This window comes from Apium graveolens, chromosome 2 (genome assembly GCF_009905375.1).
Source record: "Apium graveolens cultivar Ventura chromosome 2, ASM990537v1, whole genome shotgun sequence".
NCBI classification, from domain to species: Eukaryota; Viridiplantae; Streptophyta; class Magnoliopsida; order Apiales; family Apiaceae; genus Apium; species Apium graveolens.
In genome coordinates this window covers 320191204-320263292 of record NC_133648.1, presented here as the reverse complement: position 1 = coordinate 320263292, position 72089 = coordinate 320191204, and the positions used below count along the sequence as shown (strand labels likewise).

General features: G+C 40.6%; 2 protein-coding genes across 4 annotated transcripts; both read right to left on the bottom strand.

The window, feature by feature from the left end:
• Window positions 1–42794: 42794 nt before the first annotated feature.
• LOC141709045 (uncharacterized) lies at window positions 42795–50555 on the bottom strand. 3 transcript variants are annotated; one of them, XR_012569688.1, is made up of 15 exons: window positions 50410–50555; window positions 49300–49473; window positions 49122–49174; window positions 48581–48848; window positions 48129–48469; window positions 47722–48001; window positions 46978–47045; window positions 45392–45643; window positions 45162–45237; window positions 44524–44600; window positions 44383–44432; window positions 43800–43884; window positions 43485–43701; window positions 43305–43403; window positions 43024–43063 (listed from the first exon to the last, which is right to left on the bottom strand). XR_012569688.1 is itself a non-coding variant. In XM_074512937.1 (14 exons), exons 2-14 carry the CDS (start codon window positions 49442–49444, stop codon window positions 42854–42856), a joined length of 2004 nt encoding a protein of 667 aa, XP_074369038.1. In that variant the 5' UTR covers window positions 49445–49473; window positions 50410–50555; the 3' UTR covers window positions 42795–42853. The 3 variants fall into 3 exon arrangements, 2 of the variants coding, with proteins under 2 accessions (XP_074369038.1, XP_074369039.1); XM_074512937.1 differs by lacking the exon at window positions 43485–43701 and having other exon boundaries at window positions 42795–43063; XM_074512938.1 differs by lacking the exons at window positions 43485–43701; window positions 49122–49174; window positions 50410–50555 and having other exon boundaries at window positions 42795–43063; window positions 49300–49467.
• Window positions 50556–52687: 2132 nt separating this feature from the next.
• Window positions 52688–54741, bottom strand: LOC141709044 (cytochrome P450 71A9-like). Its single transcript, XM_074512936.1, has 2 exons — window positions 53796–54741; window positions 52688–53454 (listed from the first exon to the last, which is right to left on the bottom strand). Exons 1-2 carry the CDS (start codon window positions 54699–54701, stop codon window positions 52846–52848), a joined length of 1515 nt encoding a protein of 504 aa, XP_074369037.1. The 5' UTR covers window positions 54702–54741; the 3' UTR covers window positions 52688–52845.
• Between the last annotated feature and the right edge of the window lie 17348 nt (window positions 54742–72089).

Genomic DNA, 72089 nt, shown 5'->3' with positions numbered 1-72089 from the left:
CTCAGTTTCCGAATAATCCTCGTAGGGGGTAGTACACGAGGTATGGAGTAAAAATTGTGACACTCCGTATTTGGATATCTTTTCATAATTTGTCCCTATGGATTTATGAAATTGCATTCTCGTCCATTCGGGATCGTCCGAAGTGAATCGGAGCTGAAACGAATGAACTCGGTTTCTGAATAATCCTCGTAGGGGGTAGTACACGAGGTATGGAGCAAAAATTGAGGCGGCCGCTTTTTTGGATTTCTTTTCATAATTTGTCCTTATAGATTTATGAAATTGCATTCGCGTCCATTCGGGGTCGTCCGGAAGTGAATCGGAGCTGAAACGAATGGAACTCGGTTTCCGAATAATCCTCGTAGGGGGTTAGTACACGAGGTATGGAGCAAAAATTTAGGCGGCCGCTTTTTTCGATTTCTTTTCATAATTTGTCCTTATAGATTTATGAAATTACATTCGCGTCTATTCGGGGTCGTCCGGAAGTTAATCGGAGCTGAAACGAATGGAACTCGGTTTCCGAATAATCCTCGTAGGGGGTAGTACACGAGGTATGGAGCAAAAATTGAGTCGGCTCGTTTTTTGGATATCTTTTCATAATTTGTCCCTATGGATTTATGAAATTGCATTCTCGTCCATTCGGGGTCGTCCGGAAGTGAATCGGAGCTGAAACAAATGGAACTCGGTTTTCGAATAATCCTCGTAGGGGGTAGTACACGAGCTATGGAGGAAAAATTGAGGCGGCCCGTTTTTTGGATATCTTTTCATAATTTGTCCCTATGGATTTATGAAATTGCATTCGCGTCCATTTGGGGTCGTCAAGAAGTGAATCGGAGCTAAAACAAATGGAACTCGATTTCCGAATAATCCTCGTAGGGGCCGGCCGTACACGAGGTATGGAGCAAAAATTGAGGCGGCCGCTTATTTGGATTTCTTTTCATAATTTGTCCTTATAGATTTATGAAATTACATTCCCGTCCATTCGGGGTCGTCCGGAAGTGAATCGGAGCTAAAACGAATGGAACTCAGTTTCCGAATAATCCTCGTAGGGGGTAGTACACGAGGTATGGAGTAAAAATTGAGTCGGCCCGTTTGTTGGATATCTTTTCATAATTTCTCCCTGTGGATTTATGAAATTGCATTCTCGTTCATTCGGGATCGTCCGGAAGTGAATCAGAGCTAAAACGAATGAACTCTGTTTCCGAATAATCCTCGTAGGGGGTAGTACACGAGGTATGGAGCAAAAATTGAGGCATCCTCTTTTTTGGATTTCTTTTCATAATTTGTCCTTACGGATTTATAAAATTGCATTCGCGTCCATTCGGGGTTGTCCGGAAGTGAATCAGAGCTGAAACAAATGGAACTCGGTTTCAAAATAATCCTCGTAGGGGGTAGTACACGAGGTATGGAGCAGAAATTGAGGCGGCCCGTTTTTTAGATATCTTTTCATAATTTGTCCTTATAGATTTATGAAATTACATTCCCGTCCATTCGGGGTCGTCCGGAAGTGAATCGGAGCTAAAACGAATGGAACTCAGTTTCCGAATAATCCTCGTAGGGGGTAGTACACGAGGTATGGAGTAAAAATTGAGTCGGCCCGTTTTTTGGATATCTTTTCATAATTTCTCCCTGTGAATTTATGAAACTGCATTCTCGTCCATTCGGGATCGTCCGGAAGTGAATCGGAGCGGAAACGAATGAACTCGGTTTCCAAATAATCCTCATAGGAGGTAGTACACGAGGTATGGAGCAAAAATTGTGACACTCCGTATTTGGATATCTTTTCATAATTTGTCCCTATGGATTTATGAAATTGCATTCTCGTCCATTCGGGATCGTCCGAAGTGAATCGGAGCTGAAACGAATGAACTCGGTTTCTGAATAATCCTCGTAGGGGATAGTACACGAGGTATGGAGCAAAAATTGAGGCGGCCGCTTTTTTGGATTTCTTTTCATAATTTGTCCTTATAGATTTATGAAATTGCATTCGCGTCCATTCGGGGTCGTCCGGAAGTGAATCGGAGCTGAAACGAATGGAACTCGGTTTCCGAATAATCCTCGTAGGGGGTTAGTACACGAGGTATGGAGCAAAAATTTAGGCGGCCGCTTTTTTCGATTTCTTTTCATAATTTGTCCTTATAGATTTATGAAATTACATTCGCGTCTATTCGGGGTCGTCCGGAAGTTAATCGGAGCTGAAACGAATGGAACTCGGTTTCCGAATAATCCTCGTAGGGGGTAGTACACGAGGTATGGAGCAAAAAATGAGTCGGCTCGTTTTTTGGATATCTTTTCATAATTTGTCCCTATGGATTTATTAAATTGCATTCTCGTCCATTCGGGGTCGTCCGGAAGTGAATCGGAGCTGAAACAAATGGAACTCGGTTTTCGAATAATCCTCGTAGGGGGTAGTACACGAGCTATGGAGGAAAAATTGAGGCGGCCCATTTTTTGGATATCTTTTCATAATTTGTCCCTATGGATTTATGAAATTGCATTCGCGTCCATTTGGGGTCGTCAAGAAGTGAATCGGAGCTAAAACAAATGGAACTCGATTTCCGAATAATCCTCGTAGGGGCCGTACACGAGGTATGGAGCAAAAATTGAGGCGGCCGCTTATTTGGATTTCTTTTCATAATTTGTCCTTATAGATTTATGAAATTACATTCCCGTCCATTCGGGGTCGTCCGGAAGTGAATCAGAGCTGAAACGAATGGAACTCGGTTTCAAAATAATCCTCGTAGGGGGTAGTACACGAGGTATGGAGCAGAAATTGAGTCGGCCCGTTTTTTGGATATCTTTTCATAATTTCTCCCTGTGGATTTATGAAATTACATTCCCGTCCATTCGGGGTCGTCCGGAAGTGAATCGGAGCTAAAACGAATGGAACTCAGTTTCCGAATAATCCTCGTAGGGGGTAGTACACGAGGTATGGAGTAAAAATTGAGTCGGCCCGTTTTTTGGATATCTTTTCATAATTTCTCCCTGTGGATTTATGAAACTGCATTCTCGTCCATTCGGGATCGTCCGGAAGTGAATCGGAGCGGAAACGAATGAACTCGGTTTCCAAATAATCCTCATAGGAGGTAGTACACGAGGTATGGAAAAAAAATTGTGACACTCCGTATTTGGATATCTTTTCATAATTTGTCCCTATGGATTTATGAAATTGCATTCTCGTCCATTCGGGATCGTCCGAAGTGAATCGGAGCTGAAACGAATGAACTCGGTTTCTGAATAATCCTCGTAGGGGGTAGTACACGAGGTATGGAGCAAAAATTGAGGCGGCCGCTTTTTTGGATTCCTTTTCATAATTTGTCCTTATAGATGTATGAAATTGCATTCGCGTCCATTCGGGGTCTTCCGGAAGTGAATCGGAGCTGAAACGAATGGAACTCGGTTTCCGAATAATCCTCGTAGGGGGTTAGTACACGAGGTATGGAGCAAAAATTTAGGCGGCCGCTTTTTTCGATTTCTTTTCATAATTTGTCCTTATAGATTTATGAAATTACATTCGCGTCTATTCGGGGTCGTCCGGAAGTTAATCGGAGCTGAAACGAATGGAACTCGGTTTCCGAATAATCCTCGTAGGGGGTAGTACACGAGGTATGGAGCAAAAAATGAGTCGGCTCGTTTTTTGGATATCTTTTCATAATTTGTCCCTATGGATTTATGAAATTGCATTCTCGTCCATTCGGGGTCGTCCGGAAGTGAATCGGAGCTGAAATAAATGGAACTCGGTTTTCGAATAATCCTCGTAGGGGGTAGTACACGAGCTATGGAGGAAAAATTGAGGCGGCCCATTTTTTGGATATCTTTTCATAATTTGTCCCTATGGATTTATGAAATTGCATTCGCGTCCATTTGGGGTCGTCAAGAAGTGAATCGGAGCTAAAACAAATGGAACTCGATTTCCGAATAATCCTCGTAGGGGCCGTACACGAGGTATGGAGCAAAAATTGAGGCGGCCGCTTATTTGGATTTCTTTTCATAATTTGTTCTTATAGATTTATGAAATTACATTCGCGTCCATTCGGGGTCGTCCGGAAGTTAATCGGAGCTGAAACAAATGGAACTCGGTTTCCGAATAATCCTCCTAGGGGGTAATACACGAGGTATGGAGCAAAAAATGAGTCGGCTCATTTTTTGGATATCTTTTCATAATTTGTCCCTATGGATTTATGAAATTACATTCCCGTCCATTCGGGGTCGTCCGGAAGTGAATCGGAGCTAAAACGAAGGGAACTCGGTTTCTGAATAATCCTCGTAGGGCTATGGATTTATGAAATTGCATTCTCGTCCATTCGGGATCGTCCGGAAGTGAATCGGGGCTGAAACGAATGAACTCAGTTTCCGAATAATCCTCGTAGGGGGTAGTACACAAGGTATGGAGCAAAAATTGAGGCAGCCGCTTTTTTGGATTTCTTTTCATAATTTGTCCTTATGGATTTATGAAATTGCATTCGCGTCCATTCGGGGTCGTCCGGAAGTGAATCGGAGCTGAAACGAATTGAACTCGGTTTCAAAATAATACTCGTAGGGGGTAGTACACGAGGTATGGAGCAAAAATTGAGGCGGCCCGTTTTTTAGATATCTTTTCATAATTTGTCCTTATAGATTTATGAAATTACATTCGCGTCCATTCAGGGTCGTCCGGAAGTTAATCGGAGCTGAAACGAATGAAACTCGGTTTCCGAATAATCCTCGTAGGACAAAGTACACGAGGTATGGAGCAAAAATTGTGACGAACCGTTTTTGAGATATCTTTTCATAATTTTTCCCTATGGATTTATGAAATTGCATTCTCGTCCATTCGGGATCGTCCGGAAGTGGATCGGAGCTGAAACGAATGAACTCGATTTCCGAATAATCCTCGTAGGGGGTAGTACACGAGGTATGGAGCAAAAATTGAGGCGGCCGTTTTTTTGAATATGTTTTCATAATTTGGCCCTATGGATTTATGAATTTGCATTTCCGTCCATTCGGGGTCGTCCGGAAGTGAATCGGAGCTGAAACGACTAGAACTCGGTTTCCGAATAATCCTCGTAGGGGATAGTACACGAGGTATGGAGCAAAAATTGTGACGACCCGTTTTTTGGATATCTTTTCATAATCTGTCCCTATGGATTTATGAAATTGCATTCGCGTCCATTCGGGATTGTCCGGACGTGAATCGGAGGTGAAACGAATGAAACTCGATTTCCGAATAATCCTCGTAGGGGGTAGTACACGAGGTAGGGGGTAGTACACGAGGTATGGAGCAAAAATTGAGACGGCCACTTTTTTGGATTTCTTTTCATAATTTGTCCTTATAGATTTATGAAATTGCATTCGCGTCCATTCGGGATCGTCCGGAAGTGAATCGGAGCTGAAAGGAATGAAACTCGGTTTCCGAATAATCCTCATAGGGAGTAGTACACGAGATATGGAGCAAAAATTGAGGCGGCCGCTTTTTTGGATTTCTTTTCATAATTTGTCCTTATAGATTTATGAAATTACATTCGCGTCCATTCGGGGTCGTCCGGAAGTTAATCGGAGCTGAAACGGATGGATCTCGGTTTCCGAATAATCCTCGTAGGGGGTAGTACACGAGGTATGGAGCAAAAATTGAGACGGCCGCTTTTTTGGATATCTTTTAATAATTATTCCCTATGGATTTATGAAATTGAATTTGCGTCCATTCGGGGTCGGCCGGAAGTGAATCGGAGCTGAAACGAATGGAACTCGGTTTCCGAATAATCCTCATAGGGGGTAGTACACGAGGTATGGAGAAAAAATTGAGTCAGCTCATTTTCTGGATATCTTTTCATAATTTGTCCCTATGGATTTATGAAATTGCATTATCGTCCATTCGGGATCGTCCGGAAGTGAATCAGAGCTGAAATGAATGAACTCGGTTTCCGAATAATCCTCGTAGGGGGTAGTACACGAGGTATGAAGCAAAAATTGAGTCGGCCCGTTTTTTGGATATCTTTTCATAATTTGTCCCTATGGATTTATGAAATTGCATTCGCTTCCATTCGGGGTCGTCCGGAAGTGAATCGGAGCTGAAACGAATGGAACTCGGTTTCCGAATAATCCTCGTAGGGGGTAGTACACGAGGTATGGAGCAAAAATTGAGGCGGCCCGTTTTTTGGATATCTTTTCATAATTTGTCCCTATGGATTTATGAAATTGTACTCGCGTCCATTTAGGGTCGTCCGGAAGTGAATTGGAGCTCAAACGAATGGAACTCGATTTCTGAATAATCCTCGTAGGGGGTAGTACACGAGGTATGGAGCAAAAATTGAGGTGGCCGCTTTTTTGGATTTCTTTTCATAATTTGTCCTTATAGATTTATGAAATTACATTCGCGTCCATTCGGGATCGTCCGGAAGTGAATCGTAGCTAAAACGAATGGAACTCGGTTTCCGAATAATCCTCGTAGGGGGTAGTACACGAGGTATGGAGCAAAAATTGAGTCGGCTCGTTTTTTGGATATCTTTTCATAATTTGTCCCTATGGATTTATGAAATTGCATTCTCGTCCATTCGGGGTCGTCCGGAAGTGAATCGGAGCTGAAACGAATGAACTCGATTTCTGAATAATCCTCGTAGGGGGTAGTACACGAGGTATGGAGCAAAAATTGAGGCGGCCGCTTTTTTGGATATCTTTTCATAATTTGTCCCTATGGATTTATGAAATTGCATTCTCGTCCATTCGGGGTCGTCCGGAAGTGAATCGGAGCTGAAACGAATGAACTCGATTTCTGAATAATCCTCGTAGGGGGTAGTACACGAGGTATGGAGCAAAAATTGAGGCGGCCGCTTTTTTGGATTTCTCTTCATAATTTGTCCTTATAGATTTATGAAATTGCATTCGCGTACATTCGGGGTCGTCCGGAAGTGAATCGTAGCTGAAACGAATGGAACTCGGTTTCCGAATAATCCTCGTAGGGGGTAGTACACGAGGTATGGAGCAAAAATTGAGGCAGCCGCTTTTTTGGATTTCTTTTCATAATTTGTCCTTATGGATTTATGAAATTGCATTCGCGTCCATTCGGGGTCGTCCGGAAGTGAATCGGAGCTGAAACGAATGGAACTCGGTTTCCGAATAATCCTCGTAGGGGGTAGTACACGAGGTATGGAGAAAAAATTGAGGTGGCCCATTTTTTGGATATCTTTTCATAATTTGTCCCTATGGATTTATGAAATTGCATTCGCTTCCATTCGGGGTCGTCCGGAAGTGAATCAGAGCTGAAACGAATGGAACTCGGTTTCCGAATAATCCTCGTAGGGGGTAGTACACGAGGTATGGAGCAAAAATTGAGGCGGCCGCTTTTTTGGATTTCTCTTCATAATTTGTCCTTATAGATTTATGAAATTGCATTCGCGTACATTCGGGGTCGTCCGGAAGTGAATCGGAGCTGAAACGAATGGAACTCGGTTTCCGAATAATCCTCGTAGGGGGTAGTACACGAGGTATGGAGCAAAAATCGAGTCGACCCGTTTTTTGGATATCTTTTCATAATTTGTCCCTATGGATTTATGAAATTGCATTCTCGTCTATTCGGAATCGTCCGGAAGTGAATCGGAGCTGAAATGAATAAACTCGATTTCCGAATAATCCTCGTAGGGGGTAGTACACGAGGTATGGAGCAAAAATTGAGGCGGCCCGTTTTTGGATATCTTTTCATAATTTGTCCCTATGGATTTATGAAATTATATTCGCGTCCATTTGGGGTCGTCCGGAAGTGAATCGGAGCTAAAACGAATGGAACTCGATTTCCGAATAATCCTCGTAGGGGGTCTGGGGCTGGGGGGCGGGATAAGAATGGTATTGTCAGACCCAGTTTCATGTGGCAAGGTATGGCTTCTCACTTTATAAAAAAATGAAGTGACAGAGCAATCGCGATCCAGTCTATCTTTGTGAGAGTCCTTGCTCCACATTCCTCTACAAGAAAAAGAGCAGATCGAGCTGACAAAGAGAAGGGTTTGGCTGTTGCTATCGAGCGAGACATGAAACTTTGGTCGAGATAGAGACGCTCCTGTGTCAGTTACTAGTCCACATTTACCAAACGAAGGACCGTTTCCAAATCAGATTGAAAGTGGAGAGGTAGCAGATCAAGGTCGGTCTCTTTTATTTAAAAAAGAGTGAAAATAATGGCTATTGCGGCCTTCACTCCTCGCTTTTGTTCAATTTCGTACACGAGGTATGGAGCAAAAATTGAGGCGGCCGCTTTTTTAGATTTCTTTTCATAATATGTCCTTATAGATTTATGAAATTACATTCGCGTCCATTCGGGGTCGTACGGAAGTGAATCGTAGCTAAAACGAATGGAACTCGGTTTCCGAATAATCCTCGTAGGGGGTAGTACACGAGGTATGGACCAAAAATTGAGTCGGCCCGTTTTTTGGATATCTTTTCATAATTTGTTCCTATGGATTTATGAAATTGCATTCTCGTCCATTCGGGATCGTCCGGAAGTGAATCAGAGCTGAAACGAATGAACTCGATTTCTGAATAATCCTCGTAAGGGGTAGTACACGAGGTATGGAGCAAAAATTGAGGCGGCCGCTTTTTTAGATTTCTATTCATAATTTGTCCTTATAGATTTATGAAATTGCATTCGCGTCCATTCGGGGTCGTCCGGAAGTGAATCGGAGCTGAAACGAATGGAACTCGGTTTCCGAATAATCCTCGTAGGGGGTAGTACACGAGGTATGGAGCAAAAATTGAGGCGGCCGCTTTTTTGGATTTCTTTTCATAATTTGTCCCTATGGATTTATGAAATTGCATTCTCGTACATTCGGGATCGTCCGGAAGTGAATCGGAGCTGAAACGAATGAACTCGGTTTCCGAATAATCCTCGTATGGGGTAGTACACGAGGTATGGAGCAAAAATTGAGGCGGCCCGTTTTTTGGATATCTTTTCATAATTTGTCCCTATGGATTTATGAAATTGCATTCGCGTCCATTCGGGGTCGTCCGGAAGTGAATCGGAGCTGAAATGAATAAACTCGGTTTCCGAATAATCCTCGTAGGGGGTAGTACAAGAGGTATGAAGCAAAAATTGAGTCGGCCCATTTTTTGGATATCTTTTCATAATTTGTCCCTATGGATTTATGAAATTGCATTCGCGTCCGTTCGGGGTCGTCCGGAAGTGAATCAGAGCTGAAACGAATGGAACTCGGTTTCCGAATAATCCTCGTAGGGCGTAGTACACGAGGTATGGAGCAAAAATTGAGGTGGCCCATTTTTTGGATATCTTTTCATAATTTGTCCCTATGGATTTATGAAATTGCATTCACTTCCATTCGGGGTCGTCCGGAAGTGAATCGGAGCTGAAACGAATGGAACTCGGTTTCCGAATAATCCTCGTAGGGGGTAGTACACGAGGTATGGAGCAAAAATTGAGGCGGCCGCTTTTTTGGATTTCTCTTCATAATTTGTCCTTATAGATTTATGAAATTGCATTCGCGTACATTCGGGGTCGTCCGGAAGTGAATCGGAGCTGAAACGAATGGAACTCGGTTTCCGAATAATCCTCATAGGGGGTAGTACACGAGGTATGGAGCAAAAATTGAGTCGACCCGTTTTTTGGATATCTTTTCATAATTTGTCCCTATGGATTTATGAAATTGCATTCTCGTCCATTCGGAATCGTCCGGAAGTGAATCGGAGATGAAATGAATAAACTCGGTTTCCGAATAATCCTCGTAGGGGGTAGTACACGAGGTATGGAGCAAAAATTGAGGCGGCCCGTTTTTGGATATCTTTTCATAATTTGTCCCTATGGATTTATGAAATTGTATTCGCGTCCATTTGGGGTCGTCCGGAAGTGAATCGGAGCTAAAACGAATGGAACTCGATTTCCGAATAATCCTCGTAGGGGGTCTGGGGCTGGGGGGCGGGATAAGAATGGTATTGTCATACCCAGTTTCATGTGGCAAGGTATGGCTTCTCACTTTATAAAAAAATGAAGTGACAGAGCAATCGCGATCCGTTCTATCTTTGTGAGAGTCCTTGCTCCACATTCCTCTACAAGAAAAAGAGCAGATCGAGCTGACAAAGAGAAGGGTTTGGCTGTTGCTATCGAGCGAGACATGAAACTTTGGTCGAGATAGAGACGCTCATGTGTCAGTTACTAGTCCACATGTACCAAATAAAGGACCGTTTCCAAATCAGATTGAAAGTGGAGAGGTAGCAGATCAAGGGCGGTCTCTTTTATTTAAAAAAGAGTGAAAATAATGGCTATTGCGGCCTTCGCTCCTCGCTTTTGTTCAATTTCGTACACGAGGTATGGAGCAAAAATTGAGGCGGCCGCTTTTTTAGATTTCTTTTCATAATTTGTCCTTATAGATTTATGAAATTACATTCGCGTCCATTCGGGGTCGTACGGAAGTGAATCGTAGCTAAAACGAATGGAACTCGGTTTCCGAATAATCCTCGTAGGGGGTAGTACACGAGGTATGGACCAAAAATTGAGTCGGCCCATTTTTTGGATATCTTTTCATAGTTTGTTCCTATGGATTTATGAAATTGCATTCTCGTCCATTCGGGATCGTCCGGAAGTGAATCAGAGCTGAAACGAATGAACTCGATTTCTGAATAATCCTCGTAAGGGGTAGTACACGAGGTATGGAGCAAAAATTGAGGTGGCCGCTTTTTTGGATTTCTCTTCATAATTTGTCCTTATAGAATTATGAAATTGCATTCGCGTCCATTCGGGGTCGTCCGGAAGTGAATCGGAGCTGAAACGAATGGAACTCGGTTTCCGAATAATCCTCGTAGGGGGTAGTACACGAGGTATGGAGCAAAAATTGAGGCGGCCGCTTTTTTGGATTTCCCTTCATAATTTGTCCCTATGGATTTATGAAATTGCATTCTCGTCCATTCGGGATCGTCCGGAAGTGAATCGGAGCTGAAACGAATGAACTCGGTTTCCGAATAATCCTCGTAGGGGGTCCTACACGAGGTATGGAGAAAAAATTGAGGCGGCCCGTTTTTTGGATATCTTTTCATAATTTGTCCCTATGGATTTATGAAATTGCATTCGCGTCCATTCGGGGTCATCCGGAAGTGAATCGGAGCTGAAACGAATGGAACTCGGTTTCCGAATAATCCTCGTAGGGGGTAGTACACGAGGTATGGAGCAAAAATTGAGGCGACCCGTTTTTTGGATATTATTTCATAATTTGTCCCTATGGATTTATGAAATTGCATTCGCGTCCATTCGGGGTCGTCCGGAAGTGAATCGGAGCTGAAACGAATGGAACTCGGTTTCCGAATAATCCTCGTAGGGGGTATTACACGAGGTATGGAGCAAAAATTGAGACGGCCCGTTTTTTGGATATCTTTTCATAATTTGTCCCTCTGGATTTATGAAATTGCATTCGTTTCCATTCGGGGTCGTCCGGAAGTGAATCGGAGCTGAAACGAATGGAACTCGGTTTTCGAATAATCCTCGTAGGGGGTAGTACACGAGGTATGGAGCAAAAATTGAGGAGGCCCGTTTTTTGGAAATATTTTTATAATTTGTACCTATGGATTTGTGAAATTGTATTCGCGTCCATTTGGGGTCGTCCGGAAGTGAATCGGAGATAAAACTAATGGAACTCGATTTCCGAATAATCCTCGTAGGGGTAGTACACGAGGTATGGAGCAAAAATTGAGGCGGCCGCTTTTTTGGAATTCTTTTCATAATTTGTCCTCATAGATTTATGAAATTACATTCGCGTCCATTCGGGGTCGTCCGGAAGTGAATCGTAGCTAAAACGAATGGAACTCGGTTTCCGAATAATCCTCGTAGGGGGTAGTACACGAGGTATGGAGCAAAAATTGAGTCGGCCCGTTTTTTGGATATCTTTTCATAATTTGTTCCTATGGATTTATGAAATTGCATTCTCGTTCATTCGGGATCGTCCAGAAGTGAATCGGAGCTGAAACGAATGAACTCGGTTTCCGAATAATCCTCGTAGGGGGTAGTACACGAGGTATGGAGCAAAAATTGAGGCGGCCCGTTTTTGGATATCTTTTCATAATTTGTCCCTATGGATTTATGAAATTGTATTCGCGTCCATTTGGGGTCGTCCGGAAGTGAATCGGAGCTAAAACGAATAGAACTCGATTTCCGAATAATCCTCGTAGGGGGTAGTACACGAGGTATGGAGCAAAAATTGAGGCAGCCGCTTTTTTGGATTTCTTTTCATAATTTGTCCTTATGGATTTATGAAATTGCATTCGCGTCCATTCGGGGTCGTCCGGAAGTGAATCGGAGCTGAAACGAATGGAACTCGGTTTCCGAATAATCCTCGTAGGGGGTAGTACACGAGGTATGGAGCAAAAATTGAGGTGGCCCATTTTTTGGATATCTTTTCATAATTTCTCCCTATGGATTTATGAAATTGCATTTGCTTCCATTCGGGGTCGTCCGGAAGTGAATCGGAGCTGAAACGAATGGAACTCGGTTTCCGAATAATCCTCGTAGGGGGTAGTACACGAGGTATGGAGCAAAAATTGAGGCGGCCGCTTTTTTGGATTTCTCTTCATAATTTGTCCTTATAGATTTATGAAATTGCATTCGCGTACATTCGGGGTCGTCCGGAAGTGAATCGGAGCTGAAACGAATGGAACTCGGTTTCCGAATAATCCTCGTAGGGGGTAGTAGACGAGGTATGGAGCAAAAATTGAGGCGGCCGCTTTTTTGGATTTCCCTTCATAATTTGTCCCTATGGATTTATGAAATTGCATTCTCGTCCATTCGGGATCGTCCGGAAGTGAATCGGAGCTGAAACGAATGAACTCGGTTTCCGAATAATCCTCGTAGGGGGTCCTAGACGAGGTATGGAGAAAAAATTGAGGCGGCCCATTTTTTGGATATCTTTTCATAATTTGTCCCTATGGATTTATGAAATTGCATTCGCGTCCATTCGGGGTCATCCGGAAGTGAATCGGAGCTGAAACGAATGGAACTCGGTTTCCGAATAATCCTCGTAGGGGGTAGTACACGAGGTATGGAGCAAAAATTGAGGCGACCCGTTTTTTGGATATTATTTCATAATTTGTCCCTATGGATTTATGAAATTGCATTCGCGTCCATTCAGGGTCGTCCGGAAGTGAATCGGAGCTGAAACGAATGGAACTCGGTTTCCGAATAATCCTCGTAGGGGGTATTACACGAGGTATGGAGCAAAAATTGAGACGGCCCGTTTTTTGGATATCTTTTCATAATTTGTCCCTCTGGATTTATGAAATTGCATTCGTTTCCATTCGGGGTCGTCCGGAAGTGAATCGGAGCTGAAACGAATGGAACTCGGTTTTCGAATAATCCTCGTAGGGGGTAGTACACGAGGTATGGAGCAAAAATTGAGGCGGCCCGTTTTTTGGAAATATTTTCATAATTTGTACCTATGGATTTATGAAATTGTATTCGCGTCCATTTGGGGTCGTCCGGAAGTGAATCGGAGATAAAACGAATGGAACTCGACTTCCGAATAATCCTCGTAGGGGTTAGTACACGAGGTATGGAGCAAAAATTGAGGCGGCCGCTTTTTTGGAATTCTTTTCATAATTTGTCCTCATAGATTTATGAAATTACATTCGCGTCCATTCGGGGTCGTCCGGAAGTGAATCGTATCTAAAACGAATGGAACTCGGTTTCCGAATAATCCTCGTAGGGGGTAGTACACGAGGTATGGAGCAAAAATTGAGTCGGCCCGTTTTTTGGATATCTTTTCATAATTTGTTCCTATGGATTTATGAAATTGCATTCTCGTTCATTCGGGATCGTCCAGAAGTGAATCGGAGCTGAAACGAATGAACTCGGTTTCCGAATAATCCTCGTAGGGGGTAGTACACGAGGTATGGAGCAAAAATTGAGGCGGCCCGTTTTTGGATATCTTTTCATAATTTGTCCCTATGGATTTATGAAATTGTATTCGCGTCCATTTGGGGTCGTCCGGAAGTGAATCGGAGCTAAAACGAATAGAACTCGATTTCCGAATAATCCTCGTAGGGGGTAGTACACGAGGTATGGAGCAAAAATTGAGGCAGCCGCTTTTTTGGATTTCTTTTCATAATTTGTCCTTATGGATTTATGAAATTGCATTCGCGTCCATTCGGGGTCGTCCGGAAGTGAATCGGAGCTGAAACGAATGGAACTCGGTTTCCGAATAATCCTCGTAGGGGGTAGTACACGAGGTATGGAGCAAAAATTGAGGTGGCCCATTTTTTGGATATCTTTTCATAATTTGTCCCTATGGATTTATGAAATTGCATTCGCTTCCATTCGGGGTCGTCCGGAAGTGAATCGGAGCTGAAACGAATGGAACTCGGTTTCCGAGTAATCCTCGTAGGGGGTAGTACACGAGGTATGGAGCAAAAATTGAGGCGGCCGCTTTTTTGGATTTCTCTTCATAATTTGTCCTTATAGATTTATGAAATTGCATTCGCGTACATTCGGGGTCGTCCGGAAGTGAATCGGAGCTGAAACGAATGGAACTCGGTTTCCGAATAATCCTCGTAGGGGGTAGTACACGAGGTATGGAGCAAAAATTGAGTCGACCCGTTTTTTGGATATCTTTTCATAATTTGTCCCTATGGATTTATGAAATTGCATTCTCGTCTATTCGGAATCGTCCGGAAGTGAATCGGAGCTGAAATGAATAAACTCGATTTCCGAATAATCCTCGTAGGGGGTAGTACACGAGGTATGGAGCAAAAATTGAGGCGGCCCGTTTTTGGATATCTTTTTATAATTTGTCCCTATGGATTTATGAAATTGTATTCGCGTCCATTTGGGGTCGTCCGGAAGTGAATCGGAGCTAAAACGAATGGAACTCGATTTCCGAATAATCCTCGTAGGGGGTCTGGGGCTAGGTGTAACACCCCCAGATCCGGGGTCGGGGATCCGGGTTGTCACGAGATCCATTTCCCTTAATAACACCCAATCTTAATACACAATCAACTACTCTGTACTGTGACCCCACAATAAACACACATCACACGTTATAGTCTCAGAGATGAACATCCACAAATAATCACAAGTCGTTTTATTCCACAATTATAAGTCAATACACCTTAAAAGGGTTCTGAATAAATTTACATTTCTTTGCCATTATTACAATTCATAAGTATACATAAATCTGGTACATCAAAAGTTGAAGCCTAGTCTATTGGTAGTTCCCTACCTCAGCTACAGTGACTTCAATGCCTATAGGAAGCTGCGGAACGCTTCCTATCCGCTCGCGAATTGGGAGCTTGGTCCTGTTCATCTTATCTATCTGATGTTGTGTGATGAAAGAAGAAAGCAAGGGTGAGCAGCAAGCCCACCAAAATAATATGTATAATGATTAACAATATATGAGTCTACTCATAATACTCATGAAAGTCTTGGTCAAAAGAAATGAACCAAGTTGATAACTTAATGCGATGAAGTCGCAAAATATTCAGTATATATATATATACATATATACTTTTCAAAATATTGGAAGTCCTCTTCCATGCATAATATACACCAAATCCCAGTGTATAACTGTATATAAAAAAATATCGTTGCAAGGTGATCTCATATATTTAACCTTGTCTCAACGTTTTTCTGAAAATCTTTGTCATACATAAGACAATGATTAATTAGATATAAGTTTAAAAGATGAAGTTACCAAATACTTCACTACACTTATATCATTCCCAAATACTACTTGAACTACCACCGTTCAAGTTACAATCAATTTCAAAAGTTCATCCCACTGATGAGACCACAAGATAAGACTTGAATAGATTCAATCTTTGAAATATTATTGAATGAAAAAGTTATGAGATACTTTCTTTAGTCCCGATATATATATATATCCACACATATATACCCCTTTAAACATTTCCTGGAACCTCTGTTATGTAAAGTATGAACATAGTTTGAAACATCCAATGAATTTTGGGAAAGGAAAAGAATTTTGGCATAAACCCGATATCTTGCTGATCAGGCAAAGATACCAATAAGTAACCTTTTCTACTAGTAGATGGACGAATTCCCCACTGGTCATCACCCTGGTCATAATTAAGACCTATGCTGGACTGCCACTCAGCCACTTATGTATTTGATGGACTCCCACTGAGCCACTTACACAATAATAGACCGTACCCCGGCCTGTCGCTTATGCCGACTCAATGAGAGGGGCTTACTTCCCGAACGTTGGGCAAGTAATCAATTCATTTACCAAATCTGCAACCTTGTTGCGAATATAAAATACACCACAGAGCCGGATTCCCCAGGTTTTAAGCGAGTATTTAAATCCCCTTAAAAGGAAGATCTTAAATATAAAAATGAGTTTTGGGATCCGCTCTGACTTTTAAAAATCATTTTGAAGACTCGAAAACACTTTAAAGAGTGTTTGGAGTAAAGCTGATTTAATGAAGTAAATCAGTCCCCAGAATATTTAGAAAATGACCGAATATTATTATTTAAATAATATTCCCATAAAGAATAGTCTTTATAAAAATAATTGAAGTAGAAGTATTAAATTTATACTTGAAACGAGTATTAAATAACCCAAGATATACTTATATGAAAGTATTATCTTTATTTGAATAATCGAAAATAAGTTTGATTATTGACATCTTATTCTTTAATAAAATAAAGAATATATTTCAGCAAATAATCGGAGTCATAGATCCTCAAATGAATATTCCAATAATATTCAATAAATAAAATAAGCTGAGTCATAATACCTCGAATGAATATTATAAATAATATTCATTAAATAAAATAAAGGAATCATACATCCTCAAATGAATATTTAAATAATATTCAATAAATAAAATAAGCTGAGTCATAATACCTCGAATGAATATTATAAATAATATTCATTAAATAAAATAAAGGAATCATACATCCTCAAATGAATATTTAAATAATATTCATAATAATATAAAGGAGTCATAAGTCCTCGAATGAATATTCAAATAATATTCAGATAAATAAATAAAAGAGTCATAAGCCCTCGAATAATATTCGAAATAATATTCAAATATAAAATAGAGTTTAAAGTTATCGAATAAACCTTATTCGATTAATAGTTTGGAAAACTATAACCATATATATATATATAAATATATATATATATATATCCATATCCATATATACAAGATTACTCGGGATCCTCGACTCCCGGTTTTTAGAAAATATTTTCACCTTTGAGTCCCTATACTAAGGGTATATGCAAGATACAACTATCCTTTAGCATAGGTATTATCAAATAAACCAACAGATATATAAGGAAAGAATATGAAACAGGCATGCATATATACCATATCACATGCTACAATATATCGCAAGAATTTGCTAAATAACCAATATGCATTTATCGCAAGATCATGCATATACAAGTGTATACATCACAACAACAGTATAACGGGTAGAAAACTTGCCTGAGCGACTGGGGGTTACGAATGGCTCGGGACGAGTCTGATAACCTATAAACAACAAGTAAGTTGGAATTAAACCAAAATCACTTGTAAATCTATACTGTAACTAACTTAGACTCTAACGCTTGTTTTGCGCTCACTGATTTGCTTAAGTCACTCGGGTACCCTCGGCTCCACCATTTTTAATAATTTAACCTTTACGAGTTTTAAAGCGATTCCTTCGCGAATGACTTACCAACTGCCTAACGCACTTACCATAAATGCTTCATACATTAATTAACCCTTTTTGGTCTTTAACCTACATTTCAAAGTAAGGCGAGGGAAAAAGTTTCGTTCGCGAAACGCCGTTACTTGAAACGGTCGTTTCTCCTAAACCGTAAATCGGAATCGAACGAACTACATATCAAAACGAAGCTCGTAACATGAGCTATCTAAACATGGCAGTGGTCACAATCTAGCAGGGGGTTCTCGGGTCCTAATGCTATGCACAAAAACAGTCCAAAGAAAATCGGACGTTACGACGGCTATGTTTACGCGATTTCCAATATTTTAAACCATTCAAACCCATTCCAAATCAACCCCAAATCCAACCTCAAATCCATCATACAACAAACATCCATCCTTATCACATCATAACAACCCCAACCAATTCAATTTAATCATTCATACTTATGCCTAAACTTAACTTTAATCATACTTAAGTTCTTTTAATCAAAACCACAACATTTACCATTTATACTTATTCCTCACATGAACTAAAAGCTTTACTTAGGTTCTTTAACTAATTACCAAGATTTACAACTCCAACAATGCAACAAAACCAACTAATCTCTACAACTCAACCAAACTTCAACCAATCAAGCATCATGCTTCACATATGCTATATCAAACACATTCAATCCTAATTACTCAAAACTAAAGCTAGGGTTTGTAGTTTATACCTTCCTTGGAGAGTGGAGAATCAAGAGGATGGCTTGGAATCACCTTTAAAGTCCTTATCCAAGCTTAATCTAAACAAAACTTCAAGAACACAAATTTTAGTTCTTGAAAACACTATTCACCATCTTCTTTGATGATTTATAGAAAAAGATTGGCTTGGATTTAGAAGCTTAAACTTATAGGAAGTATGTAACTATCCATGGGGAAGCTTAGATAATTACCTTGCTAAATAATAAGTGGAGGAGCTTGAACTTCCATTTTTTAAGAAGAGAACCCGAGAGCTTCATGAAGAAGAAGAAGAATTTTGTGTTTTGCCTTGTCTTGATTTTTGGTTGGTTGATTTGGTTTTGTTTTTGATTTAGTAAATTACCTTCTTGCCCTTGGATTTGTGTGGTTACAAAGCCACCACCCCTCCTCCTTCCCATGTCATGCTTATCTCATCCACATGATGTCATCCTTCCTTCCTTGTCTTCTTCTCATTGGTTGGGTGACATCACTTCCTCTAATCCCTTTGCTTAACTTCCTAATTGTTTTCCTAATGACCGCTGATCTGTTATACGGTTCGCTTAACTTTCGTTCTCGTTTATCGTTTGAAGGATCATACCCGGGATCTTATTACTTAGGTTCCCTTAACCTTTCTCAATACGTTGTATTCCTTTTTATGATCCTCTAATATAATCCTTTAATTTTAAATCCTTTTTATCCTGTTACCTTATACTCAATTCTTTCCATATCTATTGGATTTCCGGGAAAAATCAAAGTGTTCGGATTTGGATTCTGACGATCTTTACATACACTTATATCCCATATAAAGTACTAATAAAATCTCAGAATATCCATATCAGAACCCCTACATAGTGTGGCATGAAAAGTTTTCTCATTCAGTAAAAACACTATTCATAAGGGTTTCAAAATTTTCCAAAAATTGGGGTTATTACAGTCTCCCCTCCTTAAAAGGATTCCGTCCCGGAATCAGATAGAATTCAAATGGGGATACTTTCTTAGCATTACACTTTCTAACTCTCGAGTCAATTTTTCCCACATTGTGGTTCTGCCACCAAACTCTGCCTAGTTTGATAATCCTTCTCCTGAGCACTTGTTCCCTTTTCACTCTACAACCCTTCCTGGTTGCTCCATATAGGTTACGTCTGGTTGCATGTCTATGCGCTCATATGCCTCTATTTATCTGGCATCTAAATTACACTTCCTTAACATTGATACGTGAAACACGTTACGACCTGCTACATGTTCGGGGTTAGGGCTAGCTCATATGCTAACTTCCCAAACGTCTTAATATATCCAAGGGTCCAACAAATTGTAGACTTAGCTTTCCTTTCTTTCCGAACCTCATCAATCCTTTCCAAGGGATACCTATATCATTACTAGGTCCCCTATTTCATACTCTTTATCCTTCCGTGTCAAATCAACATACTTATCATGTCCATCTTGGGCTACTACCAGCCGTCCTCTGATTAGATCTATCATATCCTTGGTCCTTTGGACTACTGCGGGTCCGAGCATCTTGCGCTCTACAACTTCATCCTAACATAAGGGAGATCGACATTGTCTTTCCTCAAGGATCTCATAAGGCGACATCTTGATAATGACATATGATCTATTGTCGTAAGATAACTTAATCCGAATTAAGTGATCATTCCAATTTCTTTCAAGTCTATTGCACAGACTCTCATTATAGCTTTTAGCATTAGAGCTTTTGCTTCTCAATACCCATTCTTTTCCAGTTCGTAATCGCTACTACCTTCCGTTCCTAATATTATACGGGTTATACTTTTGCTCGCTAGCGTTCTATAACCTTTTAATAACCACGTCAACCTTAGTATCACGAATGTGTTCCCATTCCGCATACTATCACCACTTTATTACTCCTTTTTCAGTTGTTTCTATTTTCCAAAATTTGTTCAATCAAATAGAAGTAAGGAATTTGTTGAGAGATCACTATGATCATGAACACTTGTTATATCGCATAGTTAGTACAGAAGGTGGCCAGCCTTTAGTACTTGACAAGCAATTAAACAACATGTGGTATCCTACTAGGCTTCTATCACAAAGATAGATAGTCATTCGGCAATACCTCCCCTTCCTGGAAGGGTTGTTCTTCTCAGTTTATATGAAATGAAAGAAGAGAAAAGAACGAATTGAAGAGAATTATATATATAAAAAAAAATATACTGCCACAAAATATCTGGCTTGGAACCTACCTCTGAATTATAGAGGTTTGTCATAGGAGAACAAAACATAAACGTATTTATATCAGCATCAAGTATTATAACATCGTATTTCCCATGTCTAAATATTTCTATTCCGTTCATCATTCTATGGACCCATGCTCTTCCTCGAGCTCATACACAATCACCTTTGAAACTCCCTCGACATCGAAAATCGAATCTGGGATCTCATTATAGACATCATCGTTACTAGAATTCTATGCTTGCACCGCAACCTTCCTCGTATAATAATACGACTCCCTATTGATAAGAAAGAATAATAATTCACTAGGTAGACACTCTACTTAATTAGTCTATCAATGATAACTTATACACTACCACGACCCGATTAGTGGTACTCAATCTCAACACCCGTTCCAATACAACTCTCACGGTTGTAATCAGCTCACTACTCGCAGAATCATTGCTGCCTTACTATGGTCCACCACTGACCTACTGTCGTCATTCACATTCCATGAAATCTTAATAGCTAACCATACGGAGTCCATACATGTCGTATCAAATCCTTCTAAGGAGGTAACATAATCACCATTCACGATTCATGAAGAACACTCCTGATTCTGACATACATACATGACATGAAGCAGATAAAATTGCAGAAGAGTTTCGCTCAAAGCAACGATAGCAGGTTAATACCATTCTTAATCATATGCCTTCGATAGAAGACTTAACTCAAAGGTTTGTTTAGTCCTTTTTGAACTATGGTCCTGGCTTATCTCAAGATAGTATCTTCTGAGATAGATAGCCCGCTCATGGCGATTACACGAATTAAACCTTTACTAACTACTATTACGGTTGGGTATTGCACAGTCATCAGAAGGAATGTCAATCTTCCAAACCATAATACAACCTTCACAGTTTTAACCATCATCACTGTATTCCTTTGGCACAAGTGCCTATAATTATCCTCTTACCTTTAAAGTGTCGGCCACCTCTTTGGCCTTTCCTGATAGTACAATTTCCTTACAGTCAATGTCATTTTAACCACCTCCAAATAATTTTCTACCTCATTTCAATCACAGCTTATGTGAAGATGTTTTCCTTAAAATCTGATGAGTAAAAAAAAATTACCATTTTTCCATAAGTTATTGCCTCAGTCTTTAGAGGTTAATCACTGTCACGACTGACTCTCAACTATACTTAGAACATCTTTTATCTTAAGTCCTAATTGCCTAGAACAATTTCAACCTTTACTGGTTTGATCCATACTTTCTCGTGGTTTAACACGTGCCCCACTTGGCATCATTATAATTACGTCATATTTCCTTTATCCACATTTCTATTCTTGAGAATTTTGAATATTACCTTTTTCCTTATAAAACCTCTAAGGTTATCCTTCAATCGTTCCTCCTGTATTCCCTAGATACAGGGCATATCACAATACCATTTACTAATAGTAGAACCATTGTCTATATACTTCTGCAAAATTTCTCCACTGATTCTTAAAGGTTGTTGTTACCTTAACCCTTTCCCAATCATACTGTCAAAACTCATACCGTCCCTATTAAGGGTGAAATGCAAACCTTTATGCATTCCCCTAGGATTCATTTTAAGTTACCGATGTTCTATCCTTAATTCCCCCTTTAAAAAGGTACAAGCATCCTTCCATGGATAATTAAAGTCATATATCCCTGGTAAGGGTATCTTATTCAATCATTTCCACCTCGATAGTCTATACCGAATTTCGCAATAGCATCCTTATTCAAATTGAGGTCAATCCATATGGCCTCCAAAAGATACAATGGTCATCCGCTGATCTTGCCTAATTTGGTAACGATAACAAGGATGTTCTGGAAGATATTGGTCGTGTTCAACGTGAACTTCTTCTTAATAATTCCTTATTTACTTTTGTTGTTTCTCAACAGTCACCTCAATGTTGGGATATCTCTCATATCTGGCGTCTCCCTTTCTGGGTATCAAGCCACCGATCTTACACTTCACATTCTTGAAGGTTACTTCCTTCATCCAATTTTCCTAATTTCTTACTTCCTTGTCTCCTCAGTCTATCCGCGTCTCATATTTAACCTTCGAACTATCTCAAGTTTTCCTCAAATCCTCCCAACTTACAGGGGATAAAATATATGTATCTCTTATTCCTTCAACCATCAATTTAACTCATGGTGAATCACCCTCATCCTGACGAAGGCATACTTTTCTATTTCTATTGCTACGAGTCTTTAGGGTTTCCTCATACCCAACTCCCTTATCATTCCTCAAACTTTGTTGCCTTTATATTCCTTTCCACTTCAGTTTTTTTTTTTTTTTTTTCCTTTCTCTTATCATTATTTCATGGACCAACACAACATAAACATTGATTTCATACATCCCGTCATTCTGGATTCGTGTCCTCAGAACGAATCTTGATAACTTTTACAACTTTGATTCATAATTCATCATACTCGTCTGCCTTTGTTCTGTCTCTAAAGCTTTTACACTATTCCATAACCTTGGGAATTACGATCCCGAAAACAATTGGCTGAACTTTAATCAGTTTATTATAATCTCTTGCTCCGTGCCTTCCTTGGCCTTTCACCAGCGGGTGGTCTCTCTCTTGGGAGGGTAAGTGACAAAACAGTCTTTTGTGGTTCGTCAATCATTTAGAATCTCAAATGATTCATCTATTTCCTTTAGCCAGGCTCTTGCCTCGACTGGGTCAGCTTGTTCCTTGGAACTCTGAGAGCTTAGCGACTTAAAGGTCATGAAAGAATTTCCCACCGCACTGTCTCCTCAGAGTGGTGGTTGGGGATAATAGTCTAAGTTCTGTCTAGACAGGTCCATGAATTGCCGTATAGGAGTACCGTCTCGGGTCTCCTTTCCTTACTCGACTTTCTGTTTCCTTAGTATGAAATGTTTCATCCTACTCCCCATAATTGGGGTCATCTTTTAATTTAAAATCCTCATTTTCCACTTCATCATGTTATGGGTTCCTTTTTGTCTTGGTGGCAACCTCCCTGACTATCACGTTCAGGGTTTGCTCTAACTCTTATTCCTCAAACTAGCTTTCATCTAAGATTTCATCTTTAAGCTCTTAAACATTTGGAACCCAAATTCTATGGGAATACCTCATTATTCCCTTATCATCTCTCTCGGTATTAATCTCATATCTATTTGTTGGCTCTCTGCCTTCATTCATCACTTTTACTGGCACAATATGTTCTTTTCCAATAATTCGGGCTGTATTGCTATCTCAAACAGCTTTTCGGTACCGGCTCCGGTTACCTTCACTACTATTTCCATTTTCTCAAAATCTCTTATAAACTCTCCAAAAGACATTATCATCTTAGTCTCTCCTTTTTACTAAGGGCATCAGCCACCATATTGGCTTTCCCCGAATGATAAAGAATCTCCCAATCATTATTCTTGATTAGCTCTAACTGCCTCCTCTGGTATATGTTGAGCTCTTTCTACGTGAAAATGTACTAGAGCACTTATGGCTTAGGTAATTCTTGCACTTCTCTCCATACAAGTAGTGCCTCCAATCCTTAGGGTAAAACTATTGCCATGAGCCTAAGCTCATGAGCGGGGATATCGAATTTCATATTACCTTAATTGTCTTGACATGTACGCGATTACCTTACCGTGCTGCATAAGCACGCACCCTAAGCCCTTGTGCGAAGCGTCACTATACTTCACAAAATCTCTTTTTCCATCCGGCAATGCCAGCATAGGGGCCATCACCAACCTCTGCTTCAGTTCTTGAAAGCTGTTCTCGCATTTCTCTGTCCATTCGAACTTCTCAGTCTTACGAGTAAGCCGCGTTAAAGGGGTTACTATCTTTACAAACTTGAACGAACCTCCGGTAGTGACCGGCCAATCCTACCTCTGGGAGTTGCCCTAACCATGGTCATCAATTCATCAGTGGTCCTTTATCCAATCTTGCCAGGATCCTCCTTGGGATCCTCCTTGGGATCCTCCTCAACAACTATCCCTTCTAGGACAACCTCCTCAACCGCTACCTCCTCAATATCAACATCATCCGGTCCTGCGTTAGGACGCTCTATTGGATCCATAATTTGATCTCCAATGAGTAATAAAACATCATCGCGATGTTGCTCCTCAACCTCAGGGTTCGGAGTCCCGCTACCATATACGATAACGAACTACGCTCCTATCACGATATTTATAAGGGTTCCCATAAGGGTTTTAACTGTCAGTACTACGTTAGGTAGTCCGACTATGAACTTGGCAAGAGTTTTTATTATCTTAGTGAACTTATTATCTTAACGTCCCATCATCTCTGAGGTTTATAACGCTTAGCTCTGATACCATTTCTGTAACACCCCCAGATCCGGGGTCGGGGATCCGGGTTGTCACGAGATCCATTTCCCTTAATAACACCCAATCTTAATACACAATCAACTACTCTGTACTGTGACCCCACAATAAACACACACCACACGTTATAGTCTCAGAGATGAACATCCACAAATAATCACAAGTCGTTTTATTCCACAATTATAAGTCAATACACCTTAAAAGGGTTCTGAATAAATTTACATTTCTTTGCCATTATTACAATTCATAAGTATACATAAATCTGGTACATCAAAAGTTGAAGCCTAGTCTATTGGTAGTTCCCTACCTCAGCTACAGTGACTTCAATGCCTATAGGAAGCTGCGGAACGCTTCCTATCCGCTCGCGAATTGGGAGCTTGGTCCTGTTCATCTTATCTATCTGATGTTGTGTGATGAAAGAAGAAAGCAAGGGTGAGCAGCAAGCCCACCAAAATAATATGTATAATGATTAACAATATATGAGTCTACTCATAATACTCATGAAAGTCTTGGTCAAAAGAAATGAACCAAGTTGATAACTTAATGCGATGAAGTCGCAAAATATTCAGTATATATATATACATATATACTTTTCAAAATATTGGAAGTCCTCTTCCATGCATAATATACACCAAATCCCAGTGTATAACTGTATATAAAAAAAATATCGTTGCAAGGTGATCTCATATATTTAACCTTGTCTCAACGTTTTTCTGAAAATCTTTGTCATACATAAGACAATGATTAATTAGATATAAGTTTAAAAGATGAAGTTACCAAATACTTCACTACACTTATATCATTCCCAAATACTACTTGAACTACCACCGTTCAAGTTACAATCAATTTCAAAAGTTCATCCCACTGATGAGACCACAAGATAAGACTTGAATAGATTCAATCTTTGAAATATTATTGAATGAAAAAGTTATGAGATACTTTCTTTAGTCCCGATATATATATATCCACACATATATACCCCTTTAAACATTTCCTGGAACCTCTGTTATGTAAAGTATGAACATAGTTTGAAACATCCAATGAATTTTGGGAAAGGAAAAGAATTTTGGCATAAACCCGATATCTTGCTGATCAGGCAAAGATACCAATAAGTAACCTTTTCTACTAGTAGATGGACGAATTCCCCACTGGTCATCACCCTGGTCATAATTAAGACCTATGCTGGACTGCCACTCAGCCACTTATGCATTTGATGGACTCCCACTGAGCCACTTACACAATAATAGACCGTACCCCGGCCTGTCGCTTATGCCGACTCAATGAGAGGGGCTTACTTCCCGAACGTTGGGCAAGTAATCAATTCATTTACCAAATCTGCAACCTTGTTGCGAATATAAAATACACCACAGAGCCGGATTCCCCAGGTTTTAAGCGAGTATTTAAATCCCCTTAAAAGGAAGATCTTAAATATAAAAATGAGTTTTGGGATCCGCTCTGACTTTTAAAAATCATTTTGAAGACTCGAAAACACTTTAAAGAGTGTTTGGAGTAAAGCTGATTTAATGAAGTAAATCAGTCCCCAGAATATTTAGAAAATGACCGAATATTATTATTTAAATAATATTCCCATAAAGAATAGTCTTTATAAAAATAATTGAAGTAGAAGTATTAAATTTATACTTGAAACGAGTATTAAATAACCCAAGATATACTTATATGAAAGTATTATCTTTATTTGAATAATCGAAAATAAGTTTGATTATTGACATCTTATTCTTTAATAAAATAAAGAATATATTTCAGCAAATAATCGGAGTCATAGATCCTCAAATGAATATTCCAATAATATTCAATAAATAAAATAAGCTGAGTCATAATACCTCGAATGAATATTATAAATAATATTCATTAAATAAAATAAAGGAATCATACATCCTCAAATGAATATTTAAATAATATTCAATAAATAAAATAAGCTGAGTCATAATACCTCGAATGAATATTATAAATAATATTCATTAAATAAAATAAAGGAATCATACATCCTCAAATGAATATTTAAATAATATTCATAATAATATAAAGGAGTCATAAGTCCTCGAATGAATATTCAAATAATATTCAGATAAATAAATAAAAGAGTCATAAGCCCTCGAATAATATTCGAAATAATATTCAAATATAAAATAGAGTTTAAAGTTATCGAATAAACCTTATTCGATTAATAGTTTGGAAAACTATAACCATATATATATATATAAATATATATATATATATATCCATATCCATATATACAAGATTACTCGGGATCCTCGACTCCCGGTTTTTAGAAAATATTTTCACCTTTGAGTCCCTATACTAAGGGTATATGCAAGATACAACTATCCTTTAGCATAGGTATTATCAAATAAACCAACAGATATATAAGGAAAGAATATGAAACAGGCATGCATATATACCATATCACATGCTACAATATATCGCAAGAATTTGCTAAATAACCAATATGCATTTATCGCAAGATCATGCATATACAAGTGTATACATCACAACAACAGTATAACGGGTAGAAAACTTGCCTGAGCGACTGGGGGTTACGAATGGCTCGGGACGAGTCTGATAACCTATAAACAACAAGTAAGTTGGAATTAAACCAAAATCACTTGTAAATCTATACTGTAACTAACTTAGACTCTAACGCTTGTTTTGCGCTCACTGATTTGCTTAAGTCACTCGGGTACCCTCGGCTCCACCATTTTTAATAATTTAACCTTTACGAGTTTTAAAGCGATTCCTTCGCGAATGACTTACCAACTGCCTAACGCACTTACCATAAATGCTTCATACATTAATTAACCCTTTTTGGTCTTTAACCTACATTTCAAAGTAAGGCGAGGGAAAAAGTTTCGTTCGCGAAACGCCGTTACTTGAAACGGTCGTTTCTCCTAAACCGTAAATCGGAATCGAACGAACTACATATCAAAACGAAGCTCGTAACATGAGCTATCTAAACATGGCAGTGGTCACAATCTAGCAGGGGGTTCTCGGGTCCTAATGCTATGCACAAAAACAGTCCAAAGAAAATCGGACGTTACGACGGCTATGTTTACGCGATTTCCAATATTTTAAACCATTCAAACCCATTCCAAATCAACCCCAAATCCAACCTCAAATCCATCATACAACAAACATCCATCCTTATCACATCATAACAACCCCAACCAATTCAATTTAATCATTCATACTTATGCCTAAACTTAACTTTAATCATACTTAAGTTCTTTTAATCAAAACCACAACATTTACCATTTATACTTATTCCTCACATGAACTAAAAGCTTTACTTAGGTTCTTTAACTAATTACCAAGATTTACAACTCCAACAATGCAACAAAACCAACTAATCTCTACAACTCAACCAAACTTCAACCAATCAAGCATCATGCTTCACATATGCTATATCAAACACATTCAATCCTAATTACTCAAAACTAAAGCTAGGGTTTGTAGTTTATACCTTCCTTGGAGAGTGGAGAATCAAGAGGATGGCTTGGAATCACCTTTAAAGTCCTTATCCAAGCTTAATCTAAACAAAACTTCAAGAACACAAATTTTAGTTCTTGAAAACACTATTCACCATCTTCTTTGATGATTTATAGAAAAAGATTGGCTTGGATTTAGAAGCTTAAACTTATAGGAAGTATGTAACTATCCATGGGGAAGCTTAGATAATTACCTTGCTAAATAATAAGTGGAGGAGCTTGAACTTCCATTTTTTAAGAAGAGAACCCGAGAGCTTCATGAAGAAGAAGAAGAATTTTGTGTTTTGCCTTGTCTTGATTTTTGGTTGGTTGATTTGGTTTTGTTTTTGATTTAGTAAATTACCTTCTTGCCCTTGGATTTGTGTGGTTACAAAGCCACCACCCCTCCTCCTTCCCATGTCATGCTTATCTCATCCACATGATGTCATCCTTCCTTCCTTGTCTTCTTCTCATTGGTTGGGTGACATCACTTCCTCTAATCCCTTTGCTTAACTTCCTAATTGTTTTCCTAATGACCGCTGATCTGTTATACGGTTCGCTTAACTTTCGTTCTCGTTTATCGTTTGAAGGATCATACCCGGGATCTTATTACTTAGGTTCCCTTAACCTTTCTCAATACGTTGTATTCCTTTTTATGATCCTCTAATATAATCCTTTAATTTTAAATCCTTTTTATCCTGTTACCTTATACTCAATTCTTTCCATATCTATTGGATTTCCGGGAAAAATCAAAGTGTTCGGATTTGGATTCTGACGATCTTTACATACACTTATATCCCATATAAAGTACTAATAAAATCTCAGAATATCCATATCAGAACCCCTACATAGTGTGGCATGAAAAGTTTTCTCATTCAGTAAAAACACTATTCATAAGGGTTTCAAAATTTTCCAAAAATTGGGGTTATTACACTAGGGGGCGGGATAAGAATGGTATTGTCAGACCCAGTTTCATGTGGCAAGGTATGGCTTCTCACTTTATAAAAAAATGAAGTGACAGAGCAATCGCGATCCAGTCTATCTTTGTGAGAGTCCTTGCTCCACATTCCTCTACAAGAAAAAGAGCAGATCGAGCTGACAAAGAGAAGGGTTTGGCTGTTGCTATCGAGCGAGACATGAAACTTTGGTCGAGATAGAGACGCTCCTGTGTCAGTTACTAGTCCACATGTACTAAACGAAGGACCGTTTCCAAATCAGATTGAAAGTGGAGAGGTAGCAGATCAAGGTCGGTCTCTTTTATTTAAAAAAGAGTGAAAATAATGGCTATTGCAGCCTTCACTCCTCGCTTTTGTTCAATTTCGTACACGAGGTATGGAGCAAAAATTGAGGCGGCCGCTTTTTTAGATTTCTTTTCATAATTTGTCCTTATAGATTTATGAAATTACATTCGCGTCCATTCGGGGTCGTACGGAAGTGAATCGTAGCTAAAACGAATGGAACTCGGTTTCCGAATAATCCTCGTAGGGGGTAGTACACGAGGTATGGACCAAAAATTGAGTCGGCCCATTTTTTGGATATCTTTTCATAATTTGTTCCTATGGATTTATGAAATTGCATTCTCGTCCATTCGGGATCGTCCGGAAGTGAATCAGAGCTGAAACGAATGAACTCGATTTCTGAATAATCCTCGTAAGGGGTAGTACACGAGGTATGGAGCAAAAATTGAGGCGGCCGCTTTTTTAGATTTCTATTCATAATTTGTCCTTATAGATTTATGAAATTGCATTCGCGTCCATTCGGGGTCGTCCGGAAGTGAATCGGAGCTGAAACGAATGGAACTCGGTTTCCGAATAATCCTCGTAGGGGGTAGTACACGAGGTATGGAGCAAAAATTGAGGCGGCCGCTTTTTTGGATTTCTCTTCATAATTTGTCCCTATGGATTTATGAAATTGCATTCTCGTACATTCGGGATCGTCCGGAAGTGAATCGGAGCTGAAACGAATGAACTCGGTTTCCGAATAATCCTCGTATGGGGTAGTACACGAGGTATGGAGCAAAAATTGAGGCGGCCCATTTTTTGGATATCTTTTCATAATTTGTCCCTATGGATTTATGAAATTGCATTCGCGTCCATTCGGGGTCGTCCGGAAGTGAATCGGAGCTAAAACTAATGGAACTCGGTTTCCGAATAATCCTCGTAGGGGGTAGTACACGAGGTATGAAGAAAAAATTGAGTCGGCCCGTTTTTTGGATATCTTTTCATAATTTGTCCCTATGGATTTATGAAATTGCATTCGCGTCCATTCGGGGTCGTCCGGAAGTGAATCGGAGCTGAAACGAATGGAACTCGGTTTCCGAATAATCCTCGTAGGGGGTAGTACACGAGGTATGGAGCAAAAATTGAGGTGGCCCATTTTTTGGATATCTTTTCATAATTTGTCCCTATGGATTTATGAAATTGCATTCACTTCCATTCGGGGTCGTCCGGAAGTGAATCGGAACTGAAACGAATGGAACTCGGTTTCCGAATAATCCTCGTAGGGGGTAGTACACGAGGTATGGAGCAAAAATTGAGGCGGCCGCTTTTTTGGATTTCTCTTCATAATTTGTCCTTATAGATTTATGAAATTGCATTCGCGTCCATTCGGGGTCGTCCGGAAGTGAATCGGAGATAAAACGAATGGAACTCGACTTCCGAATAATCCTCGTAGAGGGTAGTACACGAGGTATGGAGCAAAAATTGAGGCGGCCGCTTTTTTGGAATTCTTTTCATAATTTGTCCTCATAGATTTATGAAATTACATTCGCGTCCATTCGGGGTCGTCCGGAAGTGAATCGTATCTAAAACGAATGGAACTCGGTTTCCGAATAATCCTCGTAGGGGGTAGTACACGAGGTATGGAGCAAAAATTGAGTCGGCCCGTTTTTTGGATATCTTTTCATAATTTGTTCCTATGGATTTATGAAATTGCATTCTCGTTCATTCGGGATCGTCCAGAAGTGAATCGGAGCTGAAACGAATGAACTCGGTTTCCGAATAATCCTCGTAGGGGGTAGTACACGAGGTATGGAGCAAAAATTGAGGCGGCCCGTTTTTGGATATCTTTTCATAATTTGTCCCTATGGATTTATGAAATTGTATTCGCGTCCATTTGGGGTCGTCCGGAAGTGAATCGGAGCTAAAACGAATAGAACTCGATTTCCGAATAATCCTCGTAGGGGGTAGTACACGAGGTATGGAGCAAAAATTGAGGCAGCCGCTTTTTTGGATTTCTTTTCATAATTTGTCCTTATGGATTTATGAAATTGCATTCGCGTCCATTCGGGGTCGTCCGGAAGTGAATCGGAGCTGAAACGAATGGAACTCGGTTTCCGAATAATCCTCGTAGGGGGTAGTACACGAGGTATGGAGCAAAAATTGAGGTGGCCCATTTTTTGGATATCTTTTCATAATTTGTCCCTATGGATTTATGAAATTGCATTCGCTTCCATTCGGGGTCGTCCGGAAGTGAATCGGAGCTGAAACGAATGGAACTCGGTTTCCGAGTAATCCTCGTAGGGGGTAGTACACGAGGTATGGAGCAAAAATTGAGGCGGCCGCTTTTTTGGATTTCTCTTCATAATTTGTCCTTATAGATTTATGAAATTGCATTCGCGTACATTCGGGGTCGTCCGGAAGTGAATCGGAGCTGAAACGAATGGAACTCGGTTTCCGAATAATCCTCGTAGGGGGTAGTACACGAGGTATGGAGCAAAAATTGAGTCGACCCGTTTTTTGGATATCTTTTCATAATTTGTCCCTATGGATTTATGAAATTGCATTCTCGTCTATTCGGAATCGTCCGGAAGTGAATCGGAGCTGAAATGAATAAACTCGATTTCCGAATAATCCTCGTAGGGGGTAGTACACGAGGTATGGAGCAAAAATTGAGGCGGCCCGTTTTTGGATATCTTTTTATAATTTGTCCCTATGGATTTATGAAATTGTATTCGCGTCCATTTGGGGTCGTCCGGAAGTGAATCGGAGCTAAAACGAATGGAACTCGATTTCCGAATAATCCTCGTAGGGGGTCTGGGGCTAGGGGGCGGGATAAGAATGGTATTGTCAGACCCAGTTTCATGTGGCAAGGTATGGCTTCTCACTTTATAAAAAAATGAAGTGACAGAGCAATCGCGATCCAGTCTATCTTTGTGAGAGTCCTTGCTCCACATTCCTCTACAAGAAAAAGAGCAGATCGAGCTGACAAAGAAAAGGGTTTGGCTGTTGCTATCGAGCGAGACATGAAACTTTGGTCGAGATAGAGACGCTCCTGTGTCAGTTACTAGTCCACATGTACTAAACGATGGACCGTTTCCAAATCAGATTGAAAGTGGAGAGGTAGCAGATCAAGGTCGGTCTCTTTTATTTAAAAAAGAGTGAAAATAATGGCTATTGCAGCCTTCACTCCTCGCTTTTGTTCAATTTCGTACACGAGGTATGGAGCAAAAATTGAGGCGGCCGCTTTTTTAGATTTCTTTTCATAATTTGTCCTTATAGATTTATGAAATTACATTCGCGTCCATTCGGGGTCGTACGGAAGTGAATCGTAGCTAAAACGAATGGAACTCGGTTTCCGAATAATCCTCGTAGGGGGTAGTACACGAGGTATGGACCAAAAATTGAGTCGGCCCATTTTTTGGATATCTTTTCATAATTTGTTCCTATGGATTTATGAAATTGCATTCTCGTCCATTCGGGATCGTCCGGAAGTGAATCAGAGCTGAAACGAATGAACTCGATTTCTGAATAATCCTCGTAAGGGGTAGTACACGAGGTATGGAGCAAAAATTGAGGCGGCCGCTTTTTTAGATTTCTATTCATAATTTGTCCTTATAGATTTATGAAATTGCATTCGCGTCCATTCGGGGTCGTCCGGAAGTGAATCGGAGCTGAAACGAATGGAACTCGGTTTCCGAATAATCCTCGTAGGGGGTAGTACACGAGGTATGGAGCAAAAATTGAGGCGGCCGCTTTTTTGGATTTCTCTTCATAATTTGTCCCTATGGATTTATGAAATTGCATTCTCGTACATTCGGGATCGTCCGGAAGTGAATCGGAGCTGAAACGAATGAACTCGGTTTCCGAATAATCCTCGTATGGGGTAGTACACGAGGTATGGAGCAAAAATTGAGGCGGCCCGTTTTTTGGATATCTTTTCATAATTTGTCCCTATGGATTTATGAAATTGCATTCGCGTCCATTCGGGGTCGTCCGGAAGTGAATCGGAGCTAAAACTAATGGAACTCGGTTTCCGAATAATCCTCGTAGGGGGTAGTACACGAGGTATGAAGAAAAAATTGAGTCGGCCCGTTTTTTGGATATCTTTTCATAATTTGTCCCTATGGATTTATGAAATTGCATTCGCGTCCATTCGGGGTCGTCCGGAAGTGAATCGGAGCTGAAACGAATGGAACTCGGTTTCCGAATAATCCTCGTAGGGGGTAGTACACGAGGTATGGAGCAAAAATTGAGGTGGCCCATTTTTTGGATATCTTTTCATAATTTGTCCCTATGGATTTATGAAATTGCATTCACTTCCATTCGGGGTCGTCCGGAAGTGAATCGGAACTGAAACGAATGGAACTCGGTTTCCGAATAATCCTCGTAGGGGGTAGTACACGAGGTATGGAGCAAAAATTGAGGCGACCGCTTTTTTGGATTTCTCTTCATAATTTGTCCTTATAGATTTATGAAATTGCATTCGCGTACATTCGGGGTCGTCCGGAAGTGAATCGGAGCTGAAACGAATGGAACTCGGTTTCCGAATAATCCTCGTAGGGGGTAGTACACGAGGTATGGAGCAAAAATTGAGTCGACCCGTTTTTTGGATATCTTTTCATAATTTGTCCCTATGGATTTATGAAATTGCATTCTCGTCCATTCGGAATCGTCCGGAAGTGAATCGGAGCTGAAATGAATAAACTCGGTTTCCGAATAATCCTCGTAGGGGGTAGTACACGAGGTATGGAGCAAAAATTGAGGCGGCCCGTTTTTGGATATCTTTTCATAATTTGTCCCTATGGATTTATGAAATTGTATTCGCGTCCATTTGGGGTCGTCCGGAAGTGAATCGGAGCTAAAACGAATGAAACTCGATTTCCGAATAATCCTCGTAGAGGGTCTGGGGCTGGGGGGCGGGATAAGAATGGTATTGTCATACCCAGTTTCATGTGGCAAGGTATGGCTTCTCACTTTATAAAAAAATGAAGTGACAGAGCAATCGCGATCCGTTCTATCTTTGTGAGAGTCCTTGCTCCACATTCCTCTACAAGAAAAAGAGCAGATCGAGCTGACAAAGAAAAGGGTTTGGCTGTTGCTATCGAGCGAGACATGAAACTTTGGTCGAGATAGAGACGCTCATGTGTCAGTTACTAGTCCATATGTACCAAATGAAGGACCGTTTCCAAATCAGATTGAAAGTGGAGAGGTAGCAGATCAAGGGCGGTCTCTTTTATTTAAAAAAGAGTGAAAATAATGGCTATTGCGGCCTTCGCTCCTCGCTTTTGTTCAATTTCGTACACGAGGTATGGAGCAAAAATTGAGGCGGCCGCTTTTTTAGATTTCTTTTCATAATTTGTCCTTATAGATTTATGAAATTACATTCGCGTCCATTCGGGGTCGTACGGAAGTGAATCGTAGCTAAAACGAATGGAACTCGGTTTCCGAATAATCCTCGTAGGGGGTAGTACACGAGGTATGGACCAAAAATTGAGTCGGCCCGTTTTTTGGATATCTTTTCATAATTTGTTCCTATGGATTTATGAAATTGCATTCTCGTCCATTCGGGATCGTCCGGAAGTGAATCAGAGCTGAAACGAATGAACTCGATTTCTGAATAATCCTCGTAAGGGGTAGTACACGAGGTATGGAGCAAAAATTGAGGTGGCCGCTTTTTTGGATTTATCTTCATAATTTGTCCTTATAGAATTATGAAATTGCATTCGCGTCCATTCGGGGTCGTCCGGAAGTGAATCGGAGCTGAAACGAATGGAACTCGGTTTCCGAATAATCCTCGTAGGGGGTAGTACACGAGGTATGGAGCAAAAATTGAGGCGGCCGCTTTTTTGGATTTCCCTTCATAATTTGTCCCTATGGATTTATGAAATTGCATTCTCGTCCATTCGGGATCGTCCGGAAGTGAATCGGAGCTGAAACGAATGAACTCGGTTTCCGAATAATCCTCGTAGGGGGTCCTACACGAGGTATGGAGAAAAAATTGAGGCGGCCCGTTTTTTGGATATCTTTTCATAATTTGTCCCTATGGATTTATGAAATTGCATTCGCGTACATTCGGGGTCATCCGGAAGTGAATCGGAGCTGAAACGAATGGAACTCGGTTTCCAAATAATCCTCGTAGGGGGTAGTACACGAGGTATGGAGCAAAAATTGAGGCGACCCGTTTTTTGGATATTATTTCATAATTTGTCCCTATGGATTTATGAAATTGCATTCGCGTCCATTCGGGGTCGTCCGGAAGTGAATCGGAGCTGAAACGAATGGAACTCGGTTTCCGAATAATCCTCGTAGGGGGTATTACACGAGGTATGGAGCAAAAATTGAGACGGCCCGTTTTTTGGATATCTTTTCATAATTTGTCCCTCTAGATTTATGAAATTGCATTCGTTTCCATTCGGGGTCGTCCGGAAGTGAATCGGAGCTGAAACGAATGGAACTCTGTTTTCGAATAATCCTCGTAGGGGGTAGTACACGAGGTATGGAGCAAAAATTGAGGCGGCCCGTTTTTTGGATATATTTTCATAATTTGTACCTATGGATTTATGAAATTGTATTCGCGTCCATTTGGGGTCGTCCGGAAGTGAATCGGAGCTAAAACTAATGGAACTCGATTTCCGAATAATCCTCGTAGGGGTAGTACACGAGGTATGGAGCAAAAATTGAGCCGGCCGCTTTTTTGGATTTCTTTTCATAATTTGTCATTATAGATTTATGAAATTACATTCGCGTCCATTCGGGGTCGTCCGGAAGTGAATCGTAACTAAAACGAATGGAACTCGGTTTCCGAATAATCCTCGTAGGGGGTAGTACACGAGGTATGGAGCAAAAATTGAGTCGGCCCGTTTTTTGGATTTTTTTTCATAATTTGTCCCTATGGATTTATGAAATTGTATTCGCGTCCATTTGGAACCGTCCGGAAGTGAATCGGAGCTAAAACGAATGAAACTCGATTTCCGAATAATCCTCGTAGGGGGTAGTACACGAGGTATGGAGCAAAAATTGAGGCAGCCGCTTTTTTGGATTTCTTTTCATAATTTGTCCTTATGGATTTATGAAATTGCATTCGCGTCCATTCGGGGTCGTCCGGAAGTGAATCGGAGCTGAAACGAATGGAACTCGGTTTCCGAATAATCCTCGTAGGGGGTAGTACACGAGGTATGGAGCAAAAATTGAGGTGGCCCGTTTTTTGGATATCTTTTCATAATTTGTCCCTATGGATTTATGAAATTGCATTCGCTTCCATTCGGGGTCGTCCGGAAGTGAATCGGAGCTGAAACGAATGGAACTCGGTTTCCGAATAATCCTCGTAGGGGGGTACACGAGGTATGGAGCAAAAATTGAGGCGGCCGCTTTTTTGGATTTCTCTTCATAATTTGTCCTTATAGATTTATGAAATTGCATTCGCTTACATTCGGGGTCGTCCGGAAGTGAATCGTAGTTGAAACGAATGGAACTCGGTTTCCGAATAATCCTCGTAGGGGGTAGTACACGAGGTATGGAGCAAAAATTGAGTCAACCCGTTTTTTGGATATGTTTTCATAATTTGTCCCTATGGATTTATGAAATTGCATTCTCGTCCATTCGGAATCGTCCAGAAGTGAATCGGAGCTGAAATGAATAAACTCGGTTTCCGAATAATCCTCGTAGGGGGTAGTACACGAGGTATGGAGCAAAATCTGAGGCGGCCCGTTTTTGGATATCTTTTCATAATTTTTCCCTATGGATTTATGAAATTGTATTCGCGTCCATTTGGGGTCGTCTGGAAGTGAATCGAAGCTCAAACGAATGGAACTCGATTTCCGAATAATCCTCGTAGGGGGTCGTACACGAGGTATGGAGCAAAAATTGAGGCGGCCGCTCTTTTGGATTTCTTTTCATAATTTGTGCTTATAGATTTATGAAATTACATTCGCGTCCATTCGGGGTCGTACGGAAGTGAATCGTAGCTAAAACGAATGGAACTCGGTTTCCGAATAATCCTCGTAGGGGGTAGTACACGAGGTATGGAGCAAAAATTGAGTCGGCCCGTTTTTTGGATATCTTTTCATAATTTGTTCCTATGGATTTATGAAATTGCATTCTCGTCCATTCCGGATCGTCCGGAAGTGAATCGGAGCGGAAACGAATGAACTCGGTTTCCAAATAATCCTCATAGGGGATAGTACACGAGGTATGGAGCAAAAAGTGTGATCGTCCGGAAGTGAATCGGAGCGGAAGTGAATCAGAGCTCAAACGAATGAACTCGATTTCTGAATAATCCTCGTAAGGGGTAGTACACGAGGTATGGAGCAAAAATTGAGGCGGCCGCTTTTTTGGATTTCTCTTCATAATTTGTCCTTATAGATTTATGAAATTGCATTCGCGTCCATTCGGGGTCGTCCGGAAGTGAATTGGAGCTGAAACGAATGGAACTCGATTTTCGAATAATCCTCGTAGGGGGTAGTACACGAGGTATGGAGCAAAAATTGAGGCGGCCGCTTTTTTGGATTTCTCTTCATAATTTGTCCCTATGGATTTATGAAATTACATTCTCGTCCATTCGGGATCGTCCGGAAGTGAATCGGAGCTGAAACGAATGAACTCGGTTTCCGAATAATCCTCGTAGGGGGTAGTACACGAGGTATGGAGAAAAAATTGAGTCGACCCGTTTTTTGGATATCTTTTCATAATTTGTCCCTATGGATTTATGAAATTGTATTCGCGTCCATTCGGGGTCGTCTAGAAAATAATCGGAGCTAAAACGAATGGAACTCGATTTCCAAATAATCCTCGTAGGGTGTTGTACACGAGGTATGAAACAAAAATTGAGGCGGCCGCTTTTTTGGATTTCTTTTCATAATTTGTCCCTATGGATTTATAAAATTGCATTCGCGTCCATTCGAGATCGTCCAGAAGTGAATCGGAGCTAAAACGAATGAAACTCGGTTTCTGAATAATCCTCATAGGGGGTAGTACACGAGGTATTGAGCAAAAATTGAGGCGGCCGCTTTTTTGGATTTCTTTTCATAATTTTTCCCTGTGAATTTATGAAATTGCATTCGCGTCCATTCGGGATCGTCCGGAAGTGAATCGGAGCTGAAACGAATCAACTCGGTTTCCGAATAATCCTCGTAGGGGGTAGTACACGAGGTATGGAGCAAAAATTGAGCCAGCCGCTTTTTTGGATTTCTTTTCATAATTTGTCCTTATGGATTTATGAAATTGCATTCGCGTCTATTCGGGGTCGTCCGGAAGTGAATCGGAGATGAAACGAATGAACTCAGTTTCCGAATAATCCTCGTAGGGGGTAGTACACGAGATATGGAGCAAAAATTGAGGCAGCCGCTTTTTTGGATATTTTTCATAAATTGTCCTTATTGATTTATAAAATTGCATTCGCGTCCATTCGGGATCGTCCGGAAATGAATCGGAGCTGAAACATATGGAACTCGGTTTCCGAATAATACTCGTAGGGGGTAGTACACGAGGTATGGAGTAAAAATGGATTTCTTTTCATAATTTGTCCTTATAGATTTATGAAATTACATTCACGTCCATTCGGGGTCTTCCGGAAGTGAATCGGAGCTGAAACGAATGGAACTCGGTTTCCGAATAATCCTCGTAGGGGGTAGTACACGAGGTTTGAAACAAAAATTGAGGCGACCCGTTTTTTGGATATCTTTTAATAATTTCTCCTTATGGATTTATGAAATTGCATTCGCTTCCATTCGGGGTCGTCCAGAAATGTATCGGATCTAAAACGAATGGAACTCGATTTCCGAATAATCCTCGTAGGGGTAGTACACGAGGTATGGAGCAAAAATTGAGGCGACCCGTTTTTTGGATATCTTTTCATAATTTGTCCCTATGGATTTATGAAATTGCATTCGCGTCCATTCGGGGTCGTATAGAAAAGAATCGGAGCTAAAACGAATGGAACTCGATTTCCAAATAATCCTCGTAGGGTGTGGTACACGAGGTATGGAGCAAAAATTGAGGCGGCCGCTTTTTTGGATTTCTTTTCATAATTTGTCCCTATGGATTTATGAAATTGCATTCGTTTCTATTCGGGGTCGTCTGGAAGTGAATCGGAGATGAAACGAATGGAACTCGATTTCCGAATAATCCTCGTAGGGGTAGTACACGAGGTATGGAGAAAAAATTGAGGCGGCCGTTTTTTTGGATTTCTTTTCATAATTTTTCCTTATGGATTTATGAAATTGCATTTGCGTCCATTCGGGATCGTCCGGAAATGAATCGGAGCTGAAACGAATGGAACTCGGTTTCCGAATAATACTCGTAGGGGGTAGTACACGAGGTATGGAGTAAAAATGGATTTCTTTTCATAATTTGTCCTTATGGATTTATGAAATTGCATTCGCGTCCATTCGGGGTCTTCCGGAAGTGAATCGGAGTTGAAAGGAATGGAACTCGGTTTCCGAATAATCCTCGTAAGGGTAGTTCACGAGGTATGGAGTAAAAATTGAGGCAGCCCGTTTTTTGGATATCTTTTAATAATTTGTCCCTATGGATTTATGAAATTGCATTCGCATCCATTCGGGGTCGTCCAGAAGTGAATCGGAGCTAAAACGAATGGAACTCGATTTCCGAATAATCCTCGTAGGGTGTAGTACACGAGGTATGGAGCAAAAATTGAGGCGGCCGCGTTTTTGGATTTCTTTTCATAATTTGTCCCTATGGATTTATAAAATTGCATTCGCGTCCATTCGAGATCGTCCGGAAGTGAATCGGAGCTGAAACGAATGAAACTCGGTTTCTGAATAATCCTCATAGGGGGTAGTACACGAGGTATGGAGCAAAAATTGAGACGGCCGCTTTTTTGGATTTCTTTTCATAAATTTTCCCAGTGGATTTATGAAATTGCATTCGCGTCCATTCGGGATCGTCCGGAAGTGAATCGGAGCTGAAACGAATGGAACTCGGTTTCCGAATAATCCTCGTAGGGGATAGTACACGAGGTATGGAGCAAAAATTGAGGCGGCCGCTTTTTTGGATTTCTTTTCATAATTTGTCCTTATGGATTTAGGAAATTGCATTCGCGTCTATTCGGGGTCGTCCGGAAGTGAATCGGAGCTGAAACGAATGGAACTCCGTTTCCGAATAATCCTCGTAGGGGTAGTACACGAGGTATGGAGCAAAAATTGAGGCGGCCCGTTTTTTTATATCTTTTCATAATTTGTCCCTATGGATTTATGAAATTGCATTCGCGTCCATTCGGGGTCGTCTAGAAGTGAATCGGAGCTCAAACGAATGGAACTCGATTTCCGAATAATCCTTGTAGGGTGTAGTACACGAGATATGGAGCAAAAATTGAGGCGGCCGCTTTTTTGGATTTCTTTTCATAATTTGTCCCTATGGATTTATGAAATTGCATTTGCGTTCATTTGAGTTCGTCCGGAAGTGAATCGGAGCTGACACGAATGAAACTCGGTTTCTGAATAATCCTCATAGAAGGTAGTACACGAGGTATGGAGCAAAAATTGAGGCGACCGTTTTTTTGGATATCTTTTCATAATATGTCCCTATGGATTTATGAAATTGTATTCGCGTCCATTCAGGGTCGTCCGTAAGTGAATCAGAGCTGAAACGAATGAAATTCGGTTTCCGAATAATCCTCGTAGGGGGTAGAATGGCGCAATAATTTTACAATCATAAAAATATGTGACTCACACGAATTTTATCACTAAATATTTTTCTTTTAAAAAATAATTAAAGACATAATATTCATGCATGCATCACATGATATTCGAACAACAAATATATTTAATTGCAGGAAAAATTAAATAAAAATTCAGAAGACTTATCTTTGTATTTTGCCGAGCATTTGGGCTGAAGCGGAAGGCAAGTCATTGTTTTTCTATTCTCCGATGGGGACTCCACTTAATTTTCCAATTTCCAGCAGAGTTTGGCTCCGTTTTTTTTTGCTTTGATTTCACTTTGTCCACGTAAATCATCCGTTGGCCTTGTGATGACTTCATTCTTCTACCGCTGAGTCCTATTTTTTTACTCTGTTCTTTGTTAGCAGCCGCCGTCTTGTTCCGCTTGTACCGCCGTACCATTTTTCCAACTTTGAAAAATTAATCATGTGATTTTTTTTCACAGTCGACCCCTCGTGTCCATTACTGTAAACCCCAAACCCAATGTGTATAATTTTTTGAATATTTTATGTCCTCTACGAATAATGAAAGAGACCCTCCTTCTAGCACCAAATGTTATAGGGAGAATTTCGTATAACAGTGTTTTGGAGGTTATTGGCCGGAATAAAGATCAAGGATGGTGTTTTGAGGGAGGAGGAAGGTTGTGTATTGTGGTGGCTTAGCTTGTATATTGTCTCCTCAAGAAAGAACATGGTTTTTTTGTTATTTTTTATCAAGTGTCCACACATGTCTCATACAGTGCCTACATACTCTATTTATAGGGATCAAGGCTCACGTAGTTCTTGGGAACAAGTCACATAAGTTAGGGTTAGGGTTCTTCGACCCGTACAGCCCAAGCCCATGATAAAGTCAGACCTTCAGCCAATTAGTCACGTAAATCTCGACCGGCTCCAGACGCTTCCTACAATCTCGCGTCATAACACATATAGGGACCTGTTTAGGGCCGATGACCGAAAGCGGACATAACACACAGATGTACCAAATCTTGTTACTATGTAATTAAATCTCAACTAACATAAATTAACTTTTATGCTCTTGTTACTCACTATGTAATTAAATCTCAACTAACATAAATTAACTTCTACGCTCTGTATTTTTTTTCACTTCAATTGTTATTTATTAGTGTACATTCAAGTGTCGTACTTTTAAATAATCGATTTATATTTCGCACGAATTATGATATTTAATTTTATGCAAATAATAACTTGATACTACTTTTAATTTCGGGGCCGTTACCAACTAGTACAGTAAATATCTAAATCACCCCATAAATTATTGAACTCACGGTGTAGTTTCTGATGAACAAGATTGTAAAAACATCCCCTTGTTGTCTGTTGTCGACAACATCAAAAATGGTGGTTGTGAAGAGGGGTTATAAATAAGACAGGAATTCGAAACAGCTAGTTTCCAAGAACGACATACGTGTTTGAAACGAATAATGTCAAAACAATTCATCTTTAATATAACAGATTCCAAAATATCAGTAGGAAGGTTAGACCAATCTGGTGAACAAGAACAAAAAGGATGGAGCCTAGGAATAAGATTGACAAAAATATATAAATTTCCAGGTGTTAAAACTCTATCATATGCTTCGTAACATGATTTTTTACATTTATTTAGTTTTTGAATGAAGGTTTTGATAGCAATAACCTGTACATAAGGGCTCCTCGATCTAAAACATGATCTTCCCAATCTGAACGGACTCCGAATGGGTTTTCCTCCAGCCATTCTACCCCGTTCTCAACGTGAAGCTTGCCTTTTCCGTGAACTGCAAATTGTTCTTTCATCCTTAAAACCACCTCCTTTATGTCCGACTGAAGAAACACCTACAATCTCATGAACCCGTGAGTTTTTCTGCAATACAGTACCAGTACAAGCTAATCTAGTAATGGCTTATAGGAATGTCAAAAACTGCTGTATTGGTTAACCATGACTTTTAGGAATGTCGAATTTCCAGGAATAAACATATTGGTGGATCAACATTAAAGTGCAAAAATACAAAATCTAGCAAAGACGAAAAAATGACATGTTTTATTATGGAGCTTCACTCCAAAGTTTGTCCAATACCTTTCCATCATATGCCAGCAAATCTACTATTGCTTCAACTAATGATCTTTGCAGCAGTTGCCATCTATGTTCTGGTCTGCGAAAATCAGGAATTGGACACTACAGCAAAGATGAATCGAGTTTCAGATAGAGTGAATCTATTCTAGAAACAAAGCAGTATATAATAATAGGAAAACCCACCAGTACTGCTGAAACAAAGAACATATAATGGTTCTTATCTCATGCTGCGGAGATTAACACCAGTAATATCACTCTAGAAAGATCTTATAGCTATATATGTCAACATTTTATTTTTGCTAAATCTGTCAACAAAATGTCGGAACATGGATTGTATACGCATTACTTTGCAAACAAATTGTCAGGGCTACAAATTCTATGGTCATAAATGGCGGTGTTCCTGGAATATTATAATGAAATAGCCGTTAGTAATTATAGCATGCATGATGCATCTAACAGAGATGCAATAAAGTAATAGTGACGGCAACAGTATTGTACCTGAATTGATACTAGAACTAATTCTCCCGGATAACTGGACACAATGGACCGAAATGTAGATGTTGCATTTGTTGCAAGGAAATTTCTGCCAGAAATATATAAGAATTAAGTTAAACAAGCAGAAGGAAAATAAAGAAATAGAGATATTGTCAATAAATCTGCATTGCACTTGACAACATCAAATGAGTAGAGACATTGTCAGTGATTGGCTTTAGAGATAATTCTGCCTTTGATGATCCAAAATTATCGGTCTGTTTAACAAGTAGGGTTTAATAAGGCAGGCCAAGTTGTTCAATATACCGGTCTTTCTATAAATAGATGAACACAAACACTCACACACACACAAGGTAAAGATAAATAGGTTATTTCAAGATAGTGTATCTATAATTAAGCAGTCACAAAAATAAAAATGTAGAGCTACGAGTATGACAAATTTCCCACTGTCGCTAAATAAATAAATAAATAAATAGATAGATAAGCTTGTAAAACAAGAAGGCAAGAATCTAGTTTTTTATTCTGATAGAGAACATGTAGATCGATGAAGAGAGGTAATCCAACTTCAAGCAGCAAATGCATCACATACACATTTCTTATTCCAGATTGATGAACTGTGTTTACGCAACGGTCAACAAGCTGAAAAGGTAGTAAATATTAATATCAAATAGCGTGAAAGTTTAAAAGTGGGACAAAATATTTTATTGAAAAGGTAATACCAAAAGAATACCTTTTTATTAATATCAAGACCAAGATAATTCAAATCCTTCCTCCTTGGTGCCATTCTAAAGATAAACAACCCATTCCCTGTTAATTTTAGAAGTGGGAAAAAATCATAATAGTATAATTTTTTTGGGCAAGACATAAAATATCAACAAGCAGGAAGCATACTGTAACAGCAGAGCTGGGAAACTATCACAACTTTGTTGACTATTCTTAATTGGTATAGTCAAGCTAGGAAATAAATATCCAAACTAATTATGAAGAAATATTGATACCCCAAACTGACTCATATAGGTGTATACTCCTCAGATATCAAGAAAGATTTTTCGACAAGAAAGGCTTTAGAAGAAAGAGTATTGAGCCTTAAACTGAACCCAGTTACACCTTTCATCAAGGGCTTAGATGTCATGACTGGGTAATATGTACTACAGTAAGCTAAATTAGATACCCGATCAGTAGTGACACGGAATAGTCAATCTAATTGGCTTTATACGCTAAAAACTATCAAGAAATAGCTAGAAGGAGGAGGGGAGGTACACATTCAACGGAAAAAATAATAAACCTAAACGAAAGAGATACCTGTGTTAATTATTTATATATTACGCGCAATGGAAAAAAAATAGAGAAACAAAAATGAAGAACTACCACTGCCTATATCAACTAAAAGTGGTAGAGCTGGATCCTTATACATTGTGTCCCATTCGATCTTAAAAGGATATGCCTGCATAAAGCTATTAGTTAGGGATGTAATTTAAAATAAACCTGAAGATCCAATTTGATTAGAAACAGCCCCTTTTTTTACATTTATTTTGCATAAATCCCCACCCACAAATTCTAGTAACTTACGCTTAAGATTAGAAGTACGTATTTCTTACTCTATCTAAGGCCATGACCCCAGGAAGATTTCTGCCTCTCAGATACTCCCATATAACCGAGGGACTCTCAATCAAATAACAAGCTGGTTGTGACTGAGAGGCTACCATTACTGCTTTACATGCCACATCACCAGCAACAGTAATGTCACAGTTCTCTCTGCTCCGTGTATCAAGCATCTGTGCAAAATCATATGTTCCACTAGTATTCTGACATGATGGGTCAAATTGAACAGGACCAATCCAGAAAATTTTCTGAAATATGTACATTTTTTAGAATCAGAGGGGTTCAGAGAAAAAAAAAAGAGGAAAATACACACAGCAAAAGGAATGCTATAAATTTATAAATTTATAACCTACTGTTTGGAATGCTATAAGAGTCTTAATTGAGGAAAAATAAGAAAATTGTGATGCATAGATGAACTATCAATCAAAGCACCACTTTTGCTTTTAACATATAGATCCCGTGCGATGCACAGGTTCCCGTTAATATTTAAAATTTTTATTTATCCCGTCATATTATAATTTTAAAATATTAATATAAATATATAATAATTATAAATTTATACAGAAAAATAATAGGATAACATGTGATCGTTGTTTAGTAGGATAAGTAGACTACGTAGTAGTTTAAGAATTTAGTAGTTTAAGAATTTAGTAGTTTAGTGGTTATATAATACTATTTATTTATTTTTTAATAATAGGATAAGTTGTGTTCGTAGTTTAGTAGGATAAGCAGAGTAGCAGACTATATCTAGTAGTTTAACAATTTAGTAGTTTAGCGGATATATGACACTATTTATTTATTTAATAATAAAAATTAGGGGATAACAGTTGAAACTTGAACCAAATTATACCCCATTCCGGTTATTATAGCAGAGTATAGATGGATGTATGCAGTAAGTCTGAAAATTACAACACCAAGTATACCAGCATATAATCACTTTTAATAACACAATCAGAAAGAATCTCGTTGTATTTTGTGTCAACTGCTACACATTTGAAATTTATTAATGAGATATTTATTTTACAAGGTACAACTAGACAAGATAATCACCTCCATTATTTCGCTCAATAGAGAAACTACAAGTAGTTTATGTAGACAGAATAACAAATACTTCTATTTTAGTGTATCAAATACTTTTATTTTAGTGTATCTCTCCCCTCCATATAATACCGGCCATTAAATAGACAATAAAGAAAGACACTTGGAAAATTTTGTCAGACATCCTGCTCCTGATACAAGGAAAATGAAGAACTCCTTGTGAAGAAAAAGAAAATGCTGCAGTTTTTTTTAAAAATAAATTGTAAAGATATCTTCTACTTCTTGCAATTTTTTTTTGTTTCAGATAGAAACACAAAATTATAACTTTATTTGTGGCAACCAATTGCGTACTTTGTGGAGGGTGATATATACAAACTGATATCACAGGTCGCTACTGTCAAATTCATATTTCATTTTAACTAAATCTATACCGACTTTTGCTCCACCAGTTAGGATCTCACTTCTCGACTGAATTTCAGTTGAAAGAACTATACTCATGGCAAAATAAAATACACCCAATACATAAGGTAATTTAAGAATCTACCTTACACATAGAAAGCAAGGATGTAATTTCTTCCATTGAATTTGGCCCAACATCAACAGGTGACCAACCTAATTTTAAGTTAAATATCAGTAAAGCCCAAGATACTTCTAGACCTCAGACAATTTAAACAATGTAATAAATGAGTAAATATTAACTAAAGTACCCAACAGTGTTAAGAATTATGGTAATATATCACATGGAAGACACATTTACCATCAAGAAGCATGTTCTTATTTGGAGTTATAGACCAGATCAGATATGAAACTTGTTTGTAACTCCACATAACTGAGGGCTTTAGAGACAAAAAACCGGTTTCATAGAACTAAACAGCAACATTAATCAACAACTTCGGATGACATTAGAAAGGACTCGCTTTTTCTCTCATCTTTCTGCCCATCTCAAATAGACTCTAGTCTCTAATGGAACTTCTCATTATTCTCAATTTCCATATTTCAATCTCAAGTATACTTCTTTTAGATTCACTTCTTCAAACTGAGACTTGACATTCTTTCTAATACTTCTTATTTCAGTCATTTGACTTAATCCATGTTCAGTCTCCATCTTTTATTACAATTTCTATAAAAATGCAATATCATGCAAACAAAAAATATTGCACTTTATCATACTAATGAAAAATGCTCACAACTCTTGGATCACATATAAACACAATCACCAGGATGCCACTCCCAACTATTTCAAATTCTGTATTTTATACGAGTAATATTCTAGATTTTGTAATCTTACTGTCAGGTATACAATCGGCAGAAAATATCTCCATTTGAGAATTATCATTTCTGCACCAAAAATCCTTCGGAAGTAGAAGAGATATGCTTCTAGCTTTTGTGTACTGGATTATACCAAGAGCTTCTCTAACTGCCCTTTTCTCTACCAATTTCATTGGAACAGGCATTCCGAGGGCATTCATCAGCTGAAATGCCATATTTCCAACAAATACCAAACCATCACAGAAAGAAGCTACAGACTTCAAGGCAGCTGCTTTCTCAAAGAGATTACCTCCCCCAATCTATTTTTTTTGGCAAAGTATAAGTGAAAGAGTAAATGATAAAACTAAAGAAAAGTTTAAAATAGTACTAAAAGGACAAAATGATAAGCAAAATAAATTTTGATGTCTATAAAGGCTAGAATCATACAATGGCAACATACGGTTTTTTACTGCAACTGAAAGCCTCCTTCAGTTTACAGAGATCCGCCTCAAAGTGGAAACCAGCAATACACGAACAGCAAAAGTTAGCAACACCAACAGTTGATGCAAGAATTCTATGACACTGGGAAAATGCGTCGTTCACAAAAATATCAACCCCTAATGACAGATAATTGGAAAATTTTGAACAATTTGCACGCTCCTCTTTGAAGAGAGAAAGATTGTCGAGAAGAAGAACAGATTCTTTGTTGTGTTCCATATGAGGTTGCATGTTATCAGGGACCAATTTTACAGGGAGCACTTTAAATTGGAGAAGAAAAGAAAGATATTCTGAAAAATTGAAGAGCGGTTCAGTTATTAGACATTGCTCAAGACAGTAGTGTAAGATAATACATAGTCTGTAAAACAGATGTGAAGCAAGATGACCTCTACCAAATATACCTGCAACAAATTCTACTGTAGGAACTTCCGAATCAAATGTCACACTCCAATTACCCAGAAGAATTATTTTAGCATCAGATCTATAAAGGTATCTGATGGTGGATAGCTTACAACTCGCTGCCGAAGTATTCTGGTCTTGTTTCGCCCTTAGCAAGACATCAATTTCAATTCTAACCATGACGATTTTTGCAGAAAGATCTTCGGGGAAATCTCTGAGAGTTTGCACGCACGGTAAGATATTGAAGTTTGCTTCACCCTGTATCTTGACCTGAATTAAATGTCCACAACAGAGAAAAGAAACTTCAGTGCCAAGAGGAAAAGCTCATCTTTCAAATCTTAGTTGACATGATGTGAATATATATGATACGCAAAAGTGCAAGTCTGAATAACTCAAAGATGTTGTATCCTATATCTTTGAGATGACCAATTAATACTAAAAAATCAGCATCCCCCATATTTGATGGAATGGTAGATCTAATTTGTAAATGGAACCAGGAGTCGCCCTTAAAACAAGATTATAAAGCCATTATAGTGCAATTACCTTATCCGGAGATGAATGCAACTCAACATAATCAACCCGCTTCGTACTACTTGCTAAGGGATCAATTTAATGAATCAATTAGAAATTTAGAATCATACGAGGCAATTAACATATAAACTAAATAAGTACTGAGTACTGACTAATCAGTTTTAACAAACTCTTGGCAAAGAATAAACACCTTGACATTGTTGAGACGTAGCATGTTTTCCACGATGTAACAAGGATTGATATTGAGGCAAAATAACCGAATATTTAGTCAAACTGTGAAATCTTGCATTGGCACGAACAAGCGATCCGTGGGGTAGATCAAGAATATGAGTCATTCCTCTCGCGTCTTGTTGTCAAAAAAGAACTGTACAGAACAAATATACATATATATAATGATGGGATATCAAAATGCAGACATAAAAGAAGCCTAAAAATAGAAACGCTTCTGCTAAAATGTATGCGTTCATATTACTAGCACACAAAACATATATTAATTCAGCTACCATAAAGATATGAGTATTTAATAACATCACCTATAACATACAATTACTAAAACGAACATGATGTACACTTGGAAATTATACGAAATGATGCAGAACACAATATAGGCTAACAATAAAAAAACAAACATTCACGGAATCGAACAATAAGAATAGCTAAGTTTGGCGGATCACAGAAAATATGAATATAATTGGATCATAAACCATAAAAGAAGAGAGAATCTATAGACTCGTTGAATCAATTTTATTAGGTTCATTCAGTACTTAGCAGATTACAATACTTATAAAGGCATAAAAAATCTTAATCATATTAACTAAATAACCAACGCTCATCAACACGCTGAGGCTTTGAACTTACTTCAAACAAACACAAAATGTGCTTCTAAACTAAAACCAGCATTCTGATCAAATTAAAATTCTTATCTAAACAACTACGCCACACGCTCCACGCATTAATTAAACAAATACATCGAAATTTCCTCGATCATATACGTAAATCATTCGATGATAAATGTACAACATTCATCATCACGGAAGCTGTATAATGTATTCTATTATTAACAACAAACAAAACACCTAAACCGGTAAATTTTTCGATAAAGTCGTCGAAACTCCAGCTAAGCCAATTCTAGTTAAACGTGTTCAAACTCGAGCTCGAAATATTTATAGTTAGCTACATTTTAGTAATTTGCTTAAATTTTCATTCACACATTTCGTCGAACATATTGCAGGCACAAACAAAATAAAAAAAAAATATAATAAAATTACAACGGTGATCTATTACAGGAATTGAGAATTACCTGTCAGTAGAAGTATAGAAATCATTCAAACAATTTAAAATTATATCGATTTATAAAACGAGATTGAGTTTTGTGTATGTGAAAGTATGAGATGAAGCAGTTGATGTATTTTTTTTTATATTTTTGTTTAATTGGAATGAACTGAGAAATAAATCCGGAGTTCGATTAAGGTAAACGGTTAAACAAAATGAAATGAAGAGGTAATATGTGAATATTAAAATTTCGTCTAATAATAAGACTGTTTTAAAAATCCCCGATTCAATTAATTAATCGTCTATAAAATATTCGATTGATTCGATTTTTGATTAATCTTTATATTTTTTTTATTGAAATATATATAATTATTTATTAAAACTAAAATAATATATTAATTTAAATATAAATAATTATAAAAATTATGATATAATAAATATATTTTTTTTTAACAAATAATATATATATAGTATTATTAAAATTGAGATATTAAATTTATTGTATTGTTGTAAATTCAATATATATAATAAGAATAATGCTAGATAACCCGAAACACATGATAAATGCAGAAATTTATAATTTTAAACTAATTTATGCGATGAGTTTATATAAATATAGAAATATCCACCGCTATTATAAAAATTCCAAAATGGGGTTACTATTCGACCCGACGAGCCGCACGAGCTGCACAGCCGGCCCGCCCGGCCCGCCCGGCTTACTATACACAAATCCGAGTCCTATCTCCAAATCCATACACCAAGTACAGTACATGATTAGGTCTTCAAGATACATGTTTATGATAAATGTTTTGATAAATAATGCAGTAATGTTAAACTACATAACATTGTCCTAGCAGAACTAGGTGCTCAATTGCTGAAACAAAGTAGTATTCAACTGCTGAATAAATAGCTTGCCAAATGACCTTATTCGAAAGCATAAAATGGTAGCCTTTCTTCTTCTTGCAATTTTTCTTCCTTTGTTTCTGCTTTACGTCCTCAGAAATTACGCGATAAATCGGAGGCCGCGAGGCCACTGGGTCCTCGTGGCCTCCTGGTCCCGTTGATCGGAAACATGCACCAGTTCGACAACGTAAACACTCACGTCTACTTGAACAAACTTCCCCAAAAGTTATTTCATTGATAGGCTTAGTGGTGCATGGTCCAGATTGGAGAAGAGGTCTAAAAAATTAGTACATGCTTTCTATCAACAACTTATTGATGAATATCCTCGTAGATACACTGGATCCACAAGACTGCAGCATCCTCGACAACTTACTTAGGATGAGAAATGATTTGTATGATTTTACGTTGGATCACGTCAAAGCAATAATAGCTGTTGTGAGAGGAATTTGGGTACAACACCCCGTGATTACCGTGCTGAAATAACTAACTGAATAGTCCCTGGTTCTCGGATTTAGAGCTGCTGTTACAACCGTGACTGTGGTGGTGCGGCTGCGTTAGCGTGACTTTGTATGGTATTTTGGAGCTGAATCGACAAAGATACCATGTATTAGTGACTATCCTTCTCAATCCGACCAAAAATACTCGAAAAATAATTAATTTGATTACACGTGCTGCCCGCATAGAGAGTGAAAACCTCAACCCCTTGCCAATTAATGTAGTCAATTGCCTACCTACCTTTATATAGGAATCAAACCCAATGTAGTTCTTTAGGGTTGAACTCTTGTCCTTGAGCAACAAGTTACATTGCTGATAAGTCAAACAAGTATTTGTGTTGATCCAAACTGTGTCCAAGGTGGGCTTCCAGTGTCCATGCGTAGCACGACCTAAGATTGGAGAAATACAATCTTAGTTTATGTTGCTGATAAGCTAAAGAAGTATTTGTGTTGCTGATAAGCCAAAGAAGTATTTGTGTTGCTGATAAGTTTTTGGATTTGTCTGGTTTTACGTTGGATCACGTCAAAACAATAATTCTGTAATAAATTTCTAATATGATTGAACTTTCTAAGAGAGATGCCGTTAGACACCAAGATATTTTACGGTTACAAGAGATTATATGTATCATGTCAAAACAATAATTCTGTAATAAATTTCTAATATGATTGAACTTTCCAAAGGAGATACCGTTAGACACCAAGATATTTTACGGTTACAAGAGATTATACGGCAGGTTGCACCAAGAGGTGACGGGTGTGTACAACTTTGATAATTTCACAATATGGACAACTTTGATTGGCACCTCGAGTTGGAGATGCTCTAATAGTGTTGGGCTTGGGTATGGTAAATTTAATTTGTAAAGAAAGGATTCTCTGCAACTATTATAAAAAAAAAAGATTCTCTGCAACTATAACAATAAAAATTTATTTTTAGAGTTATTGCCATCAGTTACATATAAAAATGGCTATTCGAGGATCACACATAACATACTGATACAATCATCCAAACATAACCACACTGTTACACATTTATGTGCCAACAGGCTACATGCACAAGACATAAAACATTAGTTAATAATTACTGGGACAAGACAGAGATGATTCTTCTTGTGCACTGTTAAACCAGTCGCAGTTGCCATGTCAATATCTTCCTTAATTTTACCAGGAGGCAATTTCCAGTTAAAGGAGTAGAGAAGATTAGCTAGTGCTAGCTCCGTCGTAGCCACGCCCATTGATATCCCTGGACACATTCTCCTTCCTGCTCCAAATGGTATGAGCTCAAAATGGTGTCCTTTAAAATCAATGTTACTATTCATGAATCTTTCTGGTAAAAACTCGTCTGGATCTTCGTAACACTCCGGATCCCTTCCTATAGCATATGCATTAACGTATACGCGTGTTTTAGCTTCAATCTGGTAGCCACTTATCACACATTTGTCAATGGTTTCATAAGGCAGAAGAAGTGGAAGAGGGGGGTGCCATCTCATTGCCTCCTTCACTACTGCTTTAAGATAAACAAGCTTTTGGACATCGTTTTCGTCTACAAATCCTTTATTTCCTGTTATGTCTCTAACCTCCTGCTGCACTTTCTTCATTTTTGAGGGGTTCTTGATTAACAAAGTCATGGCCCATACAACAGCTGCTGCACTCGTATCTGATCCTGCAACTAAAACATTCTGTGCATATATTACGAAAACATATGTCAGCACAAAATTGTCGTCTTTTTCCAAGAAGTAATAAATTAAAACAGCAGGACTAATGTATATCTTCAGATACCAAACAAATATTTGAAAGGATTAAACTAAGGATACCCGTATGTTCTTACTAGTCAGAGGTCGAGGCTCAAGAGCCTCTGTGACCCCGGACATGTAATTGCACACGTAATTATTCAAATTTCCTTAATCGACCATACCAAAAAGAACTAAACCTAAACAAGTTAAAGATAATTACTCCAAACTAAATTTCTATTAAGATGCATGAAATGATTTTGATTTTGTTTTCGGGAAAATTAGATTACCATCAAAATTGCTTTGATGTGATCAAACGTAAAATCAGATGAATCCTTTTTCATCTGAAGTAAGATGTCGAGTATGCTGCACTCATGAGTAGATGCAGGGGAACTGTGAAGATACTCATCAATGACTTGTTGATAAAAAGCATCTATTTTATTCGAACTCTTCTCCACCCGAGACCATGCACCACTAAGCCTATCAATCAAATGACCGATTATAGGAAAATATTCTGTAAGGAAGAAACTTGCAAAAATTGCCTGAGTTTCAGTAAGGAGCCAATGAAAAGACTTCATTTTACTGCTCATTTTGTTATGATTCATTGCGCCATATTCTTCTTCATCATCATATATTTTTCCAAAAGTAATTTTAAATATTACTGAGCTTGTCAGAGTTGTAAGAGTCTCGCTCAAATTTACAACGCTGGAACCAGCAGCAGCTTCATCGCGTATACTTTTGACCATTCGTGCAACTTCCTGTTCACGAATAGGTTGAAAAGACTGAGACCTTTTGGAACTGAAAAGATTGAGGGTGCATATTTTTCTCATTTCCCTCCAGTACAAGCTATATGGTGCAAAGGCAATGTCTAAGCCCTTGTAAGACATCTTCTGCAGGCCAACAGAAGCTGGCCTGCTCGAAAAACAAAGATCATGGTATTTAAAAACTTCTCTGGCTGCGCTTGCAGAAGAGATGACTAGGTATTTAACTGTGCCTAGCTTCAAGGACATGAGAGGGCCGTGCTTTTGAGAAAGTTTGTACAAGTAGAGGTGAGTGTTTGCAGTGTCAAACTGGTGCATGTTTCCGATCAACGGGAGGCCACGGGGACCTGGTGGACGCAGATTTAGCTTGTAAATTCTACTTATGAAAAGCAGAAATAGAGGAAGAAAGAATATTGCCAGAAGAAGTACTTCCATTTCTTATTATTTGCAGCTTATAGAAAGAAGTACATACTAAGCTCATTGGCATGCTATTTATAAAGTTGTAAGGCATCCAAGGAACCGGTTACTCTAAAATCTCAAGGTACTAGAGAATGACCCTTTCCAGGATCTTATATTATTCTAACACCCCCATTCGAAAGCTCATTTCGTGTCCCTCATGTGAGAAATGTTGTCATTTCCAGGATCTTATATTATTGTAACACCCCCTCACTCGAAAGTTCATTTCGAGTCCCTCATGTGAGAAATGTTGGGGGTGGTGGTGATCGAACCTGGGTCATCTGAGCTCTGATACCATGTCAAGGAACCAGTTACTCTAAAATCTCAAGGTGTTAGAGAATAGCTATTTCCGAGATCTTATATTATTCTAACAATCTATAATAGTTTCTCTATTTTACAAGTTGATTTGTCTTCATTTTACACCTTTTTTATTTTTCATCACAGTTTCATCTCCAATCATGTCTCTAACTTCTACTTCAATTATTAATTATTAATATTCCTCCTGCACAACAATACATAGACACCGATATAAAATAAGATAGAGATATAGAGAGAGAAGATGTGAAGGGGCTGGTTAAATAATTAATATCTTTGTATGATTTCAAATATGAAGACAAACAGTGTAATGCTTTATAAATCCGTACACTTTAACTTCAAATACGAAGATAAAGCTGATTTGAAGGCAACGTCGGAGATGCCCTAACAAAATTATAATTCTTATTAGGTCCAGGACAAGCTATTGTTGTAATCATTTGCCCATTATAATTTTTTGTGGACAAGTTTAACATGAAATTTTTGTGAATTTGGGATAGCCACGCTGTCTATTCATACTTAATTCACCCCTTCTTGGATTTTTCCTATCAACGAGAAATTATAGCGGATAGATGGTGTTCAAAAACCGCTTGACAGGTACCGGCTTCCTTCTTACCAACCTTAACAAGTAGTCGTCTATTAGCTATCCGCAGAGCAGATAAACGAATGACCCCTTGCATTTCCGAGAATTAAATTTTGTGACGAAGAATTTCTGATCACGAAATCATGAGCTAGCGTTGCTCAGAAAATTGCGTATTCACTTTGTTTTTGACAAGATAATTTCCGTGAGTCCCTCGAGAAGCCAAGATGATCATACAATCCAAGTTTCTTGCTTTTATTAATGTCACATTTCTTTAGTGTCTTTTTCAACTTAACAAGGACCGGAGATTAATCTTTAACCAACCAAATCTCAGAGGCAGATAATGAATCACATGTTGTTTGTTTTATTTCTTGTCGTCTCATATTCTGAGTTCTTGCTCACCCTCAGATTTATTAAAATGAATATTCAATTGTAAGGCATAAGGCATATAACAATGAATGCAACCAGCCAAGGTGTCAATGGTAGTTGGGACAAGAACCTTAAGTGTTGGGACCCTAGAGGAGCCAGCTGCCAGGAACGCCCTCTTGTCGGAACTTACAATCAAATGGATCGTGTTTGTTCTCTCTCTGTTAACGGACATCGTTTAGTTGCTGCTACTGCAGGTCGCCATGTCAATATCTATGATTTGCGCAATGTGTCTCAACCTGAACAAAGAAGGGAATCTTCTCTCAGATATCAAACCAGATGTGTGTGCTGTTATCCTAATCAAACAGGTTTACTTTTAACCCTTCTGTAGTTCTGTTACCCTACTTTTCTTATACAAACATTTTTTTATGTGCCAGTTTCCTGTTAATTATTGAAATCAATTTTCTATCAGTGTTATGGAAAAATATTGGAAGAATAACTACTACCTATCTACTATGCCCTACCAATTAAATTATTATCTAATTCTTTCGATTCGCTTCATTCTCTATCGACCGATACCTTCAGTTGCGCGTTTCATTGAACTAAACGAGTTCTAGATCTAGGGTTTTAGATCTTGTTTTGCTCGTCAAATTTTGAGTTACTATTGCCACTAATTGCAAATCAAGCGACTACAAAAGAAAACAGCATTACATAAAATCATATTCTTTGGGTCATAAATCATAGAATGGATGAAGAGTTTCGCGGTGTAGGTAAGTCTCGTGTGAACACAACGATAAGCTAAGGTATGAATTATATGTTCAAATTCATGTTATCAAGTTCTTACATTACATATTTACATATTTTGATATATCATTATTTATCACTTCTAACCTGTAACACACATTTACGTGCACACAAGCTGGGATCTTTGCCGGAAACAGCCTGCGTATATTATACTCTCCTCATACGCTGCTTTATGCGATATTTACTGGGTTTGTTGGATGGTAGATTTATAATTACTATGTACTTCTTATAGACTTTACGGTACAAAGAGTAAAAGACAGCCATACTGATCAACAATTTATTACTGTACTAAACAATTACAAAAAACATACTGATATAACGATCCAAATATTGCCACACTATAATTCTGATATGTTTTGATAAACACATGCATGCATAAGACATTTATATGTGCATTCATGTGATACTTGATCAGTTCGTAATTTCTAGGGCAAGACAGAGATGATTCTTCTGATATATGCACTGTTATATCAGACATAGTATCCATGTTAATATTTTACCTAGTTTTACCAGGAGGCAATTTCAAGTTACAAGAGTAGAGAAGATTAGTTAAAACTTAAACGAGTAGAGACATTCTGTGTCCTGCTCCAAATGGTAACTCGAAATGTCTGATAGGGTCGGCCCTGATCTTTGAGGGGCCCAAGTCAAATTCAGTTTTTGGGGTCCTACATACATAAACACCGCATATTCTACAAACTTATATGAAGGAATTTGAAAATCTTGGGGCCCTTCCTAAACGCAAGTTTTTCTCGCCTATAGTCAGGTTCATCCCTGGATGTTGATAGAGCGATGTTGATAGAGCGTCCAATAACAATCCCAGAAAGTTTCTATAGGACCAGATAACATGAGCAGCTGAAGACACTATCAGCAGAAATATGGCGATTATTAACCCGTTCTTTAACAGCTAAACTGCCTTTACAGGCTCTCCATATAAATCTACAGGACTTCTAGCTAAACCTCGTTTAGTAAAAAATTTAACATAAACGACTTTCCAACAGATGTCTAATCAAGAATCATAAATTCATAATACAAAGATATTTTCCAGGAATTCCTTATGAAAATTCAGATAAGTTGTACCAGAAAGATTGATAAATAGTAACATCGATTTGAACAGCCAGCATTTCCAGGTGATTCCAGATGGAGCAGGACGAAGATTTTGTTCAGGGATATCGATTGGAGTGGCTGGGACGGAGCTAGCACTAGCTAATCACAGTGACACAAGCCCTGTTTGGAGATTAGCATTTAGGTGCTAGAGGTTAGCTGATTGAATTAGTTGTTTTGACCAGCGAATTGAATTAGTTGTTTTTAATGAAACTGTTTAAAATCGTTCCACAAACGATTACAGTGTTGGAATAGTTGGTAGTGTCGGAATAGTTGGTACTGTTGGCTGTGAAGCTTGGAGCAAATGACAGTGTTGCAGAACTCATATCCAAGCTTGTAACCGATAATGCTAGGATAAAATTGACGAATCAATAATAGCCACTTATTCGCCTGTGCGAATAATGGATTTCATATCCACTTACAAGCTTGTATAAACAAAAGTGGCCAATAATAGTGCTAACAATAAACTCATATCCAAGCTTGTAATTAATAATGGATCAATAACGACTAAATTTATGGTGCGAAATTAATAATGGCCACTTACAACAACAAGCTTGTAAGTGGTTATTATTAATTTGATAAACAAAAGTTTGTACAAATTAACTTAAATTAGTTGCGTCTCCCAACGGTTTTATAATATTTATTTTATATAAAATTAAATGTATAAATTTTGAGAGATGACTTTTGTAGAAAAGAAAAAAATTATGATCATGACACCCCGTACTCAAAGTATGATAAAACTCTGCCATCCCCGCAAAATTTGAAACAAAATACATTAAAACCCACACATTAACATCTATATTATTATATTAAAAACGAAACACCGAAAATTTGGTTGTTAGTCGTTGGTCGTTGGTCACGCAATCTAGAACTATTAGATATAATTTTAAAAATAATCACTTAGTACGGATTGAGTTTCCTTACGACGATAGATGATATGACAGTATCGGAATATCGTCTTACGAGGCCCTATACGAAAAAAGAAGATGTCGATCTCCCTTATATTGGGATGAAGTTGGAGAGCGCAAGATGCTCAGGTCCAAAGTAGTCCAAATAACCAAGGACATAAAAAATATAATTAGAGGACAGTTGGTAGCAGCCCAAGATCGACTAGAAAAATATGTCGGTTTGGCTCAAAAGGACAAAGAGTATGAAGTAGGGAATCTAGTATTGTTAAAGGTTTTCCCTTGGAAAGTATTAATGAGGTTCAGAAAGAAAGGAAAGCTAAGTCCACGATTTATTGGACCTTTGGAGATATTAAGACGTATTGGGAAGTTATCAAATGAACTAGCCCTGTCCCCGAATCTGCAACAAGTTCGTAATGAGTTCCAAGTATCAATGTTAAGGAAGTATGATTCAGAGGCGAGACACATAGAGAAATATGAACACGTAAACCTCCGACCAGACTTAACCTATGTGGAGCAAAGGATTATATACTTATATAGTCAAATCACACTACATAAACATAAACTATACTTCAATCGAGACGAAAAAATTAAAACGATTATATTAGATAACTTGTAGGCCCGTCATCTCCTCTTTATCCACCCATTTATGAATGTTAGCCCCACAACTCTAGTACTCAACGCTGCCGACTACTTTTTTTTCTAACTCCTCTCCTTGATATTTTTAAGCTTTATAAACTAAAAATTAGGAAATAAAGTCGCGTTTTACGGCGGAGTTTAAAATTGTTATAAATTTTGATATGAATTAATGTTACAATTTAGATAAAAATAATAATTTGAAGTCGCCTCCCCGTGAAACACAATACTGATCATAAATTGTATGTTTTGAATATATAATCTTATCTATTTCAAATATCTTTGTTTAGTATAAAATTGAAAACCTATCTTTATATAAATATGAATTTATTTTTTAGTTTCAATAAGATGCCACCTAATCTCTCAAATCACATCCTTGTTAAATAATAATATACTTTTTATTTGTGTTATAGGGAGAATTTCGTATAACAATGTTGTGGAGGTTAATGGGCGGAACAAAGATCAAGGACAGTGTTTGAGGGCGGAGGAAGGTTGTTTGGTGGTGGCTGAGCTTGTATGTGGACTCCTTAAGAAAGAATAGGGTTTGTTATTCTCTATCAAGTGTCGACTCATGTCCCATACAAGTGCCTACGTACCCTATTTATAGGGATCAAGCCTTAAGTAGTTCTTGGGGAACAAGTCACGTAGGCTAGGGTTAGGACTCTTCAGCCCGTGCAGCCCAAGCCCACGATAAAGTCAGGCCTTCAGCCAATTAGTCACGTAAATCTCGATCGGCTCCACACGCTTCCTACAATCTCGCGGCATCTCCGCAATCCTTCCCGTGATCGTAGGAACAACCCGTATCGACCCCGAAATTTACGAGCAACTCAGTCATCTATGAGTCACTTTCCATGTTGCACACAAAGTCTTTCGATGCGGCCCGGCCTGGTCACCTCGGCCCGCACCGCCTTCAAATAATAAATATAATGTTACCTATGTTTCTATAAGATGTGGGCTCATGAGCTCAGCCCGCGTATGGGCAGCTAAGCCCACCTCGCATGAAGGCACCTGAGCCCACCTCGCGTGGGCACAACCGAGCTCAGCTCGCATATGAGAGCCCAAATGACAAATATGAGCTCACCTTACATGTGTGAGCCCAGCTCGCATGTCCTCACTTGAGCCCAGCTCGCATGTTTGAGCCCAGCTCTCATGTCATGAGCCCAGCTCGCATGTAAACTCAGCTCGCATGTTACGAGCCCAGCCCGCATGTGAACCCAGCTCGCATGTTGCGAGCCCAGCCCGCATGTGCTGGCCCAAGTCATATAAATCCATGGTTCTAGCCCACACACAAGAGTCCAGCTATTTAGTGCACCCACAGGGACCTGTTTAGGGCCCATGGCCGAAAGCGGGCATAACAACTACCCCCCAAAATTCCTGGTCGCATCTTGAGGCTAGGTATTTTCTAATCTTTTTATGGCCTCGCAAGTGTGAGCCCACCAGGCCGCACCAAGCCGCCTCGCGTGTCTCGCCTCGCATGCCTTTCATCTTTGCATTCATTTTGACAGCCGTTGGACAGCTGGCGTGGGGATTCGTGTCATCTTATGAGATAACGACACGTGTCGCCTCCTCCTTTCTCTCTCCTATCCCCTATAAATATGTGAGATTTCAATTCATTTCTCACATTTCCAAGAACACTTCCTGAATTGCTGCTCAATTTGCTCAAGGATCTACCACGGCGAAGATTATCATTTCAACAAGAACCGTCTACCGGCGACGATATTCTCCGGGACCAGATTCATCAGGATCTTCATACACCTCTCCCACAGGTACTCTTCGATTCGAGCCCGTTTTTTATTCATGCTTTATTCACGCACACCATGCGAGCACACACCACCTGTTCGATGCGAGTTCACACACAACCACAACGCGCGATGCGAGTCCTTTTGCTCGTTTAGATACTTAGGTGCGATCCCGTGTGAGATGTGAGGACACTTAGGTGCGATCCCATACTTTTTTTTTGTTTTCTTTTTTTTTAGGGCCACACACTAATTTTCACCATCTTTTACAGATGTCGAGTGCGTCTTCAGCCCGCTCCTATGGATCATCTCGCTCTTTCTCGAGCCCGGCTCGCACCTCTGCTAGCCCGGCTTGCTCTTCAGCTACTCCATCTCCATTAAACCAATACCCTCCTGAGCAGCGAGGCTCCAAGGACTTCCAACGCGAGCTGACCTCTCTTTCTGGTCGTCTTAGCCAACCTATCTCTCCCGGCTCAGCTATCACCCCTCAAGGGGCTTTGAACATTGCCAGAGTTGAGAACTCGATGCGAGCAGTTGGATCCGGCTCGCTTGATATTCACCTCGACCCGAACCCTGAGGATTTTACCAGGGAGAAGAATATATATAATTGGAGAAATAGGCCCGTGGACCTCTCTCATATTCCAGCCTCCCTTGGGGTAGAAGAGCTGCTAAACCGCGAGCCTGCTCCCTTGGATAAAGACCGAGCCGAGGAGATTTTAAGAGAAATGGCTGAAGAGAGGGCAGCCCGTCTGAGGCAAGCAGCAGCTAACCACCTCGACCCCATTCACCTTGACTCAGAATCAACTGACAGCGACCTGGGGAGTGCATACTACGACACCAGGAAGAAAGGAAAAGAGCCTGTAGCTGCTGAATATCCCATCCTGGGACTCGAGGGTGAAGAGGACGGCTCGCATTGGTCCTATGACTCTCCTCAGAGCGAGGAGGTGGCAGATGTTACAAGTCAGTACAAGATTTGTAACTATAATTATGCCCCCGCGGCCTCTCCTGAGCCTTATGTGCCTCCTGCCCAGCCCGAGCTCGAGGGTGAGATTGTTTTCAAAGGGCAGATCATTCCTGATGGGGAGGAGAGCTCAACTGCAAACGAGGAGGTTAAGGTGCTCGCTTGCCGCGACCTGCCTACCTCGCTGACTCAGAAACATCTGGCCGAGCACATTGAGCAGTTTCAGCTCGAGGGCCATATTGTCTTGCCCCTACCTCATATGAGATGCTATAGATTCAATCACTCGGAGAATGGAGGCAGGGTGCCTCGCATGGTCTTGTCCACCTTCCTATTAAGGCTGGGAATCTCCTCTCCTCTTCATCCCTTCATCAAAGATGTTTGCGAGTACTTCCAGCTCGCACCCCTTCAGATCAATCCAAACGGATACCGGGCTGCCCTCGCATTGTACATCATGTACCACAAATGCGGGTACCGTTCTCTAACCGCGAGGCAGCTGGGTTACTTCCTCCATTTGAAGCATTCTCCTAACGATTTTGGATATTTCTACTTCTCTGTCTGGCCGTGCTTCAACAAGAAGAACCTCATCCACAACGGGCCGAGCAACTCAGGGAAGTGGAAAAGCCCTTACTTCTATATCCACGAGGTGCCTCGAGTCCAGACTCATTTTTATTATAATCCATGTAAGTTTTCTCCTGCTCGCTCTCGTCCCTTCTACCATAGCTCTTTCCTTTTAACAAGAATTTCTTTCATCTCCAGCCACCCCGCCTCGCACTGTCCTTGTGGGACAGGAAAAGATAAACGCAGACAGTCTTCTAAACCTTCCTAAGGCGGACCGGGACATCCGAAAACTCATAACGACCTCCAATCTGGTCGCATGTGGGTTTTTGAAGGAAGGAGTGAGGCTAACTCCTCAGAAGAAATCTGGGAAGAGATCCAGAAAGGGTAAGAATATCGGGCCCGCACGTCCGGGCCTGGCTGCTCGCATGCGCGAGCTCGTGTGCTCACTTTTCCTGCATGTATCTTGTTTCACATCGCACTTTAATTCTCCGTATTTTTTACCTGCTCGCATTACTTCTTTCCTTTGCATCATGCTGCGACTAATCTATTGCTTTGTTATTTTTTTTTATTTTTTTTTAGAAATGGCCATCTCCCCTATCCCCTTCATGGAAGAGGCTGAGCAGGCTGCGGCCTCGGGCCCAGTTCAGCCCGCAGCTGCGAGCACAAGGGCTCGATCTCAGGCCAATCCTCCGGCCCGCATGACTACTCTCTCCGAGCATCTCAAGGATTCAGGGCCCTCTCCTCGACTAAAGAGACATAGAGGTAAAGAAGGAAAAACTGGCGAGCCTGAGCCAAAGAAAGCTGCTCCCTCTGATGCTCCTCTTCCCTCTTCTTCTTCTGCCAATGCGGTTGCGACCACATTCGGCCGGCTCGCCCAAGGTCACATCAGCGAGCAGGATTTAAAGGATTGGTCTTCTTCTGCTCTCGAGGTTAACCAGGATGCACTCTCCCGAGCCGCGGCTGAAGTATACTATCGTCAGTTATCTAAGGCTCGAGAGATGCGAGCCCTCAGCCAGACCAACACAAAGCTCGAGGCTAAAGTCAAGTCCCTTCAGAGTAAGGTCGCTGAGCACGGGCAAGAGAAAGTTACGCTGGTGAACAACTATAATCAGAAGATAGTTAACCTGAACGCTGCTCACGACAAGGCCCTAAGGGAGTAGAAGGAGGCTCATGACCTGGCTGCTGAGGCATGTAAGAAGGAGAAGGATGCCCTCGAGGAGAGGGTGCTCGAGCTGGAGGGATCAGTTTCTGCCCTGACCGAGGGCCGTGAGGCCGCCCTCGCTGATGCTAGGAACCTGGGGGCCAGGAATTTCATGAAAGTCTTTATGAAGAAGGTTCCTGACTTCGATTGGGCGGCTCTAGATGCGAGCACAGCGAGGCATGCTGACAAGTTGAAGCTGGAGATGGAGAGGGATGCCCAAATTGCTGAGGAGGCTAGGCTCGCGGCCGAGAAGGCCCAGGTCGCTGGTGAAAATCGTGAGGGAGCAGAGGCTGATAACCCTTAATGTAATTTTGATTAGAACTAGACTTTTGACTGGGTAAGCGGGCACCCCTCTCGCCTCGCGCTTGTATTTGAAATATTCTGCCTCGGGGCATAACTTATTTAACTTTTGTTTGTATAAAATGTCTAAGTTTTTTGTGCCCGCGTATGTCTTTACGGTGCTAGCTGTTTTTTTTTACCATGCTTCTACTGACCAAAAAGTAATCATAACTCTGGCCGCTTATGGCGAGCGTTACCCCTTCACTGCGAGCCCAATTTATTCAGCTCGTGTCATTTGTTCAATCAAACAACCATTGAAAGAGAATGCCAAGTGGAACAAGCCCGCGTCGACTCGCAGGTGTTGTAGGTGTGCTCGCACTAGGAGCTCGCATGTGTCTTCTCCTCGCATCATGCGACTTTGAGTATGTTTGATGGAGGGCTGGGCCCCCTGGGTCGCATTTATGGTTTTGAGGGCCAGGGTATGGACTCGCATCGCGGGCCTATATCTCTATCCACATCTTTTATCTACTATGTGTTCGTATTTGCCTAAGCGGGCCGTGGCCCGGCTCGTTTCATGTTCTTGGCATCAAGCGGGTCGGGGCCCAGCTTGATTTAACATGTTAATAAAACAACTGTTCTGTCCTCGCATGGGTTCCCAAGGATGGGGTCCCCTGCTGGGTATTTAATCTATTAACAGAAGTTAAAATATCAAGTGCACAAATAGAGATCAATCGTTTATTCATAGATAATGGGAAGTGAAAGGAATACATGCTTGTGGTCTCAGGGAGGCACCTATATGGCACTACCCCCCGAGACTTAGGAATATTTGAAGATAATACTAAGTCTGAAAAGAATAATATTACTGATAATACTTGCGAAGGTGTTCCGCGTTCCAGGCTCTTGGGATCAACTTGTCTTGCATATCATTGAGGTGGTAGGTTCCCTCCCAGAGCACCGATTTTATCTTGTAAGGGCCTTCCCAATTTGCTCCCAAGACTCCGTGACTCACCACCTTGGTATTTGGCATGACCCGGCGCAGAACTAAATCTCCCACCTTGAAAGTTCGGGCTCGAACCTTACTGTTGTAATGCCTAGCTGTCCTCTGCTGATATGCCGCAATCCTGATCTGAGCCTCTTCTCGAGTTTCTTCGATCATATCCAAATAGAGCCGATGATTGACCTCGTTTGCCTCTGAGTCATAGTTGTTCCTTCGAAAAGATCCTGCTCCCACTTCAACGGGCACCATAGCTTCACACCCATACACCAGAGAGAAAGGGGTCTCTCCAGTTGTAGTTCGGGGTGTAGTGTTGTAAGACCATAGGACCTGGGCGAGTTCTTCTGGCCATGCTCCTTTCTTCTCTTCAAGCTTTGCCTTTAAGGTATGCTTAATGATTTTATTAACAGCCTCTGTCTGCCCGTTACTCTGGGGGTGGCAGACTGCGCTAAAGCTCTTCTGAATCCCCAGCTGCTCACAAAACTCTCGCATCTCCTTGCTATCAAATTGTTTCCCATTGTCAGATATCAGCTTGTAAGGGATGCCATAGCGACATACAATAGCCCTGTATACAAACTCCCTGAGCTTTCTCGCTGTGATAGTGGCTAGGGGCTCGGCCTCTGCCCACTTAGTGAAATAGTCTACCGCAACTACCGCATACTTGACGCCTCCCCTGGCCTTCGGGAGTTCCCCAATCAGATCAATTCCCCACATGGAGAAGGGCCAGGGGCTCATGAGGGATGTGAGAGAGGCCACGGGGTTGTTGTAATAATTGGCATATCGCTGACACTTATCACAAGCTCGGGAGAATTCAAAGGCGTCTTTTTTCAGCGTTGGCCAGTAGTAGCCTTGACGGAGGATTTTCTGAGCTAGAGAGCTACCCCCCGAGTGATTGCCACAAATACCCTCGTGTACTTCCCTTAGGATGTAGTTGCATTCCTCCCCATGTATGCATTTGAGAAGAGGAACACTGAACCCTCTTCTGTATAGAATCTCGTCGTATATCACATAGCGGGCTGCTTTGTATTTTATTCTCCTTGCCTCGTTCTTTTCGTCCGGAAGTGAACCTTCTCTTATGTATGCTAGAATAGATGTCATCCACGTGGGGCCGAGCTCATTATTGAGGCTGCCCACCTCGTGCTCGGGCACACTAGGTTGCCTCCGTATATCAAGGGGCACGGTCCCTAGCAAAGTGCTCTCGCGGCGTGAGCCGAGCTTAGCTAGCTCGTCCGTGCCTTCATTCTGTCCACGCGGGATTAGTTCCAGCCTCACCTTGTTGAATCTTGCGATTATCCTCTGTGCGCACTTCAGGTAAAGCTTTGTTCTCGGCCCCTTAGCTTGATACCCCCCATTTATCTGATAGACCACAATCATGGAGTCACTAAACACATTCAAATTCTCGACCTTCATTTCCAAAGCTAGCTTGAGACCGTTGATCAGGGCCTCATACTCAGCATCATTGTTCGTTGCATGAAAGGCCAGATGGGTCGCATGTCTGATTTTGTGAGCCTCTGGGCTGATTAGCTCGATTCCAGCTCCTGCTCCATCACCGTTAGAGGCACCATCCACATATAGGCTCCACCATGGGGCACTATTTTGTCTTTCCAGTCCAACTTCTTCTGTGCTAGGTATAACAATAAGGGCTCCCGGCTCCACTTCTTGATGTGGGGGAAATTCTAGCACAAAATCGGCCAGGGCTTGGCCTTTGATCGCAGTCCTTGGCTTATAATCCACCTCGAATTGGCCGAGCTCAACCGTCCACTTCAACATTCGACCAGAAGATTCTGGTCTATGCATCACTTGTCTGAGGGGGTAGGAGGTTCGCACTTCTATCTTATGTGCCTGAAAATAGGGCCTGAGTTTTCGGGAGGCCAGAATCAGAGCATACGCTAGCTTTTCGAGGCTTGTGTATCGAGTCTCGGCATCGGCTAGCCTTTTACTCACATAATATACCGGGAGCTGGACACCATCCTCCTCTCGGACTAATACTGCACTTATTGCAAAGTCGGAGACGGCCAAGTATAGGATCAAAGTTTCTCCTGCTTTTGGGTTGGACAACATGGGAGGGCTACTGAGATGCTTCTTTATATTCTGAAAGGCTTCCTCACATTCTTCGGTCCACTTAAAGTTCCTCCCCACTCCTTTGATTGCTTTGAAGAACTCTTGGCATTTATCGGAGGATTTTGAGACGAAGCGGTTTAAGGCAGCCACTCGTCCCGTTAAGCTTTGAACATCCTTCACCCGTCGAGGGGATCTCATCTCGAGTAGGGCTTGTATCTTGGCTGGGTTGGCCTCAATGCCTCTATGGTTGACAATAAATCCCAAAAACTTCCCCGATTCAACCCCAAACACGCATTTCTGGGGGTTGAGTTTTATTCTGTACTCCCTTAGGATCTGGAACATTTCTGCCCGGTGGCGGACATGATCCCTCGCTTCTTTCGATTTCACCAGCATGTCGTCTACATAGGCCTCCATAGTCTTCCCCAATTGATGTTTGAACATCTTATTCACCAGCCTCTGATAGGTTGCCCCCGCATTAAGGAGCCCGAAGGGCATCCCGATGTAACAGTAAAGGCCCCGATCAGTAATAAAGGAGGTGTGCTCCTGATCTGGCCCATACATAGGGATTTGGTTATATCCCGAATAAGCATCCATAAAACTAAGCAGCGCGTGCCCCGCCGTGGAATCAACCAGCTGGTCGATTCGGGGTAGAGGAAAGTTGTCCTTCGGGCAAGCTTTGTTCAGGTCGGTGAAGTCTACACATGTCCTCCACTTGCCATTGGGCTTCTTGACAAGCACAGGGTTGGCCAGCCACACGGGGTAGAAGGCTTCTCTTACAAGTCCTGCCTCCATTAATCTATCCACTTCTTCTCTGAGGGCCTCTGCCCTCTCTCCACTAATCGGCCATCTCTTTTGCCTAACCCCCTTCTTTTTCGGGTCCAAGTTGAGCCGGTGGCACATGACACTTGGGTCAATCCCTATCATATCGGAGTGTGACCATGCAAAGACATCCAAATTCTCCCTTAGGAAGCGGGCTAGATCCTCTCTCAAGTCAGGACTTAGGTTAGAGCCTATTCTGAGTACCTTGGAGGGATCATTTGAGTCTACCAAGATCGGGATTGTGTCCTCTGCGGCCCCGGCCCTCTCGACCATTGAGGGCATTCTCGGGTCTAGATCTGCTCGAGTCTCGCTAGTTTTTTCCATTTCCGTGATTGCCAAACCTTCCGCATTCTTGAGCTCGGTTTGGTGAGCTTGGGTCGGGTTTATCAAGCGTTCAGAGGTCGCAGTTACAGTTCGAGTGATTTCGTCAGGTGGGTCCATAGTGATTGTTGTTTCTTTGTGTGCCCACTTCCCTCTCCTAAGTGTTGCAGTGATTTGTTCTGGGCTCTCTTCTTCATCACTTGCTTCCTCTACAATCCCCTCTTGTATCAACATGATGGGCTGAGATGCTTCCATTAGTAAGGCCCCTGGGCGTGGTTCCACATGAATTCCCATGTGCTCGAAGTAGTTCTCGGGCAACTCCTCAATTGAAATCAAATTACAAGTCTCGTGGCCCTCAGAACGTATTCTTTTCCTGCCCTCTGCCTCTTCCATGGGGATGTCGCACTCACCTGCTTCAGCTATCTCCCTTGAGGCATTTCTTGACTCGGCCGCTTTGAGTGCCTGGTTATAGCAGGCCCTGGATTCGTATTGACAGCTCTTCAAGATGCCTACCCCCGTGGGGGTTGGGAATTTTATCGTCATATGATGGATCGAGGTCATCATCCTCATTGCCCTCATAAGGGGTCTGCCCACTATAACATTGTAGGTACAAGGCTGGTCTACGACTGTAAACATAGCGATCTGGGTGGCCACATGAGGCTCCTCTCCTATGGTCACCGGGAGCCGAATTGTCCCTTTCACTCCGATCGAGTCTCCCGTGAACCCGTACAGGTGCCCACCTGTTGAGGTTAATTCTCTATCCAATAATCCCAGTTTTTTGTAGGCATCATAAGTCAAAACATCAGCCGAGCTCCCGGTGTCCACCATTGCTCGGTGAACATTCACCGTCTCAATCTTCATTTTTATGACTAGGGCATCGGTATGAGGGTAATGCACCCATTTTGCATCATTCTCTTTAAACACGATATCATCGACCTCCCTTTCAAAGAGCTCCGGGGGCCTTTGGCTTAGATGATTGACGTTGGTGAGCGGCTTGTCCTTTGCTTCCCGGGCATATCTGTCCATCGCCTTCCGGCTGTCTCCACCAATGTGAGACCCGCCTAGAATAATATGAATACTACCAGCCTGAGGGATCCTTTCTTTGTCTTCTGGGGGTGGAGGAGGGACGGTATGATAATCCGTCCTGTGTCTTCGAACCTCCTTGACAACCCACTCCGTAAGCTTCCCTTGTCTAATCAAAGTCTCGATCTCATCCTTTAGTTGTCTACAATCAGCTGTATCGTGTCCGGTGGCCTCATGGTATGCACAATACTTCGAAGTGTCTCTTTTATTGTAGTCTGTGAGAGGAGTTGCCTTCCTGAATACCCCCTTCCCCACATATGTAGCATATATGTGGTCGATAGAGGCTACCAGAGGGGTGTGTGTCTGCCATTTGCTTGTATAAGGTCTTCCCGAATCTTTAGTGGTCTCTTGGCCACGGGCAGACTTTTTCGGGCTCGAACTACGCCGATATGTCTTCCTCCTTTCGTCAGGGCTTGAGGATCGGTCCCTCTTGTCTCGATAGCTTTCGCTAATTTTCAGCTCTCTCATCGATTTCTCTACCCTCTTGAAGGGTTCGGCTTGCTCATAGAACTCGGCCAAGGTCCTCGGCTCACTCGCTTGGAGGCTCTTCCAAAATTTCGATCCTTCTTTCAGCCCTGCTATCAAGAAATTTTTGATGGTCTCCTCACTGGCTCCTCTCACCTTGGGGACCTCGGCGTTGAACCGACGAAAGTATTCTGCCAAGGGCTCCCCCTCCCTTTGCTTGATGTTGGCTAACGTGGCCACAGGAGGCGAATAGTGGAGGGTCGACTGAAATTGTCTGACGAACAAGTCCTCTAATTGCCTCCACGTTCTTATGCTAGCCGGTCCCAACTTGGAGAACCATTGTTGGGCACTACCTCTGAGTGATGCCGCGAAGAGTCTGCAACGGGTCATCTCCGGCACCTGATAGACTTCCATCTCTGTGTTAAATTGAATAAGGTACTCCGCCGGGTCGGCTTCACCGTTGAATAGAAGGTCGGGGTTGTGCCTAAACACCCGAGGTAGGGGGGATGATCGGATAGCAGCCGTAAACGGAGAGGGGGCAGCAGAAGCAGGGGGCCCTCTCTTCTCTTGCTCCATCTCATCTAAGATCCTTCTCAGGTCCCTTACTCTAACAACTTCTCCTTCTCTGTCACCTCCCGCATTACTCGAATGATGTGAGCCCTGAGGTCGTTCGCGGCGTCCCCCTCCTCCAGCTCGGTCCTGCGACTCCTCTTCACGATTGTATCTGCGTCTATGTCGCTCCTCCCTCCTGGGTGAGGTGTGTTGACGTCTTTCCGGAGGGGTCGTTGCCCGTTCCCTTTTTGAGCCTCTTTTATCCATGGGCTCTTTCTCTTCTCTCTCCTTCTTACAATTCTCCAATTTGAGCCTGAGGTCATGTTCGCTTAGTTTTCTACCCACTCGGTCTAGCACGCTAGTTGACCTTGCCTCAGATGAAGCTGGCTTCGGCCCCGATCTCGTAGAGATCTGGCTGCCCCGCTCATCATGGCCTCGGGGTATATCTTCCTTTTCGCGTGATGTTTCTTTCTTCTGTTTGGTCTCGGTTGCCACGTCATCAAAATCGTGGATCAGCTTCTTCTGAGGGCCTTTGCCCTTCCAGCTACGCTGTGAGACCTTGAGGCGGCGCGCCTTACGCTTGGCGTTCCGGACCGAGCTTCTTTCTACCTTTGACATTCGGGCATTGATCTGATTCATCTGATCGGCCAGCCCTTCGAGATACGTCATCACAGCCTGCCCGTCCACGGTTGCAATTGGTGGAGGTGGCACCTGATTCTCTGGGGGCGTGTGTTCGAAAGTAGGGTCCTTCTTGCCTCCGCTCCCTGGTGTCGTCGCTTGCTTGCTTTCTTTGGTCATCTTTCTCCCTAAGATGAACAACCCCTCCTTCTAGCGCCAAATGTTATAGGGAGAATTTCGTATAACAATGTTGTGGAGGTTAATGGGCGGAACAAAGATCAAGGACAGTGTTTGAGGGCGGAGGAAGGTTGTTTGGTGGTGGCTGAGCTTGTATGTGGACTCCTTAAGAAAGAATAGGGTTTGTTATTCTCTATCAAGTGTCGACTCATGTCCCATACAAGTGCCTACGTACCCTATTTATAGGGATCAAGCCTTACGTAGTTCTTGGGGAACAAGTCACGTAGGCTAGGGTTAGGACTCTTCAGCCCGTGCAGCCCAAGCCCACGATAAAGTCAGGCCTTCAGCCAATTAGTCACGTAAATCTCGATCGGCTCCACACGCTTCCTACAATCTCGCGGCATCTCCGCAATCCTTCCCGTGATCGTAGGAACAACCCGTATCGACCCCGAAATCTACGAGCAACTCAGTCATCTATGAGTCACTTTCCATGTTGCACACAAAGTCTTTCGATGCGGCCCGGCCTGGTCACCTCGGCCCGCACCGCCTTCAAATAATAAATATAATGTTACCTCTGTTTCTATAAGATGTGGGCTCATGAGCTCAGCCCGCGTATGGGCAGCTAAGCCCACCTCGCATGAAGGCACCTGAGCCCACCTCGCGTGGGCACAACCGAGCTCAGCTCGCATATGAGAGCCCAAATGACAAATATGAGCTCACCTTACATGTGTGAGCCCAGCTCGCATGTCCTCACTTGAGCCCAGCTCGCATGTTTGAGCCCAGCTCTCATGTCATGAGCCCAGCTCGCATGTAAACTCAGCTCGCATGTTACGAGCCC

What these genes read in the sequence shown, in the direction of transcription:
- LOC141709045 (XM_074512937.1), bottom strand. Translation starts at nt 49,444, where the DNA reads ATGACTCATATTCTTGATCTACCCCACGGATCGCTTGTTCGTGCCAAT. An exon ending in AAAAACCGTATGTTGCCATT is followed by an intron (nt 48,002 to 48,128) that starts GTATGATTCTAG and finishes CAAAAAAAATAG; the next exon opens with ATTGGGGGAGGTAATCTCTT. An exon ending in TGCCGATTGTATACCTGACA is followed by an intron (nt 47,046 to 47,721) that starts GTAAGATTACAA and finishes ACTTAAAATTAG; the next exon opens with GTTGGTCACCTGTTGATGTT.
- LOC141709044 (XM_074512936.1), bottom strand. Translation starts at nt 54,701, where the DNA reads ATGGAAGTACTTCTTCTGGCAATATTCTTTCTTCCTCTATTTCTGCTT. An exon ending in ACATCAAAGCAATTTTGATG is followed by an intron (nt 53,455 to 53,795) that starts GTAATCTAATTT and finishes ATATATGCACAG; the next exon opens with AATGTTTTAGTTGCAGGATC.